This window comes from Semicossyphus pulcher, unplaced genomic scaffold (assembly GCF_022749685.1).
Source record: "Semicossyphus pulcher isolate SPU_LCO1_2020_fin unplaced genomic scaffold, fSemPul1.0.p SCAF_23, whole genome shotgun sequence".
Classification (NCBI taxonomy): Eukaryota; Metazoa; Chordata; class Actinopteri; order Labriformes; family Labridae; genus Semicossyphus; species Semicossyphus pulcher.
This window is the reverse complement of record NW_027211697.1, coordinates 2,328,594-2,400,682: the sequence shown is the minus strand read 5'-3', so window position 1 is coordinate 2,400,682 and position 72,089 is coordinate 2,328,594. Positions and strand designations below refer to the sequence as shown.

The following is a 72,089-nucleotide window of genomic DNA, read 5'->3' as shown; positions in this document are numbered from 1 at the left end:
TCTCCTCCATAAAGCCGCGGTGTCCTGAGGAGTTCATTTAGCTGTTGAGATGAAATGAAGCCCTCCAGAGCTGCAGCGCATTCCCTGCAGTTTGCTTCCACAGAAAGTTAGAAATGTCAGCACTGACTTTGAGGCAAACTGTTTAAGTCTACCTCTATAATTATGATGTAAGGAAACACGTTAATGAATAAAATATTAAACTGCGCCTCGAGTATGTACACTCGAAAAACCTCGTGGCAACTCATGAGGATCTTAAAACCCTTATTTTCATGCATTTTTAAATAGGGCTAAAATAAAGGGACGAGGAAAGAAAACGGAGCAAAATGAACTCCACGGAAAGTCTTTACACGTTACGCAGAGGCAATTTACAGCAATTTATTGTGGCTGGAATCCAGCAGCCTCCTCCGGCACCTCTTTTATTTTCATAGAAGATCCAGTGACAGTAATGAATCATAGTTAAGAGCATACTGCAGTGTAAGCTCGCAGTTTATCAACCAGTCAGCAGCTCATTGCTTTTGATCCTTTGGAACGTCATTGTAATAGATTACAGTCCAGCACGTTGATGGTTCTACAACCGATTCTCCTCCTGCAGAATTCAGACTTCTACTCGGGGAGATCGGAGGGAAAACAACAACAACAAATACACCCGAGGAGCCTCACTTCGGAATGTGAATGCGATGACCTTGCCTCATGTTGTCCTCGTGCGTGTGGAGGTTCTGGTGCTGGAGGCAGGAATTTAATCATGGCATTCTTTTGTCTCTGGAACAGGTTCGCGGTGACACTCTGGGTGAAGGACGAGATATGTTTGGAGAGAGTTATCAGCTCTAACACAGAAGCAGAGCGCTTTCAGTTCCCCTCTACAGCGCGGTTTATCATCAGATGATTGATACTTGTATCTGGGGCTGACACGGGGTCATTCTTCTTAATTCTGCTCAACATCCGCCATTATCGCCGGAGCAGCGAGTCAGGAGGGGGTTATGTTGTCGATCAGTGTGCACCATTAGAATTGGTGAGATTTGTGACACTGACAGCTCCTGACAAGCACCGAAAATATACTGATGGTGAATGACAAAAATAGGGTTAATAAGCCTCATGACAATTCATGCCATAGAGTTGTGGTGAATATGCAAGGAAAATGTGAGGAAAATGTCCATGAACGAGGCAGTGATTCTTGATTTCACTGCCATTGTTTGGAGCACCAACCCGTCTATGTGCGTGTGTTTAAAGTGTCAGTGATGGTGCTAGATTGTTCTTGGTTTTCCCATACAAGTGATTGTTTGAGCAATTGGCACTCAAAGCTGTGCAGATTGTTTTTTTGTCTCCTGTGTTGAATCTTACCAAAATATAGGCTTGTTCTGAGATGTTTTTGGTCCTAACTTTCTCTGTCTCCAGCAAGAGGTGGTTTCAACTCACTTTCTTTTGGGCATCGACACAATATGAGCTCTAAATTGTGTCTGCTTTGGTTTTCTATTCCTCTGTGATAATATTCCCATAATGCCAATATGACTTTTGCTATACGATATCATAAAGTACTATAATTCTGCACACCATAACTCAGGAAACTTTGCTTTTGGCTTGGACGACTTAGCTTCTAACAAGTAATCTGATTGGACAAGAGGCAATCCATGAGTGCTGATATAGTGTACAACTGCACTGGGACGTTTAACCTTACGTATCACTCTATGTAAAGGTGTATACCATTATTCAATGCTACAAATAAACATTAAATATACATATGTACATATATACAGTACATACACATATATATACCATAATGTTATTTCACTTAAGACAAATGAGCCTGTTTTTGGCTTTAACTTTGAATGTCAGGTGTGATTGTCCAACTGAGTTTAGCTATCTGAAATGTTACTTGCTCATGCTATATCGGACATCCAGTATGTACATCCCCTAAGCCTTAACATATTATTTCATGTGCAGCAGAATCATGTCATTACAACATAGTGCCGACGGTGAGCAACATTATAACCCTCCGCCAAGTTTGTAGTTTTTTTTGTTGACATCTCTGTAGTCATACGGTTGTATTATAAATTATTGGCAAGTCAATGGGGTTGTCCCCACATTATTCTGCTGTTTCCTTTTAAATTTGCGGAATTTTAAATTTATTTGATCGCCCTCGGAAAGGAACGGAGCCATAAGATCCGACTCCCTCCAAAGAGCCGTAATTCCCAACACTACTTAAAATGCTGGCAACTACAAACTTTCACATTAATGCAGTGTAATTATAATAATATAATTGATAACTATTGTCTTTAATAAAATAAAACTGAATGGCTATTTTTTGGTTTTAAGTTAAGGGCTTGGGCCTTTTGAAAGCAATTGTTAGGCCTTTCAGCGAGGATTTAGCATAAAAAGTTTGGGATTGAGTTACAAAGAAAACATTTGACATGAAATGGTAATACATTTCCCATGTGCACCTGCACAACACAGCACAGGTGGACATTATTTGGTCCATTTCAAAGTTGTCAGATTCCCATCCATCAGACATTTGCTCTGATAAAATTCAAACCACAGCTCACTTCTTTCTAAATGGTCGCATTGTTAATAAGCACACTGAGCCATCTCTCTGCAAACTGAATGCATTAAAACGCTGTCACATTCTGGCATGTGTGAAACAGTTGAGGAGCATGTTGCAGCCACCAGCTGCCCATCATCCATCCTTAGCGGGAGAATCGAACACAGCCGAGGAAGAAAGGCTTCGCAGATTGAAAAGCACAACAAACATGTCTGCGTGATGAACAATGAGATCCTTATGTTACGTAACATACCAGGTGCCGATCCGTCCCCTCCCCCCGCTTGACTCCCTCAGCAGGAGTTTTGCTCTGCAGATGTTCACAGCTGGAGACGGTGTGTCTGAGCTGGTCCATGCTGGTCAAATATTTTCCTGTCATATACAGAGGGCCTTTGAAGCTCACACTGTATCGGCAACAAAGAAAAGTCAGCAGCCAGTAGTTGTTGTTGAAATGTGTGCAGCTGTGACAGGAACACCAAACACTGAAATATTACACTATTTCTATTTTAGTGCGCATGTTTCAGGGCTGCCACCTGTGAAATGTAAGTGACAAATTGTGAAGTGACAGTGAATCAGGGCTGTTGACAAAAAGCAGGTTAGTGACAAGAAGATCACTTCCTACTTGTTCTGTGTCAGTCTGAATATAAACATCAGCACATGAACTGACTTTAAAGGACATGGAAAAACACAAAGCAAATCTTTTTTCTCTACAAAGATAGTTGTTTAGTGTTCATTTCCCGTTTTCCTTTTTCACTTTCTTTTTCATCGCTGTTTCTTCCTGTCTTTATGTATTTTCCTGCATCTGTAATTGAATGCCCCGCTCTTATCGGTTCCACCCGTTCCTCGTTAGTCTCACCTGTGCCTGATTACGCTCACCCTCCCAGTGTATTTAGTCTTTGGCTGTGTTTGAAATGCCATACGATAATATATACTACATACTGTGTTGAGCGGTAGTATGTAGTACAGAGCTGTTTAAATGTATTTTGCAGTACACAACGGCAGTTTCCGGTTTTGGAAAGCGGAAGTAAACATTAGCCCGCCAAAACGCAAAAAGCTGCTTCTTTAGCTCTTCTGCTGCCATCTGCCATTTCAACTGGCGTTGTGACGTTCAAGCGCTTTGCATTGTGGGATACAGTAGGCGAGGTAGACTGGTCCGATGCAAACTGGAGATTTTTTCCAAATCAGTACGCCATCGGGGTATTTTTGGCATACTGCACTTTTTGCTTTTGTTTGCATACTACATACTACATTTTGGCCAAATCAGTACGTACTGCTAGTATAATATGGCATTTCGAACACAGCCTCTGTCTTCCCCAGTTACCCACTAAAATGATTGCGTTGAAATGGGTTTTTCAGACCCGGTAATAAATGCAGATTGTCTCTTTTCCCATCGCCAGTGAAGTATACTCCTTTCAGTCTCTTTTCTGCTACTTCACCATCTAACGTCATAAATGCGCCCGGGCGTCAGTGCGCGTCATAGCATCGCGCCAGAAAGGGGGCGGAGCTCAGTGTGTCACCCCGGTCTTTGTGTCCCCATCAATGCCGATCGGAGCCAAGGTGATAATTACCAGGGTCTACTGAGTCATTTGACCCGGGTCTGAATGCCGATTGCAACCTTTCCTCTCATAGCTCTGTTTTCAGCTGCTCTTTTCTCTCAGTGTTGCTCTGTGTATGTTGTTATTAACTGGTTTGCGCTTTACCCAAATTGGAAAAAAGGTAGAAATGAGTTATTCCAGGTTTCAGGATTGAAAAAGTAGCTGACATAACAGCATAGTGGTGCGTCTTCCCAGCGTGAGCAATTACACATACAGTGAATACACTGCAGTCAGTAATATGTGCACATCTGTATGTATACATGTATAGGGGCTGTCAGACTTCCACACAGGGCTGATCTGTATTGTGTCTCTCTGCATAATGACTGATAGACAGATAAGAGGAATTCTCCCCCACCTGCCATGCAATAAAAGTGGCTTTAATCAGTGTCATCATATCCCGAGACCCTTCTGCCAGGTATTATCAAGCCCCCCGAACACAGCCAGACAGTCAATCCCACCCCTGCTGTGCTCAGCATAAGGATATGTGAGTGCAATCTAAAAAGCTGCTCGGCTAACTGAGACAGAGCATCCGCAGAGCCCCGTTCCTGGGAGCATATAATTTCCCATTTCAGCATATTGGCCTGTTCTGTAATTAATCTTAATTTCAGGGCGGGAGGTGGCAGGAGAGGGTGTTATATGTGCGCTTCAGAGATTAGTCTGCTGTCAGCTCGGACCTGCACTCTCGTCTTTTAATAAAGAAGAAAGGAGGGAATTGAACACAAGCGGTTGTCATGGAGGGAAAGTGAAGAGGTTGTAGGAATGATTTACGGTACCTTTTGGGATCCTGGTGTATGCAAACGCGGAAATAAGTCAGCGTAAGATATTATGGCGATCCAACTCCATAGGCAATGATTATAAAGCTGTATTTAGTCTTTTTCAGGGTAGTTTATTGTGTCATAAATCACTGCTGGTTGTATTAAATTGTTTCCCCAAAGAAAACGGAGAAATATATTTGAAACAGCAGAGTGGACTTGCTTTTTATGGTTACCACCACAACAACAGAACTATTTTCATTATCATACATAACCACAAAGAATAACATGACAGGAGCTTCAAGGAGAAACATCACATCCTTGCTTCTGAACTCAAGTCTGTATTTATGTATATTCTTTATTAGGAAAGCAGATGTTTGTGAGATTCGGTCTTCCTGAGGCAGATATTCCGACCAGATACGGACTCATGTCCCATCTGTTAACATTGAGGAGGTGGGCTTTATGACCTATACTGCAGCCAGTCAGCAGGGGGCGATAGAGATGTCTTGGCTTCACTTTTGGGGAGCTGTCAATTTTATAAACAGTCGACAATAGAACACAGGGTCTGCTGCTACAGGGGTGTGCCTGGGGTGGCCCCCGGTCAAAAAGTAATTGCTGTAGTCTAGCTGACACACCAGCATGCTAAATGTGTCTGTAGAGAGGTTCACTAGAGAATATCCCAAGCTGCTGCCCGAAAGCCCAATGTACGGGGAGGTACAGGTGGTGGCTGACACCATCTGCACGGTTAACCAGCAGAGCACACCGCAGTTCCACACCAGGCACAACATCACCTTCATCAGATTGGGAGAAAGGCCTCAAATGGGTTGCTAGTAACAGCCCACGACTGGCAGCTGAGGGCCAACCTAGAGAAGCAACTGAAGTTCCTAGACCACGTTGCAAGGACAACACTCAGGCCAGATCTGGTCCTAATATCGTAGTCGTCCAAGCAGGTGGTCATGATGGAACTCACTGTCCCCTGAGAAGACCGGATGGAGGAGGCCCACGAGTGCAAGAGGGCCAAGTATCTTGATGTGGTGAAGCAGTGCAGAAGCCCATTAAGTTGGGCTACAAGGGCTTCATAGGCCAGCCTCTACATCTGACTCAGTCTCCTGGGCATCAGAGGGTTGCAGGAGAGGGACATCACAGAAAGCCACAGGAAAAGCTTCAAGGTGGCTGTGGATCAGGAGGGGCTAACCATGGCGCAGCCATAGACTGTATAAAAAGATGGACGACATGACAGCTCCCTAAAAGTGAAGCCAAAACATTTGGAGCGCCCCCTGCTGACTGGCTGCAGTATAGGTCATAAAGCCCGCCTCCTCCATGTTAACAGATGGGACATGAGTCAAACTATAAAATCAAAATACACGCCAAATGCATTTTTCTCAAACATGGTTTCTGTCATTATAGTTAGTTATTATCACGCTGATTTATTTTCTGTTTTTTTTAAATTAGTTATTTGATGCTGTAAAAACGATGATTGACAGCTCTGTTGACAAATCCGGCTCCTGCAGCCGATCAGTTCTGGATTAGCAGAGTAGAGGAGGAACGGTGAGAGGAAACGTAACTAAAACAATCACTACAGTCCACTATAGTTTCCATATCTGTGAACGTCTGCTTCAGACCAACACGAAGAAGCTGTTCTGCTGTTAAACACACCGGCGTGCGGGATCTTTGCTGTTTTTTCGGTACGTTAAGTGTGTGTTTTGGTTAGTGGAAGTGGCCACGGCGGCGTCACCCTGCTGATCTCTACTGCGCAGCCTCTGGCTCCAAATGACGTCACCATCGCAAGATGGCAGCGCCTATCATGGGGGTATTTTGGCATCACTTCCATATAGTGAGAGCAGATGGAGGCGTGTCATCCATCTGTATATCCAGTCATTGGGCGCAGCAAGCTTGGACCTAAGCCGGGGACGGATCGCCCAAGTAAGGGTGTCTGATGATCATAATGAAACCTATGACCCTGGGTCCCTCACTGGACAAGACATTAGAACATGGAGGTCAGTGTCTGCTGCTACAGGACCAAATGGGGCTCTGACTTATGCAGGGGGGGCATGAATGATGTGTGCTCACATAACATGACATTCTTTCTCTGTTAATCATATCTATTTTAACTACTAACATTAAGGTATCATCAGTTGAAGTTTTCAATTTGTAAGACAACAACAGAGTGATCTTTTACGACTCAGAAAGAAGATGCATCTCCCAAAGTCGAAGCATAAAGTACCATCAAAAGAAAATGCATTAAATGCCACAAAAGTCACTGGGGTGGCACCTGGCATGGCCAGTCAGATTTCAAGGTGGGCCCATGTGACCCAAGGCCACCCCTAGCACCAGTATGGCTGCACATGGTAATTCAGTATCTATTTTCTGTTCACACACACGAGCCTAATAGATGAAATGTAGAATAAAATATGGCTCAGAGCTCGGGGGCTGAAGTCGAAAGGGTATTTATGTATAATTGCAGCAATTTATTTATTTAAATGTGTGAAAGAACACAATGTGCTGTAGGATTTAGCGTCAGGTATTTTTAATGACCCACAGCTTAGAGGGTGCAAAGGAATGCTAATGAGGCCCGGGCGGTAAATACACTGGAATCCCTTTCAAAACAGTTTTCATACATTAGCAAAGACTGCGGGGATTTTTTTTTTTTTTGTTTGAATTGGGAATCAGTTGCTGAGTAGTAAGCCTGTTTGAGGCCGGATCCTCCCGCTCCGCCATAATCCGAATAATGAACGTGTTTTTAATATTACAAAGATAATTAGGCTGATCCTCGCACAAGACAGCAGCTGCTTATTCTCAGACTTTCCTCCCCCAGTCTAAGGTTCACGCTGCAAATCCCTGCCACATGTTTAAAATACCAAGTAGTTGGACGCTTGCTGTAATGGTGCATATTTGCATTGATGGACTGGCTGTTATTTCACTCGGGTGATATGCAGGATATGTCGTGTGGGATGTATTAACTTTTCACCTCGCTCTATCTCTTTCTGCCTCTCCTCCGTCGCTCCCTCCCTCCTTTCATCTCTCATCCGCAGTCGCCGGCTGATCTGCCACCATCTTTAAAGTCGCTCGGGATCTCGGAGAATATTCCTCGCTCAGCAGCTGAACTGATCCTTCACACTCTGTATGGAGGACAGGTGAGCATGTGAGGGACCTACACTTTTACCCACACACTCTCTGACAGAATACTACACTGTAAGAGCAGAAAAAGACTCACCAAATAATAGAACATACCATGTCCCCTGTGGCGGATTAAACAACCTTTGTTTTCTGTAACAAAAAAGGTGCTTGGACACTTTATTTCATTTACCTTTAACTGAGCGTCAACATGTCTGCTTTTATTTGTCTAAACATTGGTTAACGCACTCCCAGAGATCTGATGTAAGACAATCCAAACACGTTGGGCCCTTTCGTCATACACAGTCTTGATTGTTATTGATCCACGCTCCTTCCAGAAGTATTTTCATCCATCCTCTGACCGCAGGAGCTGTATGATTATGTTCTGTAGACAATGATTTGTGCACTGAGTTGTTTGTATTTTTATAAGGAGGAATAGCTTCTTTAAAAATCTATGTATTTAGGCTTCTGTGAGGAGTTCTAAGTCTTAATTTCAGGCTGTTTTGTAACTAGCTAATACCGCTACATGAGCTCCAAAAGTGTGACTATTTTTGATCATTTTTAATGCTTGTTACCACTGCCACTGGGTCAATGTCCAACAAAGCAAAAAGTGCCTTTCTTTACATGTTAAATTTCATTTTATTTTTGCCATTATTAGATAAGACAGCTGAAGAGAGACAGGAGATACTGTGAGAGGAGAGTGGGGAATGACATGCAGCAAAGGGCCGGAGGCGGGCGTCAAGCCTGCAGCCGACTGTAGCCTCTGTAGGGCGCCTGCTCTACCCACTGAGCTAAACCAGCGCCCCGTTGGGTGATGCGTTTGACTGTTAAAAGAGAGCAGGAGAATATTTTTTATCAGAAAACACTACTTAGGCATGTACAGGAAATCAGCAAAGAGATAAGATGTACCACTTTGTCCACAGGGGTCATCAAGGTCGACACAAAGTTCCTCACAGTCGCTTTAAGTGATCATCATACTCAATAATGAATAAGGAAAGCACCGTTTAGGACGACGCTGTGATATTAATCAGAAGCTGCTATCAAATTTTTTATTTAACAAGATGTAGAGTTTTAAAGGCCAATGATTCTTTGTGCCTGTTGTTTAAAACGTGTCCACACGTTAGCTGACTTTAGGACTGACCTGCTATTTAAAGCTTCTTCTGACATGTGCCTTTAACTGGCACCTCACACATTTCATTTTCACACAACAGCTGGCTGATGTGCCGTGCAAACCTCACATCCCAGCTCTGTGAAAATAACAATAATTAAAGGTAATGATCATGATTCTATCACTCACTCCACTTTTAGTCACATGTACAACCCTCTGCACACTGTTCTGAACATCAAAAAAGCTGGTTTATTCCTCGAATAAATTATAAACGACATTTATTGTACTTACCCTGCTCTCATCCCTTCATAATAAGACATGAAATCTTTATAAGAAATCAATAAAAAGGAAGCTAAGTCTGCCCAAAACACTTATGTAAAACATCATGTTTGTTTTCAGAGCAGCCTGACAGGGCCGGGGTGAAGTTACACTTGATTGTTTCCGAGGGCAGTGGCCCATCCGTCTTCGCTCCGCGTCACTTGGACATGTTATTTACCAGACTGTTGCCGTTCTGTAACACCAGACTGAAGTGCACGGCCGCTGGAGCATTGGCCCAAGCATTTAAAAAAATAAACATCTCCTGCTCTCGCTGTTTCAAATTATAAGCTTTTTTTTTATCCGTCAAATGAAATAATAATACAATATATCACCGCCTGCGGCCGTGCAGGTTAATCTTTAAAAGCTACTGTAACCGAATACCTGCAAAACATCACCTTAATAATCAGAATTGCAATAATGATGTTTGTGACGTGCGTGCACTGTTTGTACTGCCTCTACCCGCATGCAGCCTGAAGCAGCATTCAAAGAATTTCACTTTGATTGGATTCAATGATGCCTCGTTGTCTGACTCTGTGTTGGTGCTTTTGCAAACAGGAAACAATGGAGGAAGGATAATGGTTCCTAAACAATCATTTACATGTACAGTATATGCTGCATTTCTAAATGGCTGTGGTTCATCACATTATTTTTACTCATCCGCTAATTCTGTTAACACTTATTTAATCCCCTGATTTAGCCATTTTAATCTGCATATTAAAATACAATTTTTAAAGCAGGTATAAGGACATTCTGAGTGTTTATTATTCTACAGGATGTATCGTCAACGGTAGCATATTTTATACTATGATAATTACATTTTACTGGATTGTAATTCATTATCTGTTTATTCTATAGACTGTATAAAAAGATGGACGACTTGACAGCTCCCTAAAAGTGAAGCCAAAACATTTTGAGCGCCCCCTGCTGACTGGCTGCAGTATAGGTCATAAAGCCCGCCTCCTCCATGTTAACAGATGGGACATGAGTCAAACTATAAAATCAAAATACAGGTCTAATAAATGTTTCTCAAACATGGTTTCTGTCATTATAGTTAGTTGTTATCATGATGATTTAAGTGTATTTTAAATGAGTGATTTGATGCTGTAAAAATGATGATTGACAGCTCTGTTGACAAATATTTAGGCGGTACCTGTCTCCTTTCCTGTTCTCCCCCTCCTTTTTGTCTCCTGTGATTCCCTGTCTGTCTCTCTGTGCTGTGTGTGTCTGTGGGCTGGCACACCTGTTGATCATCATCTCATCAACAATGCAGTATATGAACTCCGGCTCCCCTTCCACTCATCACCAGATCGTTCCGTCACCAACGTGGTACCAGCGCTACGGCCAACTATTCCTGCAGCAAGTATTTTGTCTCGTGTTTTAGCTTGTTCCTGTTCTTGACCTTGTTTGGGTTTTTTTTTACCTGTGCTACAGGTGCAACATCCAGTGTGCTCAGTCTATCTGCCCAGTGCTTTTCCAGCCTATTACAGTGTGTTATAAACCATTACAAGTATGTATATTGTCTTAAGATGCTAAATGTGGGGATACAAATAAAGTAAGATCATTATTTTAATCATCGTGGTGTTTGTCTCCAGCTAATATCTAAAGTGAAAAATATCTCCACTAATGAATCTAAAACAGCTTCAAGGCCCATTTGCTGTGTACTAATTTGCAAAAAAAAAAGACAGAATAAGTGGGAGGTTAATTGGGGGATTTCAATTCTTACTTGAATAAGATGCAACAATGAAGCTAGAAATGCTTCATTGTTGCTCGTTTGGCCAGGCGATTAAGCTCAATTATGACCCTTAGCCTCCGGAGAACGCTAATTCAAATAAGGATGAATGTGGTTTAATGCATAATAGCGATTGCAATTAGGAAACATTCATCATTTTTATCAGCACAAGAAGGGCTTTATATCTGACTGGTGGAAAAACTCGATTGAACTTCTTTGAATAGAAAACGACCCTGAATATTGAATTCCCATTTGTGAGCAGCTTTCTCTCGGTCACATTATGCTTTTCCCAATCAGTGAAATTTTCACAGCAAAAAAAAAAAGTAAAATGTCTCTCCACTATTCCAGATACGGAGATTAGCATGAAGGCTGGAAGGCATGAAGTGCAGGCATTTGTCAGTCGGTATCACGGCCACTTTCCGTCCTCGCAGCCTCTGGGTTCCTCGCTCGCTCTCCCTCCTCTCAGCTGGAGGGATGCCAGTGATTTTGGGTGAGATACACTGGTTTCTATAAAAAAACAAAAAACAACCTAACACACAATATTCATCATGCACGCTGCAAGTCGCACCACTTGTGCAATCAGAAGTGTGAAGCCGGTGCAAATGAGCAGCTTGTGTGTGGCTGCTGAGCAGTCAGAGAGCTGCGATCAGAGCCGTCTGATTGTTCCTGCGGGCCAAATGTGTGTGTGACACATAAATATTCAATTAGTGTCGATTTCACCAGATCTGCATCTACCAGATATTGATTTTACACCAAAGAGCGGTACACTCTGTGTCTCTTTGTGCTCATGAAGTATGAATGCTTCAGATAAATCCTGCACCAGCTCTCCATTTTTAAGATATTATTCATTGCCTAATGGAGCTAAAAGATAAGACAGTGACTTAGTATGGCTCAAACTCTCATTCAACTTGAGACATTTTCATTCTCACTGACTGCAGCCAGGGTTTGGTGCACAGGCTGCCGGGTGGATTTACATCCCCTCCAGCCCGTCCTGTTTTCAGAGGATGTAGAATATAAAGTTTAAACTGTCAGGGAGTTCTCCAGAAGCTCTTTGTTTCCAGACTTGAGGCGACTCAAAGTTCTGCCAGGTTTCTTCAGCCTCCAAATGAAATCAGACCCGTTATTCAAAGGTTAAATCAAAGGATGCAGACTCTGCAGGCTGTGCGGGGTTCAGTCAGTCTGACCTCAGCGACCTCTATGGAGAAACCAGACTTCCTCTCAGAACTGAGTGAAGTCTGACCCCGATCAAACGCTTTCTGACGATTCTATAAATCACTCAGTGACCCCAGTCAAGGCCGCCGTTGCACAAGACGACACAACATCATATAACACCACAGAAAGTGTACAAGGGTTATAAAGTAAAGTTTAAAGTAAGCTGTATAACGTGTGAAAACAACTAATATTGTATTCTTTCGTTTTGACCACACTTGTTCTCACAGGCCTGCATAAAGTAGTTAAATAGGATTGTTTGACTTTTTTTGTACCATGACATGAATAATTGAGACTTTTTGTGCTGTTTAAATTGTTTCAATGATTTGAGTAAGGAGGGGTTTGATATTATTTTACTGTCTAATGTAATGTTGTAAAGTTATTAACTGTATGTAGTTTAAGCACAGTGTTGACTGTACGTATTTTATCTGAATATGGATGTCAGTGTAACAGCTAAAGGGGAAACAACTAAAGAATTACCAGTATAATATACTGGTTCACACTACATTAAGAAAACCCAATCAGTGTTTGTCATTTAACAATAGATTCTATTTGTCAAGTTTGGTTGATTGATACTTAAGCAATATTGCATTAGAGGGAGTGCTGTTGTACTGAATATCAGCACGTCTGTGATTTGGCTGTGCTGATATACCTTACAATATAGTCTCCAGTTTGTTATAGCTTTTATACAACAGGCCTACTTGTGGTAATAAATAGTAATCAGCAACAACTGATAATTTTTCTTTGTTTATTAGTTCATTCATTTGCTCCGGCAACAAAACAAGTCCCACAAGTTGACTAGAAGTTGACTGTTTCGGCTGACCAGCTACTTTGTATAATGTACATTGATGTGTATTTTTCCATTTATCGTCATGTGATAATAAGAGTCTTTTGGAAAGTACTTTGGTAGCCTTTGTAATTCAAAGGTATCATCTGGATCAATTATGTGACGTTAATTAAGTGGAGTGATACAAAAAGTTGAAAGTCCCAGTGCTGTTATACCGTATATCAGCACTCATAAAATGCCTCTTGTCCAATCAAATTACTTGGTCAGAACTAACTGTTGTATAAGTATATTTAAAAAATTTAATTGATTACATGCAACATTTGCAGTGTCAATTTTAAATTCATTAATAGATTATGATGGCTCTAAATAAAAATACATTTACATTTACCAAAATGTACAAGATAAAAAGGAAGGGCAATTTTTTATCAAAATCAAGCTAAATCTGACTTCATGCACTCTGCAGATACAAGATACAGAGTTAGGGTAGGGACGATGTACCACTTCAAACTTCACTTAACTTCTGCTTTTGTACACTTAACTTCTGTTTTCGCACCCAAAACACTGAAATAACTTTCACTGTAACACTCCCACTTTCACACAGTGTCTTGTGACATTGATTTACAGGATTAACTCGGTCTTCCTGTCGCTGGAATAAACAAACGGGCTGCTGTGAGACTTCTGCAGAGAGCTCTTTAGTGGACCCAGTCTGTGAAGAACACTTTAGTGCTGAGCTGCCTGTAAGAGGGTTTTAAAACTTTATTCTTAATGCATGAACGTCAGAGCTGCAGACCTGTTAGCTTATAAGAATGAAGCAGTCCACTCTCTGTCTTACAGGCCAAACTGAACCTGCCGTCCAACCTGCCTCGCACTTCAACTGGAAATTGTTTAGTATTAGTAAAAAAACAGCTCCTATACTGTACTATCAATAGGCGGGCGATTTGCATCTTTCCAGGCATTGATATTACAATCACACACTTCATGACAGCTTGTTTGAAATGTTTCTCAGGGAAGCCTGAAGCATAACTGTTCTTTGAAGACTATAGATCAATTGTCTGAAATGATCAAAAACTACAGCGCTGCGCTGATTCCCTTTGAAGTTTCCGGCCGTTCTGCTGAAGGCTCTTGATTTCAAACATTGCTGATTCAGTGACATTTCGTAACCCCGGCACTGAGTTATCACGCACTAATCTATTTTGAATATCGCAACGAAACCACAAGGACGGCATCTTACAAACAGTGGCTCATTCTGGTGTGCAGTGCTTTTATTGATGCCACTGACAGAAAATATAATATATGTGGGCTGTTTTCTCCACATTTTGATTAAAGTTTTAATCATTCCCTGCACATAGAGAACCCCAGTCGTATAACCCCTCTACTAAGAAGTCTATCAATAGTATTTGTGAATATGCAATATATATTCCTTATTGTGCTCTGTATAGCAGAGCAATACTTGATTTGAAATGTGTTGACAAGCTTTATGCACACTGAGTTGTTTTTAAATTATACCAAAGTTTGTGTCATTCAAATGTCTGTTTTTCTACCAATTTACCAACTTACTCTGTTTAGATTCATTTTCCACTCAGTTATTTCTCGCGTCTCAAACAGTGTTGGTGTGCAGTTTGGAAACACTCAGAAATGTCAGTCATCAGTGTCATCATTAGCTGATTTTAGCATCCCTCAACGAGGAAGAAAAACAGCTGCGAGACGTGCTTTGGTAGGAAATAGTTCCTAATGAATTGTTCATAATTAGGTCTGTGGAATATCTTTAAACTTTGACTTAACATACATGTATTTCCAGAGATAAAAAATAATGAATACAGTATAACTGCACGTGACAGCATGCATTATTTTTGTATATTGGATGGACAGATTCTTAAAGTGACGTCCTCTCCCCAGGGATGCTTCTATTCTAACACTTCATATTTTGTGCGACTGCGAGGTGAGGAATGACAACGTCAGCACTTCAGTTTGTAACACCTCATTATGCAGAGTTTAAACCTGGTGCGTTATGTGTGACTGAGTGTGCAGGCCGCCTCAAGGTCACCAAATGGGGAAATTACACACGCAGCCTGTTTGAAAAGCAGGATAAGACACTGTGAAATATGGTTTACTCAAGCTTTAAGACTGAGCGGTGTTTCGTAATAATCTGCACCAAACGGAGCCTATGTTTTAAATTGCAGCTCCCGTCGTCTTAACGGGGGTCTCTCTCTCTTTGGACGCTCGTGCGGCAGTCTGCGTGACCTTTACATGATGAACCACGTGCGGCCGCAGTTCTGACATATCGTTTTGTCTTGGGAGTCTTTGGCAAAGAGGCTCAACTCTCCTCAGAGCGAGAATGCATGACAGAGTTCTGGGGGGTTTCTGAAAGGCCACTATCCATTTTCACAACATTTAACAAGCAGCTAGCACACACAGTGTTCGCTTGGCCCCATGAATCATACCTGTTCACCCACATCAGCCCCCTTTATTTGCTCTAATGTGTTCTTAGCTTGGAGAGAAGAGAAAACATTTTTTATTCCTGCGCTTGGCTCCGGTTTCTTTTTTAAGCAGCCCTTTCTAACGTGATTCTGTTGAAGCACTATAAACCTCACCTTTGCTTACGTTTTTTTCTTTCTTTTTTTCTGTTGCTTGAAGTGTTGGTGGCAATAACCCCTTTTACATTGCCAGTTCAAGGCAGGACCCTTTTGTAATGCTGTGTCTTTAATGTAAAAGGAGGCAGAATGGTAGGGTGATGTTGAAGCAGTAAGAGAGGTGTGTGTATGTGAAACTTTGTTTTTTATATTTTGCACATCTATTGCTTCCACCATGCTGTAACGCTGTGTAAAATCACACACTAGGACAGCAACATTACACCCCTGTGCGGTTCAGTGTAAAAGTATAAAGGCAGTCTGACAGCAGAGCTTCGTTGCGGTGCTATGGCGGAATTTCTGCGTAAAAACAGCTATTAAGAATGGAGCCCCTTTTTCTATGTTGCACTAACTAGGGACAGCTAACTTGGCTTAAGGCTGGCCCACACTGAAAGACAGACCCCACACATGACGATATATAATGATAGATTTAACAGTTTTGTTCCTATAGTGTGTTGAAAGCAACGATATGACCAAAACAGCACACCACACACGAACAGATTCCATTGACCAACTAGTGTCCGACGCTCAACACTAGAAATCTCATTAAATCTCTCACGGTCAAATGAGACTTTAGAGTAAACAAACATGGCAGGAAGAATTGCAGGTCATGGAGACGGTGTGAACATGGACTGTATATGTTACTTTAAGCTTTGCATTTGCTTTTGTCACCATGGCTGCAGTTGTTGTGCTTCCTTCTTCAGTCGTTCATCGTTTCGTTACACGTGACAAGACTGTGTGCTCGGCTGTCCTCGGGGTTCCCCATACTCACCAGGATAACATAACGTAAATATTGAACATGAAATCGGAGCGGCCGTGACATTCTTCAAATCAGGGTAAGTAAAATCACTCTTATCTAATCTGGCAAGATAATTTTAGAACCATCAAAAAATCAGGACTTTGCTTATTTTTGTCAGAAGGGGGGAGTCGGGCCTAAAATCAGCTTGATTTGATCACATATTAAATGGAGATAAAGTTTTAGCTGAAGTCCAGGAGCAGGACCACACCTCAATCACTCATTTCCTGTCATGTGCCTATATAAGCATCACCGCCTTTTTCACCTGTCTGTTCGTTTCTCGTGCACGCCACAGAACATCTTACTCGCTCAACGCAAACGAATTTTGACTTACCATGGATCATTCTAACGCGGATCTCCTGTCCCTCACCCCTTCCCACGAAGAGCTCTTCAGCCCAACCCCGGACTCCTCGCACATCGGCTTGCGGCACAACGCGGAGGGTTTCAGTGCGGTGATCGCTCCGGGGACCCCGCTATCCACATCTGTTCGGCCCGGCAGTCCGGACTCCAACAAGGAGCTCCTCCCGCAGACGTGGGCTCCAGTCGAGCGAGCAGGGACATCGTTTCTACCTCCGCCACCTCCACCCACTTCAGCGCGGCCCCCAGGGCCGGCGACCTGCGAGGGACGCAAGCTCAACTCCACGCTGAGTTCACAGCCTCTGGTCCCGCTTGCATGCTCCGATTCGGTCTCCCGGAGGTTCCTTGTCCTTCGCAATCTCTGACTGGACAGTCGTGGGCCTCAAAAGAGCTTTAAAGGAAAGGGGAATCAACTACCACCGCTCTGACAACAAAGTAAAACTCTTCAAACTTCTTACACACTCCTTTCAGCAACAAACAATTCCAAGCTGCCACTTCCGTAGCCGAACGTCGACAGAGCAAGCACAGGCGTGACGTCACTACGCTCCCAGCGGCTCCTCCCAGGTTGCCAGGTTTGGTTCACTCTGACAACCTTTCACTCTCTCAACCTAACCTAACCACTGGCACCAAGTTGCCAGCTTCTCTCCCCATTGCCTCTTCATCCCAACTTCGTCTGTCGCTCTCTACTGGCACCGGGTTGCCAGGGCCTCTCCCAGCCGCCTTTTCTTCTCACCTGCCTCCACTGCTCTATACTGGCATCAGGGTGGCCGGGTCCTCTCCCTGCCGCCTCTTCCTCCCACTCGCCTCCGCCACCATCTACTGGCATTGTGCTGCCAAGTTCTCTCCCTTGTCTCTCCTCCCTGCAACCTCCACTATTAGCACTGCCAACTGGATTGGCACCCACACCTGGCTGCGCCCACCAGCCTTCATTCATCATGCCATATGCTCTTCCTATGGCTGCAACAATCCCGCCGGCAGGCGGTCTTCAGTTCTCCCTGGCTTCAGCCGTCCCTCCAGCTAACCATTCTTCTCCTAATCCATCTCCCGCAGCTCACCTTCGACATCAGATCCTGACTGGTAAATACTGTATATCGATTCATTCATCAGGGTCAGTCGCTTATTGCTCACCTGCTATCAATCGCGTTTGCAGCACTGTCGCTTCTTGAAGCAAGTCCTAGCAAACTGGAATGTCATCACATTTCTATATGATGACCGTCTTTCTAACCCGCACAGCATTCATCTTTTCACATGCGCTGCCCTTTCTGCCGGTTTTGGGGGTTTTTTATGGACAAAAGTGGTTCTCAGCCAAATGGCCACTCGAGCTTTTGCAGTTTCTTCAAAACCCCTTCAACCATCATCTGCGGTTTTCAAAATATTGTATATTCGGTCATTATCACCGCCCTCCCGTGGGGACATGAGTGGACAAGAAAATCCATTTGTTCGGATCCGTTATCCGTTTGTAAAATTTGTTTGATCTGACAATCTTGCCGTCGTCATCATCCTCAATAACGTCGAAGCGACTCCCCGCACTCATGCCTTTCATGCACCGCCTCACATGTCTATCAAGTTGCCACTAATTTATTCTCCGCGCCGAACATATTCAAGGTTTCATCGCTGACTCTCGTTTTCCGGCACACTTCAAACAGGTTCTAACTTCATCAGGTATCTCAACGTATTCTCTGGCCACTCCTTCCGAGTTGGAGCAGCCCCAACAGCCTCCAGCTGAGGGGTCCCAGACCACATCATTAAGACCATGGGTTGTTGTTCTACTCAAGCTTGCCAGCTTTACTTCCGCCCCAAACTTCAAGATCTTTGCAAAGCTCAGTCTTATCTCCATCCTTATGGAAGCTTTTGGGGGTCCGCCAGCCCGGAAGGCATGTTGGACTTGTGGATGATGACTCTCCCACATAAGATAATTAGCTCTTCAGCTAGCTAGCTAGCGTTAGCTATCTATTGACAAAGTTGTATTGGCTTTTAACATTAATATAACGCTGCAGTGGTATAGAAAGAACCTGATGCTCTCTCTTTTTTTTTTTAAACATAAAGTGAGACATTAAACTTAACAGTGCAAAGTGATTTTTTCTTTAATTTACATTTTCAGTCGCTCACTTTCAGCTCTTTTTTTTCTCCTTCTCTTCCTCTCTCTTTTTCTTTTGTTTATCTTTTGTGTCAGTAGTGGCCAAATCAGCAGCAAAGTTTATTTAAAGACTATTTTTGAATGAAGAACTCATATTTATTGCTAAGAGCCATTAAGTTATTGTGCAATTCATTATCCGATTAATCATTTCAATAATCAATGACTACTTGACTATGAAAATAGTCGTTAGTTGCAAGTTGGCACTTGACACCAAAAACATTGTTTTGCATGAATACAGCTCTGTATTACGCCAACAGATATTGGACAATATCACCTGCAAAAGAAAAAATATGTTATCACCTAATTTCTGTCCTTTTTCCCCCCTTCTATTTTCTAGATTTCTCCCTGACAGAATTATTTGCCTAAATGTTTTCGTCTACTGGTTGAAATTCTTGAATGCTGCAACTTTCAACTGCGGTTGTCCATGAACGCAACATTACAGACATGAATATAACCAGGGTTTCATCTGCTTTCCTTTGAAATAAAAAATATTACATCACTAAAAAGTAAAGCCACTGGCTGTCTGAAAGAAGAAACAGAAAAAACAAACCTCACACACCATAAAATCTTTTTAGAATACCTGACTGTATTGATAATTACGTGATTCCTACTTTGATAACCTAAAACAGGAGAAAAACTCCCGTGTAGTCCTTGAATTTAAAAGTGCCGTCAGAGCATCCCTGTGTTCTGACTCCAGCTGCCAGGTGCAGCACACAAGTCATTTATTTTGAGTGAGAGAAAAACATGTTCGGAAACCTTCAGCTTGAGCTCCTTGAAGAGGTGTGGAAGCGTCGGCGTGTCGAAAAAGAAAAAGACACTGACTTCAAAGTCAAGCGATGATCCCGGCCTGTGTCAAAGCAGCACGCAGACTTCACGAAAAAAAACCCAGCAGCAAATAAAAACTGAACATGCTTGTTGTCGACACTTTTGTGGCAAGTCATCACTCAATACTTACAAATAAGACAGGCACTTAAAATGTATGCAAAATCCACACAGTATAAGAAAGCTGTCTTTGTTTAAGGGAGGTCCAGATCAACGTTTCGTTTCGTGCAATATCTAGTTTGCTTTTCACAGAAACTGAACGTGTCCTCAACCATCGATTCCAACTTTGATCTCAGTCAGTTCATCAACTCCTCCGCAGTAAAAAAAAAATAGCCATGTCCAAATCTTACAGCCCTTTGATGACTTCCATCCTTCCTATGGTTTTCTTCCTTTTCGGGTACAAAGCAAGGTCACGTAACTGAACTCCAGACTTCATATATTGTTGATAGACCAGTTTTAATGATTCAGTAGTCAAACAACTTTGAAGCTGTATGACACAGAGGCTGACTAGAAGTCCCAGTTATGTCAGCAAACATTAATAATCCTCTTATGTTTGAACCCGTGTAGTGCAACTTGATTCCTTTGTTGCCCTCCTATAGCTTTAGAGTGTTCCGCCAATCACCGGCCACTAAGCAGAGCCCACTTTACAGGCCGACACAGCAGATAAGCCTCGCTAGGTCTTTTACCTTCTTTCTCAGATTTAGTGGGTGCATGTGAAGTCATTTAGATGTAAATTGCTGCACTTAAACAAGAAGAGAACTGTTAAAATCTAAGGTAAATGTTCGGTTAGTGATTTTCTGTAATTTACCCCAAAAATGACAGTTCGCCTGAGTGTTGTTTTTAAAGTGCATTAACATTTTCAGCTGTTGTCTCTCAGAGCACATCGCTTAGAAAAATGAGCGTCTGTGATGACAGATCACTCATCTTTGTCCGGGTGGATATAATTATTGTAATAATGTAATTATTGTGTAATAAATGTATTATGAAATATTCCAGCCAGAGATTCGATGCAGGACTTCAGAAAACATAGAGACATCATATTATATATTAACATAGATCATCTTATTTCCTCTTTAGAAGCAGTAGTTCCGGGCCCACTGCTGAAAATGTAATACAGTGTTAATAAACCAATTTTCTAATAACCTTAACTCATTTTCAACCTCACAACTTCAGCAGATTTTTAAATCTAAATGAAAAACTTCCCCAGTGGTGCCCTGGATTGATTGATTTCCCTACTGCATGCTCTTTATTAAATTTGGCTCCATTTCCTACTTTGTTTAAACTTTGCAATAACTGTTATTTCTTTGTTCATGATTACTCATTGATTTTTCTTAAAGGTATAATAAGTAGGATTTTTCCTTGCATTTTGTCAACAACACATTCAAATTGGGCCCCTCCTCCCGGGCTCTTCGTCACCAGAAGCTCACTCTCACTCTCTAGTGAGAACACACCCACCCCGCCGAGCTAACACCAACAGCATTGTGGTTACTTTTGCACTAGCATACTAACCGCCGTTTAGCTTTGCACTAGCATGCTAATTGCGGTTACCTTTGTGCTAGCATGCTAACCACCGTTAAGCTTTGCACAAGTATGCTAACCATCGGTTACCTTTGTGCTAGTATGCTAACCACCGGTTAGCTTGTCCTACCCGGTTTGAGGCACCTACCTGTCCAACACAAAGAAGGCCAGCTCTGCATCACTCTTTCGCCATGTTCGCGGCTCTGAATGGGACCTAGTTGCTAATTTGAACCACTCCCACACTCACCTATATGCTGTGATTGGCTCAGGGAACCACAACAGCGCCCCGATACATATCACGTGTTACAGAAAGCAGGGTGAGATTGTTTTGTTTAAAACCACCACTTAAGCATGTACAGGACAAAATCAGCAAAGCGATAAGAGGTACGGCTTTGTCCACAGGGGGCGCCAAAATCAACACAAACTGAAAGTTCCTCACAGGAGCTTTAAATATTGTTTTAAGGCATATTTTTAACATCATGAAATGCCACCATGAAAGGTTTATATATGTCTACTGTCTATAAACTTGCCTTGACCAATCACAAGTTGAAGTTTTAAGTATACATGTATTCTTTTTAAGTGGTAGTTCCAGTTTTAGAAATGCACATATTTGCTGAGAGTTGTGAAGATCATTATGTCTGTTTTCATAACTATGAAGCTAACAGCCATTAGCCTAGCTTAGCTTAGCTTGACAAAAGACCAGGAAACAGTTAGCCTTGTTCTGTCCAAAGGTAACAAAATCCACCTACCTGCCCCTCTACAGCGCACTAATTTACAGGTTATATCTGGTTGGTTAAATTATAACCACTATAATGAACTACTTCTTGGCTAGAAGCAGTGACCTCCTAGAATATACTCTGGTTGCTTGGCTGTTTGCCCTGGCATAAATAACTGTAATCTACTTTAAAGTAGCAAATTGTGGCACATTTTTTACAAAATAGAAATAAGCTTAAAACATGTTGATAAGTGAGATTTAGAAATGGTGGTGGTCAGGGTTTTATAACCTGTGGACAGATCTTGGATAGCTTCCACCTATTTACATTCTTTGTGCTAAGCTAGTTGTCTATTTGTTGTAGCTTGATCTTTAAGAAACAGCAATGCTTCATCTAACTATCCGTCGTAAGGAATATACGTTATTCATTCCTTGAACATGTGAAAATTTGGACAGACTCACTGATGTACAGGTCCAATCTTGGAGACACAACTCAGTAAATCTTAAATTATTTTTTAAATTGAGTATTGATGATGTCTTTCTGTTGTCTTTCAATCTCAAAATCAATGGAGACATGCTTTCAGATGCTCCTTCTTCACCTCAAGACTTTCATACTCAAACAGTGAAACCCTATGAGGAAGAGTAATCAGAGCAGAGAGCCGGCTGGAGTGAGCAGCAAATATCCTAAAATATTTAATATCTAGGTTGAGTTCTGCTGTGAGGCGAGACAGTAAAAGACAAGAGACGGAGTCATACTGATACCGACTGAATGAGCCCATTTTCTCTGAAAGTAATGACACAATGGAAATGCTTTGATAAGTCACATTACAATAAAGCAGAGCCAGTGTGATTGCAAAGAGCGTCGCGACAATCTATGATAATTTCCATCGGAGAATCTATCCCAGGCAGGCAGAAGCAATCTCAGAGGCTTTACATTTGCTCAGATTTTTTGTCTCCTGTTCTCCAAAGTATATGGCCATTAGTTCCACAATTACACAGAATTACATTCAAGAATGATTCACCACTTTTTTCTCCAAGATGCCTTCACATTAAGAGTCAATGAGGCATTATATCAACAGAGCACGTCCTCTATCCGTGTTTACGGCACTGATGGCATTTTATTCACACCCCGAAAACAATCATGACAGCTTTATGGTTCCATTTCATTAGAGATGCTTTCATAAATCTCAAGCGTACATTAATAATTACGTCTGAATGAGCAACACGAACGTACAGTATCGATCAAACAGCCAAACAGAGGCATTAGTCTTGTAATACATAGCTGTAACACAGAGACTATGAGACGTTTAAATACTGCAACTCTCTGGAAACCTTTTGTTTTCTTTTATGTACCTGAGGTGGCCGGGAATATACAATGGAGATAATGAGTCTGGCCTTTTAAGATGAAACAGGAAATGGTTGCACCTTTATGTAGAACCACAGCATGACAGCTCAGTGGCTCCTTCTAACTGCGTTCGGATCCCAAAAGTATCAGGATTTGAAAGCTGAGGGTGGCAGGCTCCAGGATCCGGCATGGATGACAAAAGTAGTGAAAGTTTGGGTAAGTGGTGGTCATTTGGAAAAGTTTCTACTGTGTTCTGTTCTCCTGAACACACCATTGGGCACATTCCCCCGGTTGAATAAGGAGCTAATTATCTAAGTCACAGATTCAGACTGACTGCATATATCAGGCGCCTTAGAGAAGGTGTCACTGCATGTTATCACTGCATGCCAATTCTTTTCCTCTGGGGGTCCCTTGGGTGCAGTCTAGTACACCGAATTGACTTCCTCTGTGATCCCATATTTAAATTGAAGGCAGCTGGCACCGTGTCCGCTGCCAACACTGAACTATTCTGTGACTTGAAAAGCTGCAGTCTCAAGAACAGTTTGATGATCATCTGTCCTACAGTTGTTGTTTTTTTTAACCAAATAGCATTTGAACATACAGTGTAATACTGTTTAGCAGATGTGTCAGATTCTCCATGTATTACAGCAATTCACCGTATTCATTCAATGGCTCTTTGCCTCTGACGCAACACTTAAGGTTAGAAGCTCAAATGCCGGTATAATGTTGAAACACTGTATTCAAGGATGTAAGTTGTATAAATGTGGGGTATCTGACAACAGCTATCATTTGACCGCTTCCTGGGTTGGAAAATTCAGAGAGCCATTGGGTAAAACAGCTTCTAAGCTAATATAAGGTAAGCTGTTGTAATTGTATGACGTAACACTACCAAATGTTTAGTACTGCTAGCTAACAGCAATGTTTGCTAGTGAGTGGCTAAAGCTAACGTTGCCTGACTGCAGCTAGTTTGTTATCAAATATGTTGATTTGACTTGGAATATATGAAGATTTCCCTCCGGATTTTTACTATTCATTGTCTTTCAGTTGCTCATTCATTTTTTGGATAACAAAAATGTACTTACACGATTGAACACAACTGTATGACATTATAACAGCAGTTACTGTTTAGCAAATATGTCAGATTCTCCATATATTACAGCAATTCACCATATTCATACGACGGCCATTTTCCTCTGACGTAACGCTCAAGGTTAGAAGCTCAAATGCTGGTATAATGTTGAACCACTGTATTCAATAGTTATCATTTCACCACTTCTTGATTAATGATCAATTAAAATGACAATTGGGTTTGAAAATTCAGAGGGACATTGGGCCTAGTTCAAAGTGAAACACCTTCAACAAAACAACAACTGCCTAGGTACAGTTAGACAGCTATAATGTTAGCATTCAACCACTTACAAGCACCTTATATTAATAAGGTGAGCTGGAAATTTAAGCCCTTGTAATTGTATGACATAACACTACCAAACGTTAACTACTACTAGCTAAATGCAATGTTTGCTTGTATTTGAATGCTAACGTTGTCTGACCTTAGCTAGTGGGTTATCAAATATGTTGGTTTACTGAAATAGAACAAGATTTCCCTCTGGATTTTCACTTTTTATTGTCTTTCAGTTGCTAATTAATTCAGAAGTTGTGAAATAAAAACAACTCTTAGATTTAAAAAATGTTTACTGACAACCTTAAAACACAGCAGTACGACATTATAATAACATCTGAGATTTCCCCCTAAGTGTGATGTCACAGGAAAATGGCCGCTGTGTCAATATAATCAATAGGATGCTGTTCGAATAAAAAAAACATTTATAGGCATAAAGAACTAATCACTAACTTTAATACCTTATGGAAAAAACTAGCTTTTTTGCAAAGAGAAAATATGAAGATTTCTACCACACTCTCTCTTTGAATGCTAAATATGAAGCTATATGGCCAGCAGCTAGCTAACTTAGCTTAGCACAAAGACTTGGCTCTGTCCTAGGGCAACAAAACCTGCCAACCAGCACCTCTTGAGTTGACACATCGTATCACACTTTTTTCATCTGAGTAAAAGCCAAAGTGTTAAAACAACAGTTTGCCTTTTGAAAAGGTGTTGTTTAGAGGACTATTTCTGCTCCCAACAAGAGAATATAGCTCATGACATATGAGCTGTGACAAACCTATTAGCTAAATGAGATACCAGTTGACAAAATGTGAAGAAGTTCAAAACCATGAACATCCAAAAGTTAGCATTTACATTTTCACTTCCTATTTTTCATAACAGTATCAAAGAAAGGAAGATTATATTTTCTTCAATGACAATGTTTTAAATGATGTATTGCACTGATTTCTTTCCAGCCATAATAGATTCCTTTTTCTATTTAGCATGAGAACTATGTAATGCAAATCCCTACCACGCTTGCATGTAAAACAATATGTTCCTTACCCCTGAGGGTGGCTACCGACCAACCGACCGCTGCGGTATCCCAGGAGCTGGCATGCATCTACCACCACTACTGCTTAATTAGTTGACTGTGTGCCTGGAGACCCATTCTGCACTTGACCTTTCTGAAGGTAAGGCCAGCAGCACATGTTCAACAGACCAGAGGAAATGAGGTGAGGGGAAAGGTTTTCACTTTGCTTAGTTGTGTGTGTGTGTGTGTGTGTGTAGTAGGCCTGCATGTGTGGCTGTGTTATTCCTTTTTCTCCTAGAATGCACGTCGTGTTTAATGTGAATCTTTTCATTAGTGTGACACCAAGCATGAAGCAGTATTGCAGAGACGTCGATGACACATCCTGAGAAAATGCCAAAATGAATCTACAGAGGATGTAAATCAATTTTTCTGTACTTTTTTAATTTAGAGAACAGCTTGAAGTTTGATATACGGGAATAGAACATATTCCGGGAGAAACCTTGGGGAATGATTACATGATATTCAAAAGGTGCAATGATGCAGGTAGAGGTTAGCACACATGCCATTTTGGTGCTTAATGAGATTTCCTCTGGAGGGGTTTGCGGCTGCCAAGTTTCAAATCATCTAAAGGGAAGTCTGCTCTTCTCATTGTCCACTGGAGAAAGGGAACATCCTCATTATCCCCCTTATTACTAGGGACAAGGAGATGTCTCGATATAAATGTTTCAACACTAGAGCCTCTTGGAGAAATTACATATTGGAAACAAGAGCAGCAAACTCAGATATAAGTATAAGATATTTTTGGCATTTTCTATCATTGTATCTGAGCTTTTTTTTTTGTTATTCGTGGTTTTTTAAAGTAGTAAGTTACTCTGCTTTCTGGGACACAGCACTTTTCGCATCTCTTTTGCCTTAGATACTGTCTCCGCAATACAGAGATTACAGACACAGGTTTGTAAAGTATGTGAAGATTCAGTGTTGGAGCCTCAGTAGAATTTCAATAGGTTTTCAAGGCAGGAGTTATAAAAGACCTCTACAGTTTTAGAGTCTGTAAAAAGAGATTGCAAAACACATATCTGGATACTCGCTCATTATTTCTACCCCCTTAATAAGAGCGGGAATGAATGCGGTTCATGGTAATTGATTTTATTGTGTACTGTTAGACATTTTTGATGAGTGGCAGAGGTGAATTTTACCTCAGAGTCTTTCAAAGTTCATGACATTTACAACAGCTTCTATGGTATTTACTTTGAAGGTTAGAAAGGTCAGTCGGACAGCTTGTAGTTACCCGGAGAACATGTTCTTTCTTTATAATGAGGAGTTAATATTATACACATCAACGAACAGCGTGTTTTCATTGCCACTGCTGCATACGTGACACTGCAGGTGTAGGCTGTCTTCAATGCTGCAAGAGAGCATAAAAATAAATGAACTTTGAAAGTTTTCCTCTCTGCAACGTGCCTCGTGTTGTAGTTCATTGAACGTTTCCAATAACATTGAAAGAATATCAGGGATTCAGCCAGTCAATTATGCACCAAAGCTTTGGAACACACTTTAAGTAGAGAGGATGGAAGCCAGCTTGCTAAATGCTCTTAAAAAGAAGCAAAAGCATAGCTAACTAGCCGCTAGCTAGTAGTTAGTTAGCTATAACTTTCCTGATACAGGCTTATCTTAACAATTGTTTTTTTGGTGTTACTTTTTGTTTTAATAATAAAGCACACTAAAAGTAAAGAGTACTAAAAAGAAGCTAGAAACATAGCTAGCTAACTAATCATTTGCTAGCTATGACTTTCCTGATACAGTATTATCTAAACTTTGTTTAGCATTGCTATTCTGCTTTACTTCCAAATGTTTTATTTTAATTAATTTAATGATACTATGCAGTCTAATTATATTATTACTATTATTAATTTGGTATTACTTTTCATTTAAGTATTAAAGCTCACCCTAGTTAGGACAAGGATAGAGTACTAGATAGCGGTAAAGCTAGCTTGCTAAACGCCTTTAAAAAAGAAGCACAAAACATAACTAGCCGTTAGTTAGTTGTTAGTTAGCTATGACTTTCCTGATACAGGCTTATCTTAACTTTGTTTAGCAGTGCTCTTCTGCTGAACTACCAAATAACAAAATAATTGGTAGCTGACAAGCCGTTTGCTAGCTATGACTGTCCTAAAACAGGCTTTTCTAAACTTTGATTAGCACTGCTGTACTGCCTCACTTCTTTTAAAATGTTGTATTTTCATTGATTTAACGATTCCATGTAGTCTGATTTAAACTCCAAAGTTAAACTGACTAATTTGTATTTCTTTTCATTTTAATAATAAAGCACACTTATCGTTGTTTTAATAAGGATAGAGTACTAAAAAGAAGCTAAAGTCATAGCTAGCTAACTAGCCATTTGCTAGCTATGACTTTGTTATTACAGGCTAACTGTTTTAATATCATAGCACTCTATCCATGTTTTAATATTCCCTTTTCTGTTTTCAGGTGCATTTTTTTCTTATTATGAAGCACATTGCATTTCTTGTATGAAAGGTGTTATACATAAATGTTAATATTGTTGCATTATAATTCAGTTACAAACACAAGAATATTCAAAAAAGTTAAACTAATATTCTTTAACAGAAGTCGCAAGGAAAAGGTCCGTCTGAGGACTGATAACACATCAAAGTGTTCATTGGCTATCATTCGGTGGCAGCGGTGAGGGACTTTTTTCTCAGTGACATGTCATCAAGCCTTAAGCATTCTTGGAATAAAGTTATAATTAACTGAGCTGAGATAACGTTGAACTTGCTTTGCTTTAACTGGCACGTCCGCTGATGGCTCACTTGGTAGCAGACAGCTGCAGACAGCATTGGAAGGTTAATCAAAAATAAAGGAGAATATCACAAATACAAGTTTTGAAACTGCTGCTGGCCAATGCATTTCTACTGGAGGAGTTACATCTTATATCTGAAGTTTCACTATAGGGCTGCTTGATTGACAGCTCTGCAGTCGGGGTTAAACAATGATGAAGTCAGAAATATTTAATACGTCAACTACTCTTTCATGGTTACCTTAGCAATTTCACTTGGCTTTTTCAACCAGGGTACAATGCTTAGTTTACCAAATTATCTTATAATAAATTCTATCAAATAACATGTTTAGAAGATGCTTTTGTAAAATCTCTTGATTCCAGGGGGTAGCTACATTATCTCCAGCAGCTGCTATCTCCCCAGGAAGTGTTTGTTCACATTATATTAACAATATTTTCAGTAAAAATGGTTGGATGCTTAGATCAGTATTTTTTCATATGAAGAAGAAGAACCTAAAATTTCTCTATAAGCAACATACAGTACCTCCATAAGTACCGCCAAAACTATTTAAGGGGCCTGATATGAAGAGAACATCTCCGACTAATTAGGCTTGGCAATTAATTGAATGCTAAGCCGAGTAACAACACGCCAGTGCTAGCACTTTCAGCAGTTTCAGAAGGTCAAGTTGTCGTCAGTTCACAATGAAAGATAAATCTAAAGCTGTATTCAAACAGGATACAAATATTACCCGGGGATTTCATTTGAAAGAACTGCAGAGGTTGTGCTAATCTGACATCTTTAATCTGCCTGCTGTGCATTTGCTGCCATATTTCACAGATAAGCCCAGCATAAATTAGCATACCATTGGTTTGGTGTTTGATTGTATTTGTGCTACTTTTCGCACAGGGTCGTTCGTTCTCTGCCTTTTCCCTTCCTCCTTTGGGTTGAAAATTTTGGAGGCTTTAGTGGAAATTATTAATGACAACTGTGATTGCCTTCAGGGTGCAAATTCAGAAGGTTAATCTAGCTGCTTAGCGTGGAGGCCCATTTAGAGAGAGCGCGATATCATCCATCACAAGGGGAATTTTGAAAGTTAATGAGATCAATGACATGCATGGCAGCAGTTGGTAAGGGACGTTTTATCTTCCAACAGGCTCAGTACAAAACTTTGTATTATAGTATGTCATGTATTCCTTGAAATTTGGACAGAAGATGTGAATAATTGTCAAGAATGGCAAGAAAGACATGACATTTCTCAAATAAACTTTAAGACTTTAGCCTTTTATTTTGATGATCACAACAAAAATACATTTCAATAAACAATAAACCTTTATCAGCATTATAGCATCTTAATATAGCTCTTTTTTCTTTTTCTTAGAGTACATTTGTTTAGCAACTTTGTCACTGTTGCCTTAAAACTTTTGTCAACCATAAGGAGATACATTTCACTGCAGAATAATTGAAAGGCTGATTTTATTATTCATTTGACATTTTGCTGCAACTTCCCATTGAGAGCTCATTTGAACAGTAAAACCAGTGGTTCATTATGAGCAGAAACGATGAATAAATAAGTAATCTAGGCAATGAATATTCAAGCAATGTCATTAATGTAGGTGGTGTGGCTGAATGACAGGAAGGCATGGTGACGGCTGCAGATTGATGACTCGTTTAATGATTTAATGCTGGTTGACTGTTGATGAATTTTTTTGTTGTGTGTGGTACAAAAAAAGTAGTTTTGAATATGTTTTCTTCAAGAAATGGCACTTATTATCAGAGTGACCCTGCATGGTGTGAACTATTAATATACATATTTGAATGTCTAAGTTGTATATTCTTCTATATTGGTTTGGTCAATGTATACATAGCTCGTTAAACTTGTACGTTAGATATTTTGCTGATGATACCCTCATTTATACTTCAGATCTCCAAAGGCGTGTTTCTGTTCCTGCATTGCACTCTTAATCCCATTTGAAGTCCTGTCCAACAGTTTCATAGAACTTGATATTAAAAGGCCTATAAAACTCCTGCAGCTGCTCTATGACCTCCTGTTCGATCTGTACGTGAGTCCTTCCCTTGGATTTGCCGAGGCAGCGCGGCTGGCTGCTGCTCTCCGGCTTCTTCAGACAAGGGAAGCCTTTGGTTCGATTAAAGTAGAAGTGCTTGTCCGTGATTATTCGCTTCAGTCCCAGAAAGTCCTGAACCCGTCCCATTTCCCCTGCCGGATCCGTGATGAGCCGCTCCCCACTCACAAAGTGCATCTGCGATGGGCGGAAGTACTGCAGCCAGTTCTCCAAGTGCAGAATGTACATCCCGATCCGAATGGCATTCCACGACGAATCGACCAGACCAAGACTTCTGTTCTTAAAGGCCAGCTCTTCAAACGTAGGAATGTCAGGCTTCTTGGAGAGAGTCTGTGTGTAGTCGGAGATCGCTCTGGTGACTGGGTTTCGCACCACAACGATCAGCTTGGTCCTGTGGGACATGCTGGCGATGCGTCTGGGCGCCTCCCTGGTGACAAAGTAGCTGGGAGTCTTCTCTAATGTGATCTGGCTGTCTAGCGTGCGTGGCATCAGTCCCCTTGGGAGAGAAAGAAAAGGATAAAAAAAACAATGGATGAGTCAGCAAGAGTTGTTATTTTCATGTCCAGGGGCATTTTCACATGCTTTTGTGTTACACGAACGACAGAGGGGAGCTTTAGCTCAGGACTTCAAACACTTATCCCTACTTGTGTCACAAATGCCAGTTATTCAAACCTTCCTATTAACATTATGATAAATGCACAATCACTTTAAATAGGCCTTTACAACAATAAGAGTGGATAAAAATTACTGACGCGTCTCAAATCACTCAAAGCATGCATCATTATCATCATCACCATGCTGCCACAGTAATGGCCTTTCAAAGTACAGGCCAACGTCTCTATATGTCACATTTGTCATGTTAGTTTTGCTTCCTGGTGTAATGTGTCATTCCGCTTTGGCACTTTGGTTCAATTAAAGGTGATTGATGAGTGTCTGACGTTGGCCGCAGAGGCGACGAATGCCTCGGCCACAACTCAGAGACCATCCATACTTTATACCCTGTTTGCCTCAATAGAAAAGGGACTCTGCTAGTGTCAATAAATACGATTTAAAGTGCTATTTTTTGAGACGATATAGTTCCTGGATTTCTCTATTTCACAGTGTGCGAATCCGGTTCTGGATTTGAGGTACGTGGCCACACAGTTGGATGATTAAACGGCACATTTCTGTATTATAACTGGTGGGAGGCTTCGATTAAAAGCTAACCTTTCTCAGAGTTTCCTCTCTAAAGGTAGAGGTAGCCATAGGTAACCTCTGAAGTCTTGGAAATATTGATCCATTTAGCTTTATTTATGAATCCTGAGTTGTTGGCTTGGGTGCCTCAGGGCCACTAGGCATCTATTAATCTTTTATGAGAACAGCACCTTTTCAAGCGAACAGCTTTCCTGCACAGTGAAAAAGTTTCAGGAGGTGCAGAATGTAAACAAATCTTTGTTTGTGTGCCGAGGAAACTGTCTTCGTTATCTGCCTTGTCAGTTCCACACATTTCCAGCGTCCTCAGAGAAGAAGATTGTGCAGATGACAGGATCTAGCGTGAGCCTGGTAAAAAACTGCAACTTGTCATATAATCGCACAACTGACCTGACAGTGTGAACACGTACAGTGAAAGGTCACAGATGGTTCTGCTTAGAATAGTATCCGTACGGCTGGGAGGTGATGTATGTTCAACTGTGTACGGCACTTTTCTGTTCACAACACATTTACACAGCACAGCATGAAGGAGGCGTTCATAAAGAGGAAATTAAGAGCAGATGTCACATTGAAGCGTATTGACTTTTGTATCCTATATCCGAACAGAAACAACCACGGTGAGCCTGTCTGTCAGAGGAAGTTGCTACTTGTCCTGACTTACCTTGAGTTATTGATTTTTATAGCACTTGTTTGTTTACTCCCACTGAGTCTTGGGTTTCAAGTTGAGATACTTGATCAAGAAGGTGTAAAAAAGGGTTATTGCAACAGTACTGTGTTATTGTTGTTATGACAGAAACCTTGTGCTTTAGCATGCAGCAAATTTATGTAGCTCCACATACTCAAAGACAAATCACAACAGTCCATCAAGCAAAGAACCTATTAACATCAGGTGTTAATGTGATCTGGATCTCTTTTCTGGATGTGGAAAATATTTCTGCACAGTATAAATCCACATAACCAAAGCAATCAAATGCATCAGGAGTCTGTCTGACTCACATTGGGGGGAATTTACTAAGAATGGAGCGCTGATGGCACCATAAATTGCGCATCATTTGCCCCCCCTATCCGCCCTTTCTCACGTTCCGATTCACAAAGCCAAATGCACTGATGATATTCAAGCGCAAACACAACCATAAAGTTTCACAGATCAGCGCAGTTTTCTCTGCTTTTGCGTCTGATTGTGATGCACCTCCACTCTCTGCTGCGCTCCGCGCATTAAGTGAGATCCACACTGACGGAGCTCAACTCCATGCACGGATCGATGATGCGAGGGAGAGGAGGGGGCAGCTCGACTCGACGGGTGTTTTACTAGTTCTGTGGCGCAGCTTCCTTTCTTGATAGGAGCTGTCCAGCTATAATAATCCCCTTTGTGTGTAACAGCTCCAGACCGTCTCCACACGTGTGGACAAAGTGTGCCCGTGTGCCGGGGTCGAGCCTCACACAGCCCCGGACCGATTGAACTAACAACTGACAAAATATTAACAGACTGCATTTTTTCATCTCACAAAAGGTGAATTGTTGTCATGATGACTGGAAACTCAGAGCGTGGCAGCCCTTAAAATACTGCGCCACAGTTACCGCTAACTCTCTGCAGATGATAATATTTTGTCTCTAACTGCGCGGTGCTGTAGCGCTGCTGTTTGTGAATTAGGTGCTTTTGCTTGCCCCAAATGTGCACTTTGCGGTGCATTCAACCCTCTGCAAGTCTTTTTGTGTCATTCGCACAGGTTTAGCGGGCACAAAAGTCACGCAATCCTTTCGTGAATTAGGCCCTGAGTGTGTTTATACAGGTAGGTTCCATGTTGGAAGGCAACATGGTAAATGGTAAATGGACTGTACTTATATAGCGCTTTTCTAGTCTTTGCGACCACTCAAAGCTGCTTTTACACTACATATCACATTCACCCATTCACACACTGATGGCAGAGGCTGCTACGTAACATAAAGGTAAGCCCCTCCTAGGCAACGAAAAAATAAGGCTAGGCTAATACCAAGACTTTGTCACATCCCCTTTAGACGCACAAGGTAGCCTTTTTTGTTCCTGTCTAACATGTTGTAAATATTTAGCAGTCTGTTTGGTTAGGTGCTGTGAAAAAATAAACTACAAGGTTGAGGTAAGGAAAAACATCATAGGGTAGGTTTTAACAATTCTACCTTTAGGCTTCACACAGGATTCGGACCTGGGTCTCCTGCTGTCCTCCTGTGTTGTCTGGCCTATCAATCACTCTCAACCCCAAGCAGACCTTTTCTGTCTCTGAACTATATCACTAACTGCTATTTCTCTTAGCATATAATGCTGCTACAGATGGGATTTTACAGATGGGACACGCAATACTTCGGCCTAACTAATTTGCACCCTAACAACCAACCAAAGTGCTGCCAGAATTGAGACAAACCCTTGTTAATAATTCATTCATTCATAGCTGTACTTTGCTCATTTAAAAGATTCTTTAACGAGCTGTTGCTGCAGCCAAGGAGACAAGGTGCCATCCAGTGATTAAAGGATGTCAGTCTTTGTTTTCATCCCCTAAATTTACATCCACATAAGCCAGCTGTTCAAAAGTGCAGTAAATAAAACAAACTCATGGCTGCAGCCTTCTTACTTCTATATCTTCTAGTTTCTATATCTTTCTGTTCGTTATTGAGATAGCAGGGATCAGATCTGAAAGGGAGCATGTGATACCTCAGGCAGGTGTCTGAATCTACCAGCAGGATTTTTTTCTTCTCCCCATGCCCGCCGAGAACGTACCAGCACTGAATGTGAAATTAGGAGATAAAATTGAGGGTCTTCATGGCAGAGGGTAGTGGTGTGCTTTTACTAAAAAGCTCCTTGCTCGGTAATGATTATTTGCAGTTAGAAAATCGACATGATTGCAATTCAGATGAAATCGCTCGGCGGGAAATCACTGGGAAACTTTAGCATCTTTACAGGTGCGCACGCAGCAGCGAAAACACTTCAAAATGCACTTTAATGTGAGCACGTTTCTGCAGGAGACGCACGCACACACCTTGATTAACTGACATTTGAGTGAAGTGCTCTGATTGATTACCACCTTCTCAGTCACAGTCAACACTAAACTCTTTGGGGTAATTTACAGTCTTCTTTGCGATTCTTGATGAAACTTTAAGTCGGATTGCATTACGGGCTCGGCGGTGACATTTTAATCACTGCGGGAAAATGAACTCAGGTGTGGACGATGTGCTCGATACTGTAAGTGAGAGCTGCTCCCGGACGAGCGGCTGAAAGCTCATTTGTTCTGGTCGCTGCAACGTTTCATCCGATGCTGTAATTGCACACGTCTTGTTCGCAATATGTGTGAATAAAAAAAGCTCATTTAATTCTATTTAGGCATGATTGATCTGTACATTGATTTTTAATTTATATTATTAATGGTTTGTATGATTTATTTTCTGAATGTTTCAGCAGTTCAATATTTCTAAGTAACCAGCCTGGCTGGTTGATATTAATTCCAACAGGATTATTAATATACCCTCAAGTTATTATTTCAATGTTTGTATGCTGTGATATAAATCTCTTAAATTGCCTATCGCATCATTTTAACAGAGAGGACGTCACAGGAAGTGGCTGAAAAGGGTGCAGGGAAGCCACTAGTTGCATGCTTTTATTGTGAAAATTTGAAGTAACAATGTGTGCTGCAGTTTCAGTGAAATGTTCTGCAGAATGATACACGCTCTGAAAGCAGATGAAGCTAACAGAATATCAAACAGACTTATTTAGAAGTAGCTTCAGCCTCGCTTGTATTTATTATTAAATCTGGCTTTTGCAATTGAAGCTGTGAAGTCAGACATAAAATAACCACTTTGTCAAATCGGATGAATCTTTTATAGCACGCTACATAAGAATAGAGAACGAGCATCCCTCTCGCAGCGCTCATCTACAAGTAGCACGGGTCAACAGTGGAAAGGACGCCACTCATTAATGAGCCGCGCCGTGCTGAAAGCTGGTCTGCATATCGTCGGTACCCTTAAAGATCCTCCTGGCTGTCTTGCTCAACACTTTATCTCTGCTGGGGGACTAGAGGCAGGAGGTCACACCGAGTTCCCTCTGGATGCTGCTGTATCATTATGGAGGAATCAGCCACAAACATGCCCAAAGTAAATCCCCATTAAACCCGGATACACTGTCCTCCTGCGGTGTGCGGCTCCACTGGGAGGACATGAGACATTTTGTTCTGCAGCAGGATGAATGCAGCTCCACATTTTTCTTCCTCTGAAAATGTGTATTTTTGCAACATTTGAGGTATTTTTTTCTATTGCAATTTACAGATAATAACAGATTTACGAATATAAATTAACTTCTGACGCTAGTTAATATCTGCACAATACCCAGTTGTTCTACTACACTAAGATTTCAACTTCTCATGGGGCCCTAGAGGTGTAGTCAGGGTCAGCTCCGGCCATTATGGTGCCCTATAGGCGAGTTTACGATTTTGGGCCTCACACCTCAAATTGTACAATATCAGTTTTTCTGCCACACAGTAGCATTTTTTAATACATGGCATTTTGCAACACAGGTATCCAAAAGAGACCTGATTATTACATCTGATATTTCACTGAAGATCGAGCTTACTACAATGTGTATATGAGAATACGAGGACACCGTTACCATTAGTTTATTGTGATAATAAAATGTTTTTCCTTTGTTCATAGACAGGATGAGTACGCACCGAACCTCTCAAAACATAAATTATTAAGAAGGTACTACAGATGCAAACTCCTACCCTCCCCTCGAGTAAAAGATGAAGTTTGACTCTCACGTCTCTCCTCTCCTCTCGTTGTTACTTGTGTCGTGAAGAGTGGAATGAGTGAGTGGTATAGCACCTGGCTTTTTTGCTTAATGGAAAAGGTTACAACCGGCATTCAGACCCGGGTCAAAGGACTCTGCATCAGACCCGAGTAATTATCGCCTCGGCTCCGATCGGCATTGATGGGAACACAAAACCAGTATTGACACGCTAATCTCCGCCCCTTTCCGGCGCAATGCTATGCTCCATCGGTAACTTCTGCGACTCCTTGTCATCTCAGCTACAAATTCAACCCATCTCCATCCAAGCAGCGCTCGGACATCGTTCCAAATTTTGTCAGCGCCGAGTTTGATAAACCGACTGAATGAGTAATAGATACAATAAAGACCTAACCACCGCAACATCTTCACTGTTTACTAACCCTGTCTCAGGCGCATTTGTGACGTCAGATGGTGACGCAGCAGAAAAGAGACTGAAAGGAGTATACTTCACTAGCAATGGGAAAAACGGCAATCGGCATACATATAAGTGGGTCTTCCCGGGTCTGAAAAACCTGCATCAATGCGCTAAATTTAGGTGGGAAAGGGGTATATGAGAGAGAGAGCCGAGAGTGATGGTAAATACGAGCGGACAAAAGGTTCTGAAGGTGTCGATCTTAAAGTAAACTTGAATTAAACATCGGGGCTACATTGTAAACATTTAAGGCTCAAGCCAGCGCCCTAAGGGCGCGCCTATATCATCAATGCTGTGCACCGGCCCTGGGTGCAATCATTTCAACTTGCGTGTTCCAGCCACTGAACATTTGAATCCACAGAAGGAGTCACAATGAGCATTATAACATACATGGTCGGCCTCTGCAGACAGCTGGTTCTCTTTCTAAACAAGTTCAACAAGTCCACAGAAAAACCTCATTAAATAAAGGATACACAGTCCTCAGTTATACATTTGGCTGAGATACTGTAATGCAGCCCCCTCTGTAGTTGACTTCATGAGATTATGATTTGGCTACACAACTTTAGCAAAAATCTGACCTCTTTGGACCTACGCTTTTCATTAATGTCACTGCATGAGACTCTGATAGCTTTACCTGCAAAATCACTACAGTTGTGCTGCTCTGTCAGTACCTAATCTAATCTAATCCTGGATATCAACGTTGAAATTTAGTTAAAAACAAGGTGAAATCAGCTCTGGATGTCTAAGACCTAATTTCAACCACTTTTCAACTGGCTAAAATATGGTTACATCATTCTGATTTGTTACTTTAAGCATTGAAAGCGTGACGAAAGAGGTGATTGTAGCGGCTTTTCTCCAACATCATTTTGCAGCAGTGTGTCAAATCCGGTCTGCACAGAGACGTAATTTCAACACATTTTAATTTTCATGCAAAAATCCTGAACACGGCGCTTTATGGGCTGTGTGGTGTTAAGAAGAAAAAAGAAAGAAAAAATAAGACAGCGCATGCTCAGGTACTTCAGCTGTGCAGCTCAGAAGGCAGAACGACCCCTGGATGCTGATGTAGCGCTGTTTTTGATGACGGCAACCCACAACCTCAGGAGACTTTGATGGCCGACTGCGATGAGTGCTGGATTTGAATACAGCTGTCGTGAGTTTGAGTCCAACTCCATCCATGTATGCAACATTTTTTCGTTGGTGACTGATGCACTGCGCACTTGTATAATCATTTCAGCCGTGGTGCGACTTGAAAATTGTCGTTAATCTGTGTGTGTGAACGTGGGACGAATCTTGTGACAGAAGCAAGTGAAATCTGGTCTAAACAAACGTTTACTAAACGTCTGTGAAAAAAACTCCCAGCTAGCACGGAACATTTGAACCAGTTTTTGAACGTCTTGTCGACGGGGGCCATAGTGGAAAAATGCTCGCTGGGAGTGTCCAAACTTGAAAGGGTTTATACTCTGGGGAGCATGAATGAAATAACACAGATAACCGTGCATAACTTCTATCCGAACAGAGATATGAAACCACTTCATCCAAAACATCAGTCCAGCACAACAGCAGAATTTAAACAACAAAACATGCGTTCCAAACCTCTCTGACCCACACACTACTTGACGCAAGGCTGTTGAATTACATCAGACTGTGTGGTATGTATGTGACACTGAATATATATAAACAAAAAGGCTGCAAATGTCTGCAACAAGCAACACAGTGACACAGCAGACTCTTCAGCTCCAGACAAGTGTGTCTTTTTGAACAACTTGGTAAAGAGCAGCGCAGGTTCATCAGGGATGCAGAGCGTCGAAACAGGTAAAGGTCAGCTTTGGATCATCTCGTTGTGAACAATCAATGAACTCAGAATGTATTACTGTCATTTCTCTCTGGTTTGAACTTATAGCAGAGTGTTGCAGACCCTGAGTTTGAAACAAGTTCTCTGCATTTGCTGCAAAATCAAAGTTATGATGCAAAAATGCAACAAAGTCAGTTACAAAGCTGGAGATCTGATTGGGGTTTCACTTTGAAACCGTTAATCATTCTATAAAGTGTTTCTGCACAGGCTGAGAGATGTAGATAAGGGTCTTTACCTCCTGCTGGACTACAAATATTTGCTTTTTAAGGCCTAATAAGGACCCTGCACATTAACAACATGCAGGCCCGCAGGCTGATCGTGGAGACGCCTGAATCAAAGCATCCATTACATGCTGTGTTTGTTCAGTCTCTGGAGTAATTTTACAACTAAACAGTAACACAGTAAATTAAAGGAAAAGTGTGTTATCACAGTGTGCAGCACGCAGAGGAACGATGGTCACAGTCCTCGGCAATACACAAAATACACTTTGGTCTGTCAAATGATACACAACACAGAATTAATAACTTATAAAAGCAGCAGCTTGATGTTTATGTTGTTGTCTTCAGACTACACAAAAACATACAGAGGCCGACAAGCGCTGCAACAGCCAAAAAGATTACCCTTGCTATGACTGGATATGCAGCATTTTTCCCCTTTCTTCTGCAGCATTTAAACTGTATGTGTTTTTGAGTTTGCATCCTGTCTGAACTTGCAGCTGTTTTTCCTAACAATAAATGGTAAATGGACTGCACCTATTTAGCACTTTTCAAGTCCTCTGACCACTCAAAGCGCTTTTTGAAGGCTGCTATGCCCATCAGCACTAACTAATCATATTCATACACTGAAGGCTATGCCTCGGGAGCTATTGGCGGTTCAATAACCTTCCCTAAAAATCCACTCTACATAGAAATATAGAATCTGTAGGCAGGGAAATGGACTTTAGGGAATGCAAGCGTTCTGGTTTCCGTTTGTACTACGTTTGTAGTCCGAGTAATATTGACCAATCAGCAGGTTGCGGCGTATGCAGGAAAAACAGTCTGTGTGGAGAGCAAAACCAGGCGGAACATAATCCGTCGGAATGACATCCCGGCTCCCATCAGCGTCATCTGACGATTTAGCTTCTTATTAATCTCTATAAACAGACATCTGCATGCTAACAGCTAACAATCTGTTCTAGATCAAAAATTCAACTTGAGATGTGTCAAGAAAGCCGTTTAGCGTTTAGATTTCCCCCGACTTCCTTGAATGCATCAGAAATGATCGATCCGACCTCTGTTCAACAAACGAGCACTTTAAAAGTAGTTTTCGTCCTCTTGAGGACAGACCTAACAAAGCTCCATTTTTACTTTTTACAAATCAGCATCATTCGTTACATCAATTAAATCACAACAAAAACAGTTTCTTTATCTGTAACAAGGCAGCACACGGAAAAGGCCAAGTCTTGGCTGGAAGTCGTTTATCGCTAACATCCGGCTAAACTGGGCACGCCCGACATGTTCACCGTTGCCCCCATTGTCGTCACACTACATCCGATGGAATCCGAGATTGCGGTTTCAGTGTCTTGCCCACGGACACTTCGACATGTAGACTGCAGAAACCGGGATTGAACCACCAACCTTCCGATTGAGAGACAACCTACTCTACATTGAGCCTCCAAATGAAAATCTTTAAGGTGGTTGCAGCATGTGTGCTCTTGTTGGCCACCGTATAAACACTCAGTTTCATTTCTTGTTCATTTTGCTGATATTTTTGGGCTCATGAGTCAAGATTTGCAAAGCTTCCTTCCCATACCTTTCTTTACCGACTTTATGAAATTCATACAATCCATTTGTCCTGAAACGCCCTGAAAAGCCAATCCCACACACCGTCCTGACTGTCGTGTCACATTAACAGTTTGCAGACTGTGCAGGGAAACGTCCTTGTGCTGCGTGATTCTCATAATGTCTGTGCCGCTGCCCTTCCTAAAAATGGCATCTCCCTCTCACTCTCTGCGTATGACAGCACAGATCCGGTCTCCAACGGAGGAGAGGCTGCTCCATTATTAAAGTATCACTCACTTAGATTACAGCTGTGATGACATGTGATCATTAATCACCTGCAACAGACGCCCGCCGCCTCAGAAAGTCGATTAAGAGTTAACAAAGAGAAGTCTGGACGAACACAGCGATCCTGCGGACAATTCAGGGAGATGAGGAACAGAGGTGAATCACATTAAGCAACTATTTTTCTAATTTAATTGAAGACAAATTGGTTGAAAGTAGCTCAGTCCGGCTCAGTCCGATGTCTTGGTTTTGACATCAGGCCTGCCCTCAGCTACGTGGAATCCAAACAGGTTCAAAGCAGGACAATGCAGCTCTGCAATGGTGGGAAAAAGATTTGCATAATGTATTTGACCTTGAACCAAAACCTATTTAATCGCTGTCACTTCAACGCTGGGCTCGTGTATCTTTGAAATAACTATTATTCATGGTTTGCTCTGCAGAGGGAAATGACTGACACTTGCTCTCCTTGAACAATAACGCGGCGAATTGAGCTGAGCTACGAGCTGTCACATTAGCATGTGGCGCGGGAAAGTACCCATGGACACTTAAATGAAACACTCACATGGACCTCTGAAATCTTCAACTGCACAGTCTCAGATAAAGATCGACATATGTTGACTGATTTTGGATGAATTTACAGCTGATTTCAATTAAAAAACACATATAATCATGTCTTTTACTGCTTTGTAAAGCGTTGCATCATCTGCAAAGAAACATATAATCTTATTATTCAAATGTAATACCCTTCATCTTAATAACATTGTGACATTGTAGATACCTTAATCATCACTTGGCAGATGATGGTGCAGTCTTGCAGCAGCACCATAACTAACTTAGGTGGAGATGGTATGAGTTTTCATCACCACTGGAGCTCTCAGAAGCTCTTTCAGGGTTTACCGTACAGCCTCCAGCAATGTGACAGTCAAGGATGTTTCTAAATTGAGAGCAGACAGTCCACACACCTTGGGTAGGTTTTTTTCTTCACTTAGTTGGTGGGAAAGAACAAAAGGACAGAATAAAGGGAAACACAGGAGGGAGAGCTCAGACAAGATTTGATCTCTGGTTGGTGGGGAGGGGCTGACTGTCTCTGAGTGTGAGCAAAGGATCCTGAGTTATTTGTTTCAGGTAGGAGTTAGACCTAAATAAAATTCAATGTTCACCAATTTCAAGACACATGAAGTCATTTCTTGCTTGACCTGAAGAATATATGAAATGCAAATGTTCAATATCTAAAGACTTCCTGACAGTGTTTCCAATGACCTATGTGTATAAATTGTTTTGCTTGATTGGGTTTGTATTCCCGTCAGTTTGACCTTTGACCCCAAGGCCTGCATCTGTCTCGCAACCATAAAAATGCTTTGCTCTTGTTGTCATGAGTTGATATTACAGGGACGAATGTGGTGTCAGTGATTTAGCCTTAGTCTGCATTACGTTTGGTTTTTACTAAAAGATATTTGCTGTTATAAATTAATAGTATATAAATGAACGAGACAGGGCTGTTATTACAATCTGTGTCTCAATTCAGGGGCTGTATCCTTCAAAGGACGCAGGCTACAGACGATGAGTCATTCTTGGCCTGTGAAGACCGCTAAGGCCGAACTGAAATGAGCCGGTCTGGTCTGAGGAGGATTTCCAGGATTTTCCAGCATTGAATGACATTGGAGTGGTTCTGTTCCAGCACACGCACGTCAAAAATACGCTTCAAATACGTGACCTGTGTAGATTCCCTGTCAGTCTCCACAGACGTCTTGGTCTCAATATCATGCTGGAGTAAACATGGTCTCACACTGTCATTCTTGCTCGCTCCATTATCTCTCTCTGTAGTTACTAAAAATCTGTCAATTTTGCACCACACATCACAGAAGTTCGCTAACGAGATGTTTAAAGTGAATTTTTCTGCTCTATTTTTTCTCACGCTGCGCCTTCTCTGAAGTCCTCTGGCGGGCCCCAGGGAAGGCGCGCCTCACCGTTTGAAAAAAACGCTGGTCTACAGTCATGTTTTGAGCTAAATGCTAACTAATTGCTAACAGGCTCAAAATGACAATGCTAACATGCTGATGCTAGGCCGGTATAACTTTTAACGTTAGTTTAGCGTGCTAACTTTTTGTTCTTAGCCCTCAGAACAGAGTGCAGCTGAGGGTGATGGGAACGACATTAGTAAGTATGTGTTTAGACGTATGGACAAATTAAATTCCAACTCGGAGACGCTGATGGATCACCAAAGTTGTAACAATTCGTCTCAAGGGGAATTTGACTCCACTCACTAGATATTTCAGTGGTGGACGGACAGAGTGGCAGATTGATGCCTCGTACTAGACTCTCTCTGTCATTAAAGTTGCTGGATAGAACTGGCACTTTTGCTGTTTAATTGCCCTACATAGGGGTTTACAGTGGCTACATGTGGGTTGTAATGTATGTATGTTTACAATGTTTACTGGATCATTCTATAAGGTGCGTAAATGCACCATCTCTCTGTGTTTCAGGCCACTCTCATTTGGGGAAACGTCTCAAAAAGAGCTGTTTGGTAATTAATGTTAACCACTGCATGTCTCTGAGCTGCACTGAAATGAAGACAGCTCATTAATAATGCAGAGTTGCGCCTTCCCATCCCCCGCTGTATAATGTGCAGTTTTCTGTGTTAAATGAGAACCATCTAACTTTCTGTCCTCATCAACCTTTCTGATGATACTGTTCCACGGCTCCCTGCCTCCCCGAGCCAATTAATGTGGACCAAGAGAATATTTGTAGCTGCAGCCTCTCATACAATTTCAACCCTTCTCCGGGAATCTACTGGAAGTGCTTCTGACTCCTGTGAAATCAATAGATCTGAGATGCCCTTTTAAGTCCTGATGGTGTATAGCGACGTGTTTTTGTTTGATCTTTATGACTCGGAGGAGAATGGAAAAAGTGTCGAGAGAAGTGCGGGGAAATTGGTGGCAGCGAAACGAGTGTTTTATCAGGTCCTGTACGGTTATGCGGACACACTCGCACAAAATAAATGAGGCCCTGTGTGTGTTCTGTTCGGGAGGCGCAGTAATGAACACTGCACCATTTTTCTTCTCAGCCTAAATGATCTGTCACACGCTTAATGTAACAGGACACACTGTGCAGAACAACCGGCCAGGACACTGGAACTTACGATTAATTGGGTGTCACATGTTGTATGTTCCTGTCTGTGCTACAGTTATCAGCCACCAGGAAAGAGTTTACAGTAGGAAAAAAGTTTGGATGTATCATGAATGGAAGTTTTTATCCTCTTCAGGAAACAGTACAATGAGTTAGCTGGAGAGACTTTGCTAAAGACCTCACACAGTCTGAGGTCAAGGTCAATAATAAAGTGCAACGACCAAATTAGTAAGTCACATTAATATCTAATTAATCACTGGCCGTTTAAGTATTCAATAAATTATTGCCGTCATTCATCAACTAGTGGCGCCTGCATGGCTTTTCTCCACACTTTGTAATAAACTGTAATACACGTCTTTATTTCCTTATATTTCTTATTTCCCCCCTCGGGATTTAATTTAGAGGTTTTTATGGATCTGGAGCTGCATTTCAAGTCTCATTTATGCCTGACTTTTATAACTAAAGATGTAATTGTCTTAACATTATTAAAATTGGTTTAATCTCTTTTCACAGATTCTGCAGAAATATGTTGAATCTCAAGGCGTGGGACAGGATTCTAACACGGGAAGTGTTTTGTTTTACGTTTGTAGTGTGTTTGAAGTCCGAGTAGTTTTGACCAATCACCTCTCAGCAGGCTTTGGCTGCATCCAGGAAAAACAGTCCGTGTGGAGAGCAAAAGGGGCGGAACACAATGTGCTGTGACGCCATCCAGAGAGAGAGAAAGGAGAGATAACGCCCATAATCTGATGTTATTTCTATTATTAACAAAATGTACTTCTGGCCTTTACAAGACATAAGATTAATGTTATTTTCCTAAATAAAATTAGGCAGGGACTCCAACTAGGAGCCTTAAGTGACTTGATCTACTGAACAACTGCCCTTGAAAACATCAAATTAAAAGCCTTGTGTACAAACGAGGAAGACTCTTCTCAGCCACATGAGGCTTTTAATTTGAAAAGCATACCTGAAGCGCTAACATAATTAATTTTTTACGCCTGTGACACATACTACGATGTAGATATTAATATTGCTAATATAGGCTATGGTTTAGCTCAGCGGTTAAATCAGCGTCCCATGTATATTGAGGCTATAGTCCTCGATGCGGCGGCCCTGGGTTCGTCTCCCACCTTCAGCCCTTTGCTACGTGTCATCCTCTATTCTGTCCTCCTCTCGATAAAGAAAGGTATAAAAGGCAAAAAAAATCTAAAATTTACTGTATATGTATACATATATATGTATAAAGTTCTAAAGTTGCTCGTCGGACTGTAAACAGTGCAGCTCATGGGAAAAGAAGAACTCTTTTGTCGCTAACCATAGACTGTATAAAAAAGATAGACGACATGACAGCTCCCTAAAAGTGAAGCCAAACCCTCTCTATCGCCCCCTGCTGACTGGCTGCAGTATAGGTCATAAAGCCCGCCTCCTCCATGTTATCAGATGGGTGAGTCAAACTATAAAATCAAAATACACTTCAAATAAATTTTTCTCAAACATGGTTTCTGTCATTATAGTTAGTTCTTATCATGCTGATTTACGTCCAAGTGTTCATTTGATGCTGTCAAAAGAATGATGAATACGGCTCTTGCAGCCGATCTACTCCAGATTAGCAGAGTAGAGGAGGAACGGCGAGAGGAGACGTAACTAAAACAACCACTACAGTCAATGAAGTTTCCATGTCTGTGAACGTCTGCTTCAGACCAACTCAAGAAGCTGTTCTGCTGTTAAAAATGCCGACGTGTGGGATCTTAGATGGTTTTTCCGCTAAGTTAAGTGTGTGTTTTGGTTAGCAGAAGTGGCTACGCCGATCTGTACTGCGCGGACTCAGACTTCAATTTCCTATGAAGAGAGCAGATGGAGACGCGTCGTCCATCTAAATATACAGTCTTGGTCGCTAACTGCTGGCTACACTGGCAGCCCTGACAAGTTTGCCGTTGCTCACATGTTAGCAATTTGTTTGATCATTTGATGGTTTGTCACAGCCTGTAGATTAATATTAAAAATGTTTGTGCAAAAAAAACGCCCTGAATAATTGAGAATATAAGTTTGAGTTTTGAGTATTGAGTTTACCTCTAACTTATAAGATATATGGACAACTGATTGCATGTGCAACACATGTAGCATGTCCAAATTTATTGTGTGTGTCGCTATCGAGAAAAAGTGACAGGTAATCAAAGTGAAAGGACGCTTTCTGTGACGTGCTGCCGACAACACAAACAATGTGACAGATAATCACTGAGGGCTGGTCCAACACAATGACCATCACTCAGTCACCTGTCAGCTTGAATAACAGAGTGTTCAGCTGGAATTAAAGCAGTCTTTGTATCTGCGGTATTGTTAAAGTATTTACTTTGATTATAAGAACTGTCAGCTGGTGACAAGTGCGTAATCTTGCAGCTTTGTAATTTTCCATCATATCTGTGTGGGACCTTTTTTTCTTTGCTTGAATTTGAAGTGGCAGAAAAACAGAAGTGTGAGTAGCTTAAACCTCGGGTCTAATAGTTTAGGCTTACTGATGAAGTAAACTGTTGTTATTGCGTCACCAAGCTGCATGAAGATGGAAGATTCATGTGACACTTGCTGCTGCAGTGAGCGGCCTAATGGCCGAGGCAGAGAAGTCGTAATGCCCTGATATTTAATATTTTATTTTGGAGGGCTACAACAAAAAAAGCTCTTTCCTGCGCATGCAAATTAAAAGACATTGCAGTGCTTGAAATACATTACATGCAAAATGAAGATAAGTATCAGAAGTTGGAATTAAAAAGAGACCTCAATAAAGATGCAAATTACCGAGCAAGTGTTTGCTTTTTAACCTTGAACCGACAGTCTGTGGAGTGTTTTTGTGCTTTATTAGTTAGAAGATGAAAAGAGTCGATTCTCTGTTCAGGAGCTTCTGAGATAATGTGCAGCCAGGCAGTGTGTGAATGTGTGCGTGTGTGGTGGATCTGCACGAGTACACTTGTCTCATCCTGGCACTATCTTCAACACGTTTTCCATTTTATTTTGTAAATTTATTTTCAATCTGAAATTAACCGTCTGACAGGAGACGATGGAGTTTAAACAAACGTGTTTCCTCTGTCACAAATCTGACAGAATTCAACCTTTGTTTTTTATTCTTAAAGGTCTGATTGTATCTTCTCAGACAATTTCCAGCTCTAAATAACTTTCACTCTCAGAAACAGTTTTGGCTGGAATGAGGCCCCCGGGAGCAATCTTAGTGACAGCTCACTGATGTGTGTGTGCGTTTGTCACAGCATTGTTTAGGTTAAAGGTTTATGTATAAAAGGAAAGCCCTTAAATAAAGCTGCCATTGCTTAAATGTGGTCTGTTATTTCCTTATGCCAACTAGCATTATACGTAGCTAATTTATTACAGATATAATGCACTGCAAGCGTCAGCGTCAGTTTAAACAGTTTGGTCACAAGATAAAGAATATTACGCATGTGCAGAATTTAGAGAAATAACTTCTTTTAATTGAATCGTTGAAAAAGTTAAACCGAGGCTACGTAAAGCCGAGAAACAAACACACACTATGAGCTGAGACATGATGGGCAGCTCCTCACATACGTGATTATTCCCTTCGGCTTCTGCTGTTCTGTTCTGCAGTGCTGCCTGGGAACAGACCTCAGCACTTGTTCTGGGAAGCGATGCATTTTGGTCATTTCCTGCCCTGCTGGTGAAACTGTGGGCATATGAGTGGAAGGAAGGAGGACGCTCCAACAATCAAGTCATAATGTAACACAGTGTCATCAGGCCTTTGTCGGGGTGGGACTTTGAGAGCAACAGTTTTAGTCATTGCACTGTCAGTTGGGCAGAGATATTGACGGTTTTGATTCAGTTTAAACAAAGAGGTTATAAATTGTTAGATCGGAACAGACTCCTGACTCTCCTGAATCTCCACACTCGAACACCTTTCGAGCTCATTTCCTGTCACAAACCACCATGAGAACATTTGGTGTCCTTGAGTAGCCTGTTTGAAAGCAGCTGGTATCCCACAGGCTGCCTGTGTCAGCTGTCCTGTTTGCTGTGATCATGTGAGAGCTGATACAGCAGCCTCATGGAGCTGTCCGTTCAGCACCACAGAGGGAAACACAACATGGTACAAATTGAAAAGTAGAATCCAACTGATGATCTTAGTGGTGGGGTTCTATTTAGTTTTGTGTGTGTGTGTGTGTGTGTGTGTGTTTGTGTGATAGCCCCACCAACAGACATGGTGCCTTTTTGTGTGCACAGTGCCACCACTTCTGCCCCTTAAAATGAAATTGTAAAACATTTTTATGACTGAGACTTAAACTTTGCAATCAGGCTTGTCAAAAACAATTTAAGTGAACATTTCGGCATGGAAGTGTCCACAGCAGGACCTCGCATAACACAGGAGTCGCGTGCGCAGCACAGCGAGGACTGCACGAGGGGGACGGTGTGAAAACACGTCTTAAATATAACAAGGCAAATGCATCTGACTCAGAAATATGACGAATTAATAGTTAAATGTTACATTTTGTCTCACCTGTACCAGTCAAGCCCTCTGTCATAGTTCCTGTCGAAAAAGTGCGGCTCTGTTCCGAGCGCGCGCACATCTGGATGTATCCGGATGAACTCCAGCACCGCCCTGGTGCCTCCTTTCTTTACGCCGACTATAAGCGCATTAGGCAGCTTCTTATTCCCATATTTTTGCGCCACGCTCATGTTTCTTAACTTGATGTCAGCCCAGTGACTCCCAGAAGAGTCCGGGGCTTTACTTTGCTCGCGGACACCACTCGATCCTCGCTGCGCAGCGGACGCATCCAGCGCGGACCTGACTTCCAGCGAGGCGCAATTGTCTAATTTCCCAAGAAGTTTCTTCCCTCCTGCGTTCTTGCTCGGCGGGCATCTTTTCCCATCGTAACCCTGATTTGTCATGATTGTGCCGCGGCAGAAAATAATACTATAGCATAAGTAGGTGCAGGAGAGTGACACGGTGAATATGAAGGCGAATCTGGCGCTGAATCTGTTCGTAGATGAGAGGAACCTATGTGCCATGTCTCCATGGGTTCAAAGCGCTGCATGTTTCTCCATCGGAGACTTCCTTCTCGCTTGGTCTGCAGTCTGGCAACAATAAAGGTTGGAAAGTCAGACAGAGTGGCATATGAGGATAGGGGTGGCTTCTCAGAGGCATCAACTGCGCGTAAGTCCCGTTATTTCTTCTCATAGGCTGCCTAAAGGTGCGAGAAACTTGGGGCAGAATATGATTACAGCAGCTTCCAAGAGACAAAATCACCCACTCCTTATTTGAACAAGTTTCTCCTTAGCAGTTTGAAGTCAGTCATCCGGATCAATTACTTGTCTTAAAACGAATCCCAGAGGAATTAGACGTCCGTCTTCATCCTGCTCGTCCTGAAAAGAAAGAGTCCCACGCGTCCTGAGAGTCCCCAAAAGTCTCACCAGCGCGATTTTTCCCTCGCCTCTGACGGGATGTCGGTGCTCAATCCACCTGTCCCTTTCATAATGAAGTTGTGAAGATGTATGCACTTAGGCTGAGGGGCTATAAATATTTAATCTACCCTCTGACGTCACGCACATTATCATAATTCCATATGCGTTTTGTCTTTTAAAGGAACATCCTGAGTATTTGGAGATTTCAGACGCAACATTTGGCGCCCTGACTGTCATAAGTTAATGTGTGTTATCTGAGCGTCACATTGTTCAGTTTCAGAGGAATTCACCCTGGCGCTGAAAGCAGCCGTCAACAGTTTTGTAACCGCTTTTTCTGCTGTGCACAACATGTTTTCTTTGCACAACAGAATGATTTATCAAGGCTGAACATTCAGACAGTGCTCTCTTTGTACACAACATTAGCAGCCTCTGAAAGTCACGATCACACTTGATCCTCTCCGTTGCCATAATGTGAGCTGGATGCAGGAATGCAAAGTATTCAGACCTATCAATGTCACGCAAATGTAATATACAAGTTTTTCTACTTTTAAATCTTAAAATATGTCTATAATTATTCTTCTAGTAATTATTAAGGTGGCCCAAAAGGACATGACCCGTCTGCAAACTGAGAAATGATGCAAATTCGTGCAGCAAAAAGGCCAAACAAATGCAGTAACAGAAATGAGGCTGCAAATATGTAACGATGCAAAGCCAAAACACACAAGCCAACAGAAGTGGTGCTCCAGGCCTGTTGCATATGCTTGTTTGTGTATCTGCAGCGCATTTCGGATACATAGAAATGTAGAATCTGTAGGCAGGGACGTGGATTTTAGGGATGGGAAGTGTGTCTGTTTGCTTGTAGTCCGAGTAGTATTGACCAATCACGTATCAGCAGGCTGCGGAATATGCAGGAAAAACAGTCAGTGTGGAGAGCAAAAGCAGGCGAAACGTAATGCGCCGTAATGACATCCCGGCTCCTATCAGCGTCATGTGGCGATTCAACTTCTTATTAATCTCTATAAACAGACATCTGCAGCAAGGTCAGCTAACAATCTGTTCTAGATCTAAAATTCAACTTAAGATGAATTCCCTTGACGCTGTGTCACGAATGCTGTTAAGCCTTAAGAATTCCCGACTTCCTCGAATGCATCAGAAATGATGGATCCGACCTCCGTTCAACAAACGAGCATTTTAAAAGTAGTTTTCTTCTCCTCTTGAGGACAGACCTGACAAAGCTTCATTTTTACTTCTTACTAATTTGCATTATGATGTTGAAATCCGGCAAAGGTAAAAGTCAATCACAAGAAAAATGGTTTATTTTTCTGTAAACAATGCAGCACACGCAAAAAGGAAGTCTTGGCTGTTGTTTATCGCTAACCACCTGCTAAATGCCAGGAATGTTCACTATTGTGCCGGGAGGCTATATCGTCATCAGACTACAGCCCATGGGATCTGAGATTGAGACAACAGCGACTTCAACCTCTATGTGGCTTGGACCAGGTAACTCTTCTACGTAATGGCCGTTGCAAAAACTGTAACTCGTGATTTAATCACCCTCCACTTTTAAATAGAAATGCAGTTGTGACAATAAAATAACACTGATGTTGTCACAAACTAAAAAACTAAAGCACTTTTCTTTATTTGATTCTTTTTTCTTTCTTGGTCTGAGACTTGTTACTACACACTGAAAACGTCTTATTGGCATTATTTTGGCATCATAACTAGCTTATAGAATTATCTTCAACAGTTCCTGTCAAATGTATCAGGGGCTGATCCAGACTTTTTTGTCTGGGGTGGCCCAACTCCGGCACTGACTTTTGCAAGGGTGGAATGAAGTGGCAACACACATCAGTGTTGCCAGATTGAAAATACAGCAATATCGTACTACAGCTTTGAAATCGTATTTTCGTACATATGAAAAAAAAACTAATAGGGTCATAATACCACACTGAATTGCAAAACTATGCATGTATGTAATGTAACAACGCTGAGGTCCCTTCCTTTGTACAAGACGGCAACTGTACACAATAATTCCCTCTGTTGAAATATGATAGTTATCGTACATCTAGCAACACTGACACACATGAATGAATAGCATTTATTTACTCTTTGTATCTCCACTAATCATATCTACTAACATTATAGTATCTGAAAGATGTTATATTCCTGTGTATATTATTTAACTTTAAAAAGTAACACAGCAGAGTCAACATATAAATCTTTTAAGCTTAATACTTTAAGGACTCAAGAAGATGTTTGTCCAGAGTTTCAATTGAAAGGAAATGTACCACACCGAAATGCAAAGAAAGCTACCATCTCCCTGTTGCATCACAGCCCAAATAGTTGATTTTAACATAAGGTTCGCCTATGACGAGGCAAATAGCCTCAATCAAGTTGTACGTGTTTGTTCATTCAGGCGTTATCTTGTAAACTTCACTCTGTTGAGAGACCATAACTGTTGTTTGATCTCCCTGACTTGAGCACTATTGTCCAGATCTTTTGCGTTCTGATAAATTCCTCACAGCCTGGCCCCCCTAGAGAAAGCACTGAACTTTGCACCTCTTTTGATCGTAGTATGTTTTACTCTTGATGTAGTCTTTTTGATGCTTCTGACTGAAAAGTCATGAACTTCTTGCTGCTCCCATTTTTGAGCATATTCAGGAGAGATACTTTCTCCCTCATGAATTATCCCAAAGATGAAGTCAAATCTGAAATATGGCTTTCTACCAAAAAGCAAATAGATCGGAGGGTAACCCCATTGCAACATGTACAACTTTATATATTTACAACAGTCACTCCAGTTTCCTCTTTTAAGCTACTTCAAGGTTCGCAGCATTGACAACAAGCTGTAATTAAATCTTTCAGCTGGGTACCCTTGTGGCTGGAAGGGAGTTGTTTTTCAGTTGCCAATGGTGGTGTATTTCTGCAGCTGTCTGAACAACTGCTTCTTGAATTCATGCCTCCATCGTGATGTATTTCACCAGGAGTTTCAAGCCTTATTTGTCATGGGTTAAGTGGGCTTTGCCAAACTTGGTGAGGATGTCAATCATTTACTCTTTAGCTTTACCCCTGGTTAGCAGCTCGACTCAGTCCTTGCATACGGGCAGAAGTCTGTATAAGTTAGTTCTATTGTACTCAAGAAAACCAAGGACTGCTCAAATCTTTAATGTATGTCGAGGGTTTGTTTGCAGTGCCTGTCCAGCTGCTACCTCCTCGTCACTCGTGCTGTAGCCTCAAGCTGAGACATAGCACACCCCACTTTTTGATGTCCTCAGCTCATTCCCCGGGCTTGCTGTTGTTCGTGAACAAACCCCACATCCTCGACATGCTGCATGAATGTCTTCCCAACACAAGGTCAAAGAGTTTGTCCACAAACCTTAAAGGTGTTCCTCCATACTACCTTGCAAGTCTGGGGGTGCAATAGTGAGAGTAAAATGGAATTCTCTTGCAATCTTATGGGGGTTGTGAACTTCACTGAAGCTACCTCGACCGTAGGATTTGTCTCGTTACAGAACAGCGGAGCATTTCTTCCAGGGTGCCAATCTAGAATTGTCTTTTGATCAAGCCCCTTGTAGTAAATGTATTTTCTTAGGGCCTGTGTCCACAAAGCTAAAAGGATGGCTCAGCGCCCAGTGTCTTTTTTAGAGTACTCCAACCTCTTCCAGCAGCTGCTCCTGGTGCTCGTTGGTGAAATTAGTTGCACTTTACCGATGGCGTCTCCACGTCCACTTTTTTTCAGGGAACTTATCATGTGTAGCGGGACCTAGTTACCAAGAAAATGTAGGACATGCTTGTTCTGTCGGTGTCTCTTCATCACAAGCTGTACCATATGTCAAACTGACATGATAATAGAAAGAAAGAAGCCTTTGTGAAAGCAGATCAGCCAACGGTGGGCTCCATTTCTAACAACAGCTCTCAGGAGAGCCGGTTGTATTCACTGTACAACAGTTCGTGCCACTAACTTGGCGTTGGCAGCAGGAACGCTCAAGTGGATAGACAATGGACTCTGACGGACACGTTGTGTACAGTCATTGTTAGAGTCCCTGAAAATCCAAGTCCAAGAAAATCCAAGTGGAGTTCCTGAAAATCCCAAATCTCTCTCCAAAACTGGGTCACCAAATATCCAATATATGGACCGCAGAGTTTGAATCAATTAGACGTGGATTACTAATTATGGGTCTCAAACCATTGGCAGTTTTAGCACAAGACAACTGCAACAATTAAAAGACAAATTGGAGCAGAAGGAACAGGAAAGTTGACAAGAGCATGACTAAATGGAATAGTTGATGTTTGCAGGAGATCGTAAAGCTTACACATGTTGATTCGGCCAAACAACCTTTTTCTGTTTCTCACACAAACTCTTCTTGGTGCTGCAACATCTTGCTTTGCTAAAGTGTAGCATTTAGAACATGTGAAGAACGATAAAAATGGGTAGGTTTCATACTAGCTGAAACCCAGCTGGTAGCTCGCTTAGGCCCCGTTTACACCTTGTATTAACATGCATCCTGAGCGCCCGATCACAAGTGGACAGCCTTATTAAGTACAGGTGTAAACATACCCAAGTCACATTTAGGACGCACTGAAATTTGATAAGACAGACCACTTGTGGAGGGGGTCTTCATTTGGCAGTGTTAATAGAAATGTGACCTCGGCCACATTGAAGAACAGCCTACTCTCTGTATCCAGGCCAATGATGACGTTGAGTGACTGACCACTCCTCTGTCATTCGGTCTGATCACAAATGGTCATTGACGCATTCTAATGCCAGTTGTAAACAGTCGTACACAGGGCCATCCATTTGTGATGGGATCACCCAGGACGCAGGTGTAAACAGCCTCTCTGTTATCCTCCACTCTCACAAATGCTGGTCTTTCTACGTTCTCTGTCTTGGAAAGTCTTTCAGCGTGGATTTCAAACTGCTATGGGATTAGTGGTGAATGAAAACATTTACTTCTACTATCTCAACAGCAACTTGGCAACATACAAGCTCCATAACAGATGCTGGGCTCAGACTACCTGCAGCTAGCCTTTGTGGCTTGGTGTAATGTGCCACAGACAGCTTATCCTGCCACCTCCTGGCAAGTGCAGTAAATATAAAGCTAAATAAAATAACAAAATGTTGAAGTACTTTAGGAAAGGAAATTAAAGGCATAGTGTAGCTTTTGCCTCAAATTGGCTTTCTTCATGAAGTTTGTTGTATGTGAAGCCCCCTCTTAGCCACAGTGATGTGAAGCATTTAGAAGTGAAAGAATTCAGAGCAAAGTTATGTGGCAGTATAAACTTACTGCCTCAAGGCAAGCAGTTCTTTAAAAAAGGGTGAAGCGCAAAAGTGAAAGAAAGAAGGTTTTCTAAAGGATTAAATGATAAAAGTGTACTTATACTGTATGGCCAAAAGGGAAAAGCAGAAGAGGTAGCAGGAGGTGAAGGTGAAACGGCTCTTAATATGAAATTGCAGATACTCACCCAGCCTCTGCTTCCTTGTAACTCTTCATTTTTGGGGTACAGCTGCACTCAGCGCTCATAAATGCCACATTTGTCCTTTAAAAAACTTACGATGAAGCTGAGACTTTTTTTATGAACAGCAACATATTCAAGGTTATCTGTTATTGTTCCCGTTTTTGATCATTTAATATTGTTTATGACAAATTAAAGAGGGGAATAAAGCTGCTTTATGTCGCATAAATGGAATCAGTTCGGGAGAACAGTCAGAGATGCTTTTTGCATTATATAAGACGAATATCTGGGATTTAGTGCTGCTTTAACAGACAATTGTCTCGGCTCCAGGGGGTCTATTCTCTTGGAGATAAACAAGTTGGAGGTTTTATTTTACACTACCAAAGGTCATACACTTTTTATAGAGTCCTTAATCAGGCCCGTTGAGCTGACCAGCAGACAGCAGACTTTCACCTGCACCTCATGTCAAACAATGTTAGCAAATGTAACTTCAGCTCCAAGTAGTTTGATGATGTACAAACAAGTGAACACAAGTCTTTTTTTGAAGTCTTCAATCAATCAAATTTTATTTTTATAGCGCCAAATCATAACCAAAGTTATCTCGAGACACTTTACAGAAAGAGGACGTCTAGACCGTACTCTTTGTTATTTAGAGAGAGACCCAACATGAATCACCATCAGTAGCAACATTCGGCACATTGGCAAGGAAAAACTTCCTTTTAACAGGCAGAAACCTCGAGCAGAACCAGACTCATGTTGAACAGCCATCTGCCTCGACTGGATGGGCCGAAAATGGGATAGAAGGAGATGCAGGATAGAGACAGGCAAAGAGAGCAACAACAACATATGTCCTTGTTACAACAACAACAACATCTAATACATACTTACAGTTATGATGCCAACAATAGTGGTGCACTAGAGTAAAGATTAGCAAGAACAGAATAGTCATGATGAAAGGCTGATAATAATAAATTAGCAAGAGAAGCATAGTAGTGATAAAGGCTGATTAATTGTAATTGTAAGAGTTGAAGTCAACAGGTCTACCATTAGCATTAGCAACAATAATAATGATACTATGGGGAAGACTGATAATGTCTTGTCTCTCTGAGAAATGAAATGCATAAATGATACATTTAGATACGATTACGACTATAATTCCACCAATGTAAGCTGCAGTTTGTAAGAAAGCAGTGCAATGATAAAAAATATTAGTTCCTCCTATCATCACTTTTTGTCAAACCATTTTACAATTCAAACAAATGTCAAACTTAAGCTCCAACGTTTTCCACTTGTTGCCGTTTTGACGTGTCACTTTAAGACTGCATAACAGAGGTTGGCCCTGGTCTTCAAGGACACTCTTTTGTAGCTAGTATGAATGACTACAGAAAGCTCTTATGCTAATGTTAGTCCCTCTCAGATGATCAGTTTGTTGATAGTACTGCAGGTTTGCTGAGAAGTACTCTAGATTTGATTGCCCCCTTAAAAAAGATCCATGGTATGACTCAGAAACTCGTAACTTGAAGCAAATGTCAGGTAAATTTGAAAGAATGTGGCGATCCACCAAAACAGAAGAGTCTCATTTACTCTGGCAAAATAGTCTTTATAAATACAGGAAGGCCCTATGGCAAGCTCCAGGTGTCTACTACTCCTCCCTCATAGAAGAAAATAAAAACAATCCCAGGTACGTTTTCAGCACTGTAGCCAGGCTGACAGAGAGTCACAGCTCCATTGAGCCATGTATTCCTACAGCCCTCAGCAGTGATGATTTCATGAGCTTCTTTAATGACAAAATCCTAAAGATTAGAGACAAAATTTGTAACCTCCTGCCGTTAACTGGTGCAGATGTATCTTTGGAAACTGCTCAAAAACCTGATGTTTACCTTGACTGTTTTTCTCCAATTGACCTTCCTGAGCTAAATTCTCTGATATCTTTGTCTAAACCATCAACCTTTTAGACCCGATTCCAACCAAGCTGCTTAAGGAAGTCTTTCCCTCAATTAGCACTTCTTTGCTAGATATGATCAATATGTCTTTATCGACTGGCTATGTACCACAGTCTTTTAAACTAGCTGTATGTAAGCCACTTCTTAAAAAGCCTACCCTAGATTCAGTCACCTTAGCTAACTATAGACCTATATCTAACCTTCCTTTTATTTCAAAGATCCTTGAGAAAGCAGTCGCTAATCAATTATGTGACTTTCTTCATAACAACAGTTTATTTGAGGACTTTCAGTCAGGATTTAGAGTCCACCATAGCACTGAGACAGCACTTTTCAAATGATCTACTTACTGCTTCAGACAGAGGACTTCTCTCTGTACTCGTCCTGTTAGATCTTAGTGCTGCTTTCGACACGATAGACCATCACATCCTGTTACAGAGACTAGAACATTTAATTGGCATTACAGGATCTGCATTAAGTTGGTTTAAATCTTATCTATCAGATCGATCTCAGTTTGTTAATGATGTGTCCTCTATGCACACCAAAGTTAGTCATGGAGTTCCACAAGGTTCTGTTCTCGGACCAATTCTTTTTACCTTATATATGCTTCCTCTTGGTAATATCATGAGGAAACACTCCATTAACTTTCATTGTTACGCAGATGATACTCAATTATACTTATCTATGAAGCCAGACGAAACCAATCAGCTATCTAAACTAGAAGCATGCCTTAAGGACATAACGATCTGGATGACTAGAAACTTTCTGCTACTTAATTCAGACAAAACTGAAGTTATTGTGCTCGGCCCAAAACACCTTAGAGATTCTTTCTCTAATGATATAGCTTCCCTAGATGGCATCAGCCTGGCATGCAGCACTACTGTTAGGAATCTGGGAGTTCTATTTGATCAGGATATGTCCTTCATCTCCCACATAAAACAAATATCAAGGACAGCCTTCTTTCATCTTCGCAACATAGCAAAGATCAGACACATCTTGTCTCAAAACGATGCAGAAAAACTAGTCCATGCATTCGTTATTCCAGGCTGGATTATTGTAACTCGTTACTATCAGGCTGCCCTAATAAGTCACTAAAAACTCTGCAGCTGGTACAAAATGCTGCAGCACGTGTGCTGACAAGAACTAGGAAGAGAGATCACATCTCTCCTGTATTAGCCTCTCTGCACTGGCTTCTTGTAAAATCTAGAATAGAATTTAAAATCCTTCTTCTTACTTACAAAGCTCTTAATGGTCAGGCACCATCATATCTTAAAGAGCTCATAGTGCCATATTACCCCTCTAGAACATTGCGCTCCCAGGATGCAGGCCTGCTTGTGGTACCTAAAGTCTCTAAGAGTAGTGTGGGAGGTTTAATTACCAGGCCCCCCTCCTCTGGAACAATCTACCAGTAGACACCCTCTCTTCTTTTAAGAGTAGACTTAAAACTTTCCTCTTTGATAAAGCTTATAGTTAGGGCTGGCTCAGGCTTGGACCAGCCCATAGTTATGCTGCTATAGGTTTAGACTGCCGGGGGGATCTGACACACCAAGCTCCTCTCTCTCTCTCTCTCTCCCTCTCTGTCGCTCTGTCTCTCTCCCACTCTCTCCCTCTCTGTTTCTCTCCCACTCTCTCCCTCTCTGTCACATGAATGCAGCTCATTAACTCTGTATCTTCTGGTCCCATTAACATTACTAACCATATATCTTCCCGGGACTTCTTGTGCTCCCTTGTCTTGAAGGTTCCTAGGGATCGTTGCTGCAGACCACCTGCTGCTGTGGACCTGCTCGACTGCAACAACTACTAACATCAGTCTTCCCCATAGTATCATTATTGTTGCTGCTAATGCTAATAGTAGACCTACAACATTACAGTTTGACTTTTGCTTCTTAACCTTCTGCAGACATTAGTGAGCGGTTGACGTCATTGTCACTTATTTCCTCCATAGAAATAGAATACATGTGTAGTAAATCTTTAAGATCTGTCAACAACCTGACAGTGACTTCACTGCTGTACCAGTAAGCTTTCAGTCCTCACTCCACACACAGGCAAACACCCAGAAAAACTCCTTCACCTACTTAAAGTCCACTCACATAGACAGAAAGTGCTGAAAGCGCCTTTCCAGAACAAGCAGACGACCCTGCACTCACATCCGTTACACTGTGAAAGATGAACTCCTCTGGAAAACAGCATCTCAGGAGGGTGGGCGGCAGGATTTATCCATTAGAATAGGCTTCTGGTTTTCATGATAGAAACACTGAAACTACGTGCGCATTGAATACCTACACAACCATAGGAATATGTTTAAATTCTAATGTATGCTCGCCGTCCCGAGCTGGGGGAACTTTGAGAAACTCTGGAAAGTTTTTGTATTCTGTGCAAATGTGCAATAAGTAAAGAGCAGAATATTATTCAGCTCCTGTCTGTGTGATGTGTGCAGGTATCCTGGAAATTGCTCCTATGAATTACACGCCTCTGCAATACGTGAAAGTTTGTCATGCGGCAAGTTTTGGGAAACTGTGACATTTGTAGGGCAGCCTCCTGACTTTCATGCACACGCAAACATAGCCTGATCACGTGCTTCTTACAAAGATGTCTCATGTTTAATTAACATAATATCCACACAGAAATCAAAAGCACCGCTTTCAAAGGTAGCATTTCTTCTGATTGGTGTTGACCACTTGCTGCTACATGCTAATTACCCTCCTATATATCCATTGGTGTGATATAAACGCTGCTAAACTGCCAGCTGTGCCCGGCTGCTGCTCCTGTTTCCAGCAGAGGATGTTGTTCCCGGGGATTCAAATAATCTTCCCCTTTTAAGATGATAAAAACCACAGAGAATAAACAACCTTGCCAAGCTTGTGCACAGCGGCGCAGCAGTGCGCCCCGTGGTAATGAAACACCTTCCCTTTCTTCTTGCCGTCGTCCTACATCGCCAAGGATATCAGGATATCTCGCTTTTTCATTTAGCTTCTTGCTATTCAGAGATTGTAGGATCAGAGATATCAGGACTTGACAGCTTTAAGTTATTCCACCCACTCCGTGTGGAAAACCTGACATAATACGGCTAAATGATGTGGCACACTGTAGGCTGGAGATACACTTGAAAAAGATGCAACCGTAACAACAATTGTTTTCCTTTTGGAAAAGTTTGACAGCGATGATGAGAGCCAGAATTGGTTATACAGTAAAATGTGTCATCTTTATTTGTGGTTAACGCCCACTCAGTGTTTCCTACAGATCCCGATCTGTCAGTGGCAAATCAGATAGTCAACATGACTCTTCACTATCCTCCTGCGCCCTAAAAAAGATCCTCCTAAAGTAAGTTTATCAAAAAGTATGTTCTATGGGGTGTAAGATGAAAATAGTTAGCTTAAAAACTTAAAAATTAAAGCTGAAAAATAGTGACACTTAGTCACATTACACATAAGTAAATGTTACACATTAAAGAGGGGGTATGCTGTTTCACATTTTAAGACATATATATAATGTTACAATGTTGGATGCTCAGACTAAACGTGGGTGAAGTTTCAAATCTGTAGGTAAAAGTATGTTGGAGTAATCCCCAGGCTTCTCAGCTCAGTCTGCTGTGAACGCCAGGTTTCACACAGTTTTTTCCACACTCAGCAGGCTTTGGAGAGCTGACCAATCAGAAGAGAGTGGGCTTGTAGGGGCGGGGTTTCTTAAAGAGACAGCTGACTGAGTCGTCTCAGGCAGAGGCTGTATGAGGGCCTGCATCACCAGTGTGAGAGTTTTTTTTACTGTACATTATGCTAAGCTATTCCACAGGTATCACAGAGTGAAATATGAAGCTTGAAATTAGCACAATACCCCCCCTTTAATTAAAACACTTTTGCCATGGAGATTTCTTTACATTGCCTTCTGGCGGCAGCTTGTTAAGGGTTAAAGGTGAATGAAATCCAGCTTGACCTAATCAGGCTATGGTAGTTCTGCAGCAGGATCTGCTGAAGTGCTGAAGAGACTTACCATACTCAACACAAAATAACACTAGTAGATGGTATTCTTTCTCACTCACTCACAGGTTACAAATGCGTCTCGAGAACTTGTGCTACACTCACCATTAGGGATGGGTATCATTAAGATTTCAATGGTATTACTACTCTTATCGATACTGCTTATCAATCACGTACTTTAACAGTATTCTTATCAGTTCTTTTTGTTATTTTTATGAGAAAAAACAAAATAAATTAAGAACAGAATTAAGATCGCTTTATTTTCTGAAATGTAAAATAAACAATTCACAGCAACAGAAACAGCAATGTTTAGAACAGATCACTATTATAGACTCCGACGTTGTGATGATGGAAATATAAAACTAATTTGGCTGGCTGGTAGTGGGCGGGGCTTATCAATTTACACCGGTTCGTCACGTGTACTAAGTTTGCTGGGTAACAGCGTCCAGTGAGAAGTTTGCCGCATGTCTCTGCCTGTATATGAAGCACTTTAGACAGATGTTTGGACAGATCGCTCGCGTTTCCGCCCTTACAGGCTAAAGTGTCGCCGGCATCAATTCTGGTGTTGATGGTTCGCCTCACTTTTGAACGTTTGGTTCTCTCCGCCATCGTAGCGAGCGGGATCTCTTGTGTGCGCCCTGTAGTGTGTGTGAGAGAGAGCTGCCCCCGCCCCTCGCACACAGGCTTCGTGAGAGAGATCTCTCTTCTGGATTGGGAATATGCTATCTCATCGCAAATTAGAAACGGTTGCTGAGATTAAATGTGTAAGATAACGTTTTTGTAGCAATGATAAACAGGAAATTTTCTTTATTTCTCTGGTACCGAAAGCAGAACGTTGGAAGTTTATCAATCAATTTCATAATTCAGCCCCGGGGCCCGTTTAATACCGGGTTTCGGTACCCCACCCTACTCACCACAGAGGCCCCCAAGGACACATAGTAACAGGAAAAGCAGATAGCAGAGAGATGAAGACAGAGAAGAGACAAGAGAAGAACAGCCCTTACACTGTAAATGTTTCATATAAACCATTCTTTTTTTCTAGACATCATAATTAGCTCTAACCTCGGCCTGTGCCCCTCCCTGGACTTCACCCAGGCCTGGTCATAATGCCCCACACAGGTCCTATCGTGTAGCCTCCTCTCACGTCTCCCTACTATCCTTGGTGTGTGATCTGACTGTTACCATCAAACTCTCCCAGAGTTCCCAAGACGGATCTCAGCATTAATACATGAATGTCTACGCATTAGTGAGTACGTTCTTTAAGACGAGTGTACTATCAAACTGATGGCCCTGCTGCTTTGACTGGACCGGTTAGGAAATGAAACAAGAGGTACAAAGGGAACCTGAAGAGTTACTTTAGGACTGCACTAATGTCTTTTTTGAAACATCGGTATCCTGAGTGTTTACACCCTTCATTGAATCCATTACACAGTGTTACACACCTACTGAACAAAGCCAGTTTATCAAATTGTCCGGGCAGTGATATAAATGTGGGCTGCTGTGAATCACATCATATTATTGCTGCTTTTTCCAGCAGAAGAGTGAGACCCTGCTGTCTGATCCCTGCCATCACTCCCTCCTGCACATTTCCAGGAATTAAATTGGACCCATGGACGGAGAGCAAAGACTTTAAGGGCACTTTAAGTGGCTTTTACACGAGCGCGCCTCCTTCACAGCGGCCATTACACTGTCATCAAAATTAATTTGAGAGTGGCACATGCAGGTTAACTTTCAGCACGTAGGTGTTTAATGAAAGAAAAATGACACAGACTTGTCAACACACTTTATGATAATTCCTGTTGGATTTATTAACACTTTGACGTTATTTTATTACATTTCTATCACCTATTTAGCAACCGCTCTGGATCTCTCTGTGAGATTGAAGGGAGGGAGGATAGGTTTTCCAACTTAAACAGAAAATAATGCTTACGGTCCTCTTTTTCTTTTTTAATTTGCTTTTATCAATGGATATACTAAAGTTTATTTCCTAAAGTGCTGTTCTTATAAATGATGGAGACTGATATCCAGTCATTGTTGAGCTTGAAATGTATTCCAGAGCTTATCTAAAGTTACACGAAGCAGTCTGGGTTAGCTTCAGATTAGATTTGGGATGGATTTTTTTGTACAGAACAAGCACTTAAGATCTTATCCCCCATCCATTAAATTGAAAGTGCATTAGGAAAGGATCTTGTTCAAACAGTTTGCCGGTTTCAACAGGAGGAATATAAGTAACCGTTTCAATATTCATTTGGCCACCCAACTATTTTTTGAAGGGTAATTATGGCCTAAATCTTGTAACTTCAAAATGTGTATTAATAGAGCCTTGTCAAAATGTTACTGCATAAATATGGTCAATAAACAGTTATTGGAAAGAGCCTAAATCTTGGGGTCAAATTTGACCATTTAGACCTCCAAATTTATATTCAGGTCAATGTGCGCTTTTGTAGGCAATGTGTTAGAAGGACGAGCGGATGAGCAGCCCCGAACAAAGTATCCAGAGCCATATAGACAGAGAGTCGCGTCAGTGGAGGTACGATATGCGTCATGATCCGCCATTAGGATGTTGCAACTCTCTCTCTCTACAGCTGTGAAAGTACCGTCACTCAGTTACAGTCACATACAGACCCGTGAGTAGGGCTGACCCCGGCGGTCAGCCAAAAATGTACTGGACAAGCTTAATTGTTGTGGTCTAAATCTCTAAATCACTTAGACCCCGGAATTTGTTAGGGCTCAAGTTCAAAAACTTAGCCTAAAAACGGGGTCTAAATCTGGTCATTTATACCCCAGAATTTGTAATTATAGGAAGTTCAACCATTTGCTAGAAGTAGCCAATTTAGGCTATTTCTAGCCACAATTTAGTGGGGTCTTAATTTGGTCATATAGACCCCAAAATTTACAGAAAAGGGCCTAAACTTTGTGGTATTAATTTGGTCATTTAGACACCAAATGTGTATTAATTGGGCCCCAGTGTGATCATACTGATCAAATCAAATTGCATGGAAGCCATGAGATGGGTTCTAAGATTCTTAGCCTTTCCTGAGTGTTTGGACACATTTTTGTATTCTGGTATGAATGAAGATATTTTGTTAAAATGTTAAGGCAGAAAATATCAGTTTTAAAAAATATACGTTTTCATGTAGACAAGGATACAAAACATAGAATTATACAATGTTTGGTGCAGTAGAAACTCTTTGTTACGGCTGAAAATAGGAAAATATTTTCCCCCTATTCGACACATGCAAATCTTTCAATAAAAAGGCTTTGACTGTAATGCCTGTAGTGTGATGAACTTCAGTTGAAAAATCAGCACCACAGTTGAATTTTTTACTCACGATTGCTACTAATTGCGTTTTGCTTTTTTTCCTCCATGTTGGGTTTTACCTGCCTTCTCTGCTGGCGTTTTTTTGTTGCTGATCTACTAAGAAAAGACAACAAGAACAAAAGTCAAGCACCGACTAAAGGCCATTGAACAGCAGGTTACCTCTCTCCTCACCGACCGTGGTGTCAGCTAATTGCCGCTGACATTTTGCCCGTGTTGTTTCAATCAAAAATTGTTAGGATGCATAGCTTTCTTTTGTTTCCGCACAAAAGGGGGACGGGGTTCAGAAATGCCATCCTCTCTGGCATTCACTGAACATGTTTGAAAAAAATTGTCTCATTATCTCGCTGTCGGCTTTGACAAGTACAGTGCAGTTTCTTGAATACAGCAAATATATCTGATCCTCTTGCACGGAAGGTAAAGTCAACATCCACAGATCTGCCTGCCAGGTAACAAAGACTCTTAACTGTCAGGAGGAATCCCAGAATTCAAATGGAGCCTGAGAAACAGGAAACTGCTGCACTTTTATTTGAGATAAGCACTGATTCTTACTTACTAGACAATAATTTACTAGGAAGATATTTTTAACAGCGTTAAAGTTTTTGTATCTTTCCTGGAGTTTTTGTGCTGTTGTGTCTCACAGGTTCCTGTGGATCCTTGTTGCAGAGCGCCTGCTGCTGTGAACCTGCGTGACTCCAACTGCTTCACCTTGGCACCGTTGCTACGTGTTTGCTCTTTGGAGGATTAAGTTGGGTCTCCGTACAAAATATTACAAACAGTCAACAGCACTGCTCTAGATGTAAAGTCTATCTTAGTATTTCTGGCACTTTTCTTAAGTGAAACAGGGGCTGCCTGTTACATGTAATTGTGAGTCCCTGAGTTATTATAATATTCTAACATCTCTGTCAGTGACTGATTTCTGTAATGATGCAGCAGCTCTCTGATGACGGACAGCTGCCACTAGAGAAGACATGATCATCGCTAAAAATAAAGCCATGTATTTGCTACTCAAACTTCTGAACGCAACTTCTGATCGATCGAGACAAACCACATGGCTGAGGGATTTTGTGTTTTATTCGGGTTTCAATGACACAGACAAAGGTTTGCTTCGGCGAGTGATTGATCGCTGCATATCGAAGGAACACCTCTGTTTCTGTTTCCTAAATGCAACAAGAGTCGATTGATGGCCAGGGAGTGGATTTCGATGTCCTTTCAGTGGCCCTTAGATTTGTTTTCTTTGATTGCATCTCCACTGATTCGTTATTCTGGATGGCCAGCACCCTGTGGAAAGCGCAGACAGGGAGTACCTAATCCCTGCTGTTATTCTGAGGCTCAACAAGACTGAAGCCAAACAAAATGAGAAATGTCCCTCTGAGGCATCCGGTATCACAGAAAAGCCTCGGACTGCAGAAATCACTGATGAGGACATTGACACAAAAAGTCTGTCTGAGCAAACAGAGTTGTTGCTCTTTTTGGAGAATAAATTGTTAGCCATGTTAGCTTCTGGTAGGGGCTAATATAGATTAAGCCAGTCAGTATTTTAATTTAATCCACTGAGGACTCTTTTATGTGAAAGTCATGAATCAGTTTTGTCACAAAGATGTCAAATTCGACACATTTCCGTGCTGTAAGCTAACAGCCTACATTTCAGCTCGAGTTCCCTCGTTTTTAGGCCTGAAGTCTTAATTACCAGTGACAAATATTGATGGCAATGTCCCGAGGCATATTATGTCCAACAGATACCAGAATATTTAATTTGATGATATTCTGCTTCAAGCTAAACTGTAGAGAGTTTAATTTTCACACACCCTGATGTGACCACATGCGCAGAATATTATGGGGAGCATTTATGAGGTCTCTGCTCTTTCCAATCAAGCGGCCTCTCCAAACCAGCATACTGAGCAGGGAAAAAACGTGAAAAAATATCTAATGTGTTGGAAAACCTCCATACAAATGAGAATATGCAAAATGTTCCACGGCAAGCAATAACCAAAAAGAGGAAAAGAACAAAAAGAGAAATGAAAAACACAGATCAGGCAGCTGTTAGTGTAAGTGTAAGTGCCTGAAGGCAGAGGGAAACACTCTGGAATTAAATGGACCTGCAGAGCTAGACTGAAATATACAATTGTCATGTCTGAAGACATGGTTTATGTTGTTTTTTAAATTGTATTTTATAATTTTGTTGGAGTTGTTTTCATTAATTTGCAGTTGCACAACATTTCTTTTTGGTTGATTAGGGTCAATTCGGTCATTGACGGCCACCTATGATGTCAACCCAACAGATCAGTAGCACGGATTTCATCCAAATGTTACACAATTTTAACAGAATGATCTAAAAATCCTAATAACCGCCATTTTTGATAGACCATTGGACCATTAAGTACGGCCTGACAACAGCTAACTTTAGCATTCAGCCATTCGCTTGCTAATATTACCATGAGCTAGGAAGTAGCTGAAGATAATTTTACAATTTTGTATTTTTACCAGTACAAAAAGAAAGATGTAAAGATCTAGCTAAAGTAAGGTTAGCCAGGAATGTAATTTCTAGCTAACATTAGCTAGGACGTGGCTGAATGCTAACGCTGTTGGCTGAATGCTAGCGCTGTTGTCTCAGGGTAGCTAATGGGCTAACAAATAAGGTTTGTCTTTGAAATACGGTCCGATGGTCCCCCAGGTGTTCACTTTTGAATGTCGTTTCAGTCGCTTGTTAATGGGCAGGCTAAGGGAGTAACAGAAGTAACGGTGTGACGTAATCAGGAAACAAAAAAAGGCAACTGTACAGGTTACAGTTACAGAAAAAAAAGAGGTAACTAGATTTCAGATACATTTATTAAAAATGGGGATTACTAGCAGGATTACAATTTTAAAATTCATTTTAAAATGAAGACGATATAATACCAAAGATGCTCTGTAACATCTGATGTCTCATTTCTCTCATGTATCTGATAAAACCATGCACCTGCGCACACACGTTGCGACACAGCACACAAGTCTCACAACACCGCTCCTCAAAGTTGGTGTCAACAGTCGATGGTTGCCATAGCCTGTGGTGAAAAAAATGCTTTCAGTGGGTGGAAATGGGAGCAACATCGCAGTACAGTGCAAGTTATGCATTCCGGCTGTCATTATCCAGGGACTCGACATCTAATTTAAAGAAACATTTACAGGTAAGACCAACCACTAACGTTAGCTGCACAGAATTCCAGTTAGAAATGTTAGCTAACCTGTAGTCTTCTACTACCACTTCTGAAAAATAGTTTGTGACTCTGGTGATGGCCGCGGCCGGGATGGTGCTGGTAAAAACACAAGCTCCAGTCTGGAATAAGTTTATGGCAGTTTACTTGAAGTGTGAGTGTGAGTTGGAATAGCAGACTTTACAAAGTAAATTTAAATGTGCATAATTACCGCTATTAAGTTCGGGCCTTCACGCATTACAAAAGTATTGAAATTTATTTTCTCTTGTCTTTATAGATTTAGTATTGAAGTAATCCAAAAGTAACTGAAAGTAATCAGTTACTTTAAAATTGTGATACTTTCATTAGGTTACTAATTACATTTTTTAACAAGTAATTAGGAACTGTATCGGAATACATTTTTAAAGTAACCCTACCAACCCTGTCAATCAGGAAGTGGTGAAATTATCGACGTGGCTGTTTATATGACTTACAACCTGGAACATGTTTTTTTAGCTTCCTACCCTGAGCGTCGCTTCACAGGAAAATGGCCGCCATGTAAATATGGTCTACAGAGTGTGTAAATCACTGAAACTTTAACTTAGAAAAATAACATCAAGTTTGTCTCATGTTTTAATTTGAGGACTGTTATAGTGTGCTCACTGGTCAGTGCAGACCTGTTTTCCTCCACCGCCATGTTTCATTTCTTGCGTGTCTTTTACATTACATGCTTCAAGCATCTCAGGATTTATTTGCTACGTCTGTTTTCATTGCACTTGTTTCATTTTGCTTTTAATACACAAACTTTTCCAACAAACTTTTCAAACTCATCTAACTGTACAAACCTTTTTTAAAATAGAAACTTTTTGAAAATATGAGTAAAAAATGGTGGGTAAAACCGCACATTTCCCCGTGATTTGGCTGTTGATTAGAACCCATTTGGACCCTCTTTCAGAATGACAAAGAAGTTGCTCCTCCATGTTATCCTGTTCTGTTTATTCTTCGGTTGTTTTGAATTAGGAGCCGATGCTGTGCACAGGATAACACTTTTTAAATGACAACCGTTCCATCTGTAAATACTGAGATGGGCAGAGAACCTTTCTGCCTCCACTGACCAAAAGTGCACACATTCTGCACGCAAGTAAAAGATCTGGATCATGTGTAGAAAAAGAGTACAGCTTCTTTATTGAAGTAAAAGTGAAAATGTATGCACATAATTGATAAGTATCCATCTGAGGGTCATTTCTACCAGCTTTATTTAATATCTGTCATGTTAACGTCTGCTGTGTGTGATATGGACAGATTGATACACCAAGGTCTGTAATGTGGGAAGACAGCACACATGCAATCATGCAAAATAAAAATAATTTCCCTAAAGGCATTAAAGCTAAAGTAAAGAGCCTGTCCTGGAAGTTAAAGGAGTATAAAGTACAGATATTTGTGCTAAAACGTAGAGTAAAAGTGAAAACTCTACTCAAAGTATAGATACCTTAAAATCTATTTAGGTACAGTAAAAAAGTGTTTACACTCTTGACAGATTCATTTTAAGAGATACCTGATACCGACTCCTCTCCAGCGTGCTCCTTGAGCAGTAATTTCAGATTTTTCTGGGTAGCCTTCAGTCACACCTCAGCGTACGAGTGCAGTGAGTGCACAAGGAAACGCAGCTCTTCTCTAACACAGTGTCCCACTGTGAGACAGAAGCAAGACCTCAGCTTTCAGCATCTATTAGAGAAGGTGTTTGTTAAAAGTTACTTCCTGTTATATGACAGATGTCTGAACCCTGCAAATCCACAGGGATGTAACAGTGCCGTACAAATCCCCAGCCACCAGATACGGGCTGTAATATTAGTTATATATTGAGGAATAAGATGTCCGATGTAAGACCAGTGCTAGTTAGGAACAATTGAAAATTAAATACAGTGTCATGAACTTAATTCTACTAATCAGGAAAAGCCAAAAACAATATTGTAAATGTCCTCCGTCTCATGAAAAAGGAGAAGAGATTATTCGGCATTACACTCACAAACACCAGTGTATTAACGTGAATCCCATATGGATCTTCAGAGCACTAAACCGTATCTATTATTGAAGAGTGAGGGGGAATTTTTAGAGCACTCAAAGTTTCTGCAATATTCATAATTTATATTTAAATCCTTCTTGGTCCCCACTACATATTCAGATCTCATTTACTGTCATCCGTGCAGACTCGCCGCCTTTATCCTCCAGGAATCTGGTCTCAATTAATGTTCTTATGGAGATTTGGGAGCGGATGTGAAAGGAAAGGTGCTTGCTGTGACCATGGAAACTAAAAGAAGCAATCTTGGTGTTCTACATCGTAATCATTTCATTGTACAGTTTATTTGTTTGTTTGTTTGCCTTTTTAACATAATTTTTCACTTAATTAGACCTTGGTTTGATACAAGTGGCAACTTCCGGTATTGAGAAATGAAGCCAATGCGGAAGTGTAAAAACTGCAGTTCCTCACTTGTCCACTTGAGGTCGTTTTCAAAAGCCCCCCAAAAAATGTATTTAAATGCCCAAATTAACTGGAGAAACAACATGTTTACATCGCTAAAAAAACAGTTATAACTTTGATGTTTTAATTATATAAAGCCTTCAGTTATAGGGGCGGGGTCACTTGAAGGACAGGTGGACACTGCTGGCTGTCTGCAAGTAGTGTTGTGACATTCGCGAATGAGCTGAGTCTTTTGAATGGCTCTTTGGTGCGAGCGACGGGAACCAAGTCGTAGGTGAGAGTCCTTCTTTATATATTCGCGCAAATTTCACTGCCTGCTTTAAGTCCACTCCCCTTTATGCTGAGGCCCCTTTAACACAGGCAGCTTTTTTCAACTACAACTCTGCTATACTAGGTCACGTGCAGCGGAATAATGTCGCCTCAACATTGCGACAACGGTGAGCAACATTATAACCCTCTGCCAAATCAGTTTTTTTGTTGACATCTCTGTAGTCATACAGAGTTGCATCATAAATTATTGGCCAATCAGTGACGTTGATTTACTTTTTGTTTACTTTTACATTTTTAAAGCGCAGAATTGTAAATATGCGCGTATGTTGACACGGGAGAATTTAGTGCAGGCACGTTCGCGAGTCTGACCAATCTCTACCTCTTAGTGTTGTGACGTTCGTGAAAAGAACCTCGGAAAGGAAAGGAGCCATAAGATCCGGATCCCTCCAAAGAGCCGTAATTCCCACCACTAGCCTTCCAAGTAGGCTGAGCTCTATGAGCAGCTATTTCACTGACTGAATTTCTAGTATAACTGTATTGTAGTATCAGGTATACTGCGCCAGCCATACCTGGCTTGTTAGCTTGTTCTTTTTCTCCTCAGAGATTATTGCCGGCAATAGTGATAAAAAGACCTCAAAAAGAATCCGACTGTGGAAAACACAAAGTAAAACTAACTCATTCACCAGCTTATAAATCAGACACAGACACAGACTGTTTAGCTTTGATGATTTGGCGTTTGCCAACCCTCCTCCCTCGTTCCTCTCTAGCTCGTCTGTGAAGGTTCAGGTCATCCAGGTCATGGTAATTCGAAGCTTAATCCAAAAGGCAACTGGACTTGGTTGAAGGGTTGAAATGCATCTTTTAAAGAAGCCTTTCGGATGAGATGAAACGTCTTCAAGAACTTCAATCAAGTCCAGTCGCCTTTTGGATTAAGCTTCCTCTCCAGCTCCGTCCTCTCGTCCAAATATGGTTACTTCTGGCGACAGAAAATCAACATGGCGGCGGCATATCCCGAACTCGAGGCTTCATTTATGCAATGAAAAACCAATGGTCGACGTCACGGTCTATTATATATACAGTCTATGGTTTGATATGGCACCACATAGACAATCTACAAAGGACTCTATCTCCTGGTAGCTTTAGGATGAGTGCATAAATATTTCATTTAAACAAATTGATTGTTGCAAATACTGATGGAGGCGTTCAATTTTCTGCCTAGTTTGTCTTTCACAGAGGGCTGACTCTGCATCCACACCGCTCCTGCACTGCTGAGGGGAAAGTCTGCACACAGCCAGTGTCTGTCAGACGAGATAGTGTTGCAACCACACAGAAGAATTTAAAAAATGGGGGGGAAGAAAGCTTCAATCATTCATCACCTCTCCCTACAAAAGTGTCACAGGGGTGGAGATCCAGAATCCAAAAAACACGATTCAGAGATGCTAAAAGTGCAGAAACAGAAGCAAGTGTTTGGGGTGATTTGTCATAGTTTTTGGATGGCAGACAGAAGTGTAAAGTGCTACTATTTGCTCTGGCAAAAATCTTCCAAGACCACAAGATCAAACGTGTCGGATTTATTTCCACTTGTGCGTTTGTTGTTTGTTTTGTTCTTGAAAGTACTTGTTCTGCTGTATTTGTGCCAAGAGAAGAAGAGAAGTGGAGGCCACAAGAAAAGAAGAAAGCCAAAACAAAAGCATCCAAAGTAAAGTTAAAGAGCAACTTGCAGGTCAGAGACCCAAAAAGTGAAACAATGTGTAGAAAATGATTTAGTAATTATATTTTAAACAAAATATATGAATTAATACACGACAGCGGCTTCTGGAGTCATTTTATGTATGTTCTCTTATATTTCCGCATCAAAACGGACAACCGTATGTGACGTCACAAAAAGGAATAAATAT

At 41.4% G+C, this 72,089-nt stretch overlaps 1 protein-coding gene across 1 annotated transcript; it reads right to left on the bottom strand.

Annotated features, from left to right (window-relative positions):
• Positions 1-29,954: 29,954 nt before the first annotated feature.
• hs3st2 (heparan sulfate (glucosamine) 3-O-sulfotransferase 2) lies at positions 29,955-49,189 on the bottom strand. The gene is made up of 2 exons (XM_069674396.1): positions 48,678-49,189; positions 29,955-31,239 (listed from the first exon to the last, which is right to left on the bottom strand). Exons 1-2 carry the CDS (start codon positions 49,187-49,189, stop codon positions 30,621-30,623), a joined length of 1,131 nt encoding a protein of 376 aa, XP_069530497.1. The 3' UTR covers positions 29,955-30,620.
• Positions 49,190-72,089: the final 22,900 nt, after the last annotated feature.

Bases quoted from the DNA above. Each gene is read 5' to 3' on its own strand.
- hs3st2 (XM_069674396.1), bottom strand. From the start codon at position 49,189: ATGGCACATAGGTTCCTCTCATCTACGAACAGATTCAGCGCCAGATTC. The intron at 31,240-48,677 runs GTGAGACAAAAT...TTCTCTCCCAAG, and splicing joins AGAGGGCTTGACTGGTACAG to GGGACTGATGCCACGCACGC.